This window comes from Hyperolius riggenbachi, chromosome 3 (genome assembly GCF_040937935.1).
Source record: "Hyperolius riggenbachi isolate aHypRig1 chromosome 3, aHypRig1.pri, whole genome shotgun sequence".
NCBI lineage: Eukaryota > Metazoa > Chordata > Amphibia > Anura > Hyperoliidae > Hyperolius > Hyperolius riggenbachi.
The window spans coordinates 352,079,263-352,151,351 of NC_090648.1; the positions used below are offsets into that span (position 1 = coordinate 352,079,263).

The 72,089-nt window shown below is 43.4% G+C and overlaps 1 protein-coding gene across 1 annotated transcript; it reads left to right on the top strand.

Moving 5' to 3' along the window:
- The first annotated feature begins 4,237 nt into the window (after positions 1–4,237).
- DDX41 (DEAD-box helicase 41) lies at positions 4,238–37,798 on the top strand. The gene is made up of 17 exons (XM_068277075.1): positions 4,238–4,386; positions 5,420–5,509; positions 7,213–7,372; positions 7,495–7,569; positions 9,880–9,940; positions 13,562–13,698; positions 13,820–13,892; positions 15,794–15,947; positions 17,235–17,371; positions 24,366–24,528; positions 25,256–25,387; positions 26,761–26,832; positions 30,928–31,024; positions 32,285–32,434; positions 33,433–33,504; positions 33,600–33,710; positions 37,359–37,798. Exons 1-17 carry the CDS (start codon positions 4,363–4,365, stop codon positions 37,493–37,495), a joined length of 1,845 nt encoding a protein of 614 aa, XP_068133176.1. The 5' UTR covers positions 4,238–4,362; the 3' UTR covers positions 37,496–37,798.
- The last annotated feature ends 34,291 nt before the right edge of the window (positions 37,799–72,089 follow it).

Sequence of the window (72,089 nt, forward strand, 5' to 3'; positions counted from 1 at the left end):
CCTTCATCTGCCGCAGGGATGCAGCGATTCAAGGGGGGCATTCATGCTTAATAGGATTTTATTACAAAAACATGTTAAAAAAAAAAGAGACTTCAGAGTCTCTTTAAGTACCCCTTTAAGCAATATTTGGTGTGACCACCCTTTTGCCTTCAAAACATAATCCATTCTTCTAGATCCACTTGCAAACAGTTTTTGAAGGAACTCGGCTGGTATGTTGTTCCTAACATCTTGGAGAGTTAACCACAGATGATCTGTGGATGTAGGCTTCCTCACATCCTTCTGTCTCTCCTTGTAATCACAGACACATTGATGTTGAGATCAGGGCTCTATGGGAGGCTGTACCATTACTTTCAGGACTTTTTCAGGCTGAAGATAGTTCTTAAAGAGAACCTGTAACAAAAGTTTCCTTGGGGTGTACTCACCTCGAGAGGGGGAAGCCTCTGGGTCCCAATGAGGCTTCACCTTCCCCTGTAGCTGCAGGCAGTCCATCGCTTGTTCCCCCGAAGTGTCCCGGAATCCTCCCTCGACAAGCCTGATAAGCGCTGATTTACCTTTCCTGGCTCCAGCGGGGGTGCTGTTGCGGCTCTCTGCACAGAGATAGGCGAAAATAGCCGATCTCCGTCAGGTCTGCTCTACTGCGCAGGAGACTGGCGCCTGTGCAGTAGAGCGGCCTGACAGCGATCAGCTATTTCCGCCTATCTCCGAGTGGAGAGCCGATACTGCGCCTGCTCTGGAGCTGGAAAGTAAATATTTATATCCCCGCTGTTCGGGTAGCTTTATCGCCGCCGCTGTGGGGCCGAGGAGGACGGGGGAAGCCTCAATAGGATCCGGAGTACCCCCCAGGGGAGGTTTTTTTTCGTTACAGGTTTTCTTTAATTACTTTGGCTGTACGTTTGGGGTGGTTGTTCTGCTGACTTAATTTGGGGCCAAATCATAGGCCTCCCTGATGAAATTGCTTGATGGATTTCTCAGTATTGAGAACACCATTAATTCTGACCAAATCTCTGACTCCATTTGCAGAAATGCAGCCCCAAACATTCAAGGAACATCCACCATGCTTCACTATTGCCTGCAGACACTCATTATTGTACCGCTCTCCAGCCCTTCGATGCACCAACTACCTTCTGCCAAAGCCAAATGTTTCACATTTTTACTCATTAATCCAGAGCACCTGTTGCTGGTTTTCTGCACCCCAGTTCCTATGTTTTTGTGCATACGTGAGATGCTTGACCTTGTTTCTGCATGAGAGGTATGGCTTTTTGGCTGTGACTCTTCCATGAAGGCCACTTCTGCCCAGACTTCTCTGGACAGTAGATGGGTGTACCTGGGTCCCACTGGTTTCTGACATTTTGAAGCTGATGGCACTGCTGGACATCTTCCGGATTCAAAGGGTAATAAGCTGTGATCCTCAATGTTGCCTGTTCCTTCCATCGTCTTCCAGGATGGCCCTTCCTGAGATTATGACTGCCCCCTCCCCAAGCTGGAAACACCAGAAAGATAATTTCAAGCTGATCCATCAGTATATAAGGCCTGGAACCCACTAGGAGCGCTTTTCTGAGTGCTTCGTGATTTGAAAAGCTCTTGCTAATGTGCTATGGCTGTGATCCCAATAGAGGGAGGTGATTTTAAAAAATCCCCCATAGCATTGCATTAACGAGCTTTTTAAAATTACTAGCGCTTATAAAAAGCTGCTAGTGGGTTTGAGCCCTTAGTCTCCTCCTCTCCCTCCTAACTAGTGATGAGCACAAGTTTTGCATAACCGTAATTTCGCATTGAAATTTGCAATTACGATGTAGAATTGTAATGTGAAATTTCAGGTAATTACAAAAATGTACGTGAAACTTTGTGTAATCGTAATTAGCTGATTATAAATATCACTAGTAAACTGACATCCTAGGGAGCATAGAAAGTAAACTGACATCCCAGGATGCTTTGACAATTACCGTAACTGACATCCCAAGGAGCTCTGAAAGTAAACTGACATCCTAGGGTGCTCTGAAAGTAAACTGACATCCTAGGGTGCTCTGAAAGTAAACTGACATCCTAGGGTGCTTTGAAAGTAAACTGACATCCCAGGGTGCTGACATCTTATGCTGGGTACACACTATGAGATTTTCTGGTCGATTTACTGTCAGATCGATTATTTCCAACATGTCCGATTTGCTTTTCGATCGATTTCCGAGCATTTTCCGATCAATTTCTGTGCACTTCAATAGGAAATCGATTGGAAAATGCTTGGAAGACAATCGGAAAGCAAATCGAACATGTTGGAAATAATCGATCTGACAGTAAATCGACCAGAAAATCTCATAGTGTGTACCCAGCATAAGATATCAGCACCCTGGGATGTCGGTTTACTTTCAAGGCACCCTGGAATGTCAGTTTACTTTCAAAGCACCCTAGGATGTCCGTTTACTTTCAGAGCACCCTAGGATGTCAGTTTACTTTCAGAGCTCCTTGGGATGTCAGTTTACTAGTGATATTTATAATCAGCTAATTACGGTAATTGTCAAAGCATCCTGGGATGTCAGTTTACTTTCTATGCTCCCTAGGATGTCAGTTTACTAGTGATATTTATAATCAGCTAATTACGATTACACAAAGTTTCACGTACATTTTTGTAATTACCTGAAATTTCACATTACAATTCTACATCGTAATTGCAATAGTGTATACCCAGCATTAATGGTGGGTACAAGTAAAAAAAAAAAAACCTTTGCATATTTAAAATCAATTTTCTCAACAACTACAGGGTCTTTTTTTTTTTTTTTAATGTTTGACTTGTACCCACTTCTCTCCTTATCATACGTAGCAATCTTGGTGACAATCGCATGCATGTGGGATTTTCTATTCGCCACTAAATTTGCGGCTTGGCTTCCTATTGGTGGAAGCTAACAGAGGCGGGGGGAGCCTGGAATCTAGGCGAAGATGCTACGAGGCTGACTGACAGCCTCACATAAATAAAGCTAGCTAGCGACATGCAGATTGTCGCTAGCCTGGTGATCTGTTAAGGGGGTGCAGCGTGGCGCAAGGGTGGTTGGCAGTGTGGCGGTACAATGACCCAAAGGCATGTCATTGTGCACATGACATGCCTCTGGGTCCTATTAAGATTATCATATACCACCTCGGGTTCTCTGTGGTTGAGGGGTGGTTAAGGTTGAGACAAAGCTAAACGGCGCAGGGAAATTTGGGTGCACCATACACTGCCAAAGACTGTAATGTGAATTACGGCTATAGCGGCACTCAGACACTGATTTGAGAACCATCAAAAGATTAGCTGCATGCTTGTTTCTGTTATTTAGAGGCTACTGCAGCCAAATAGATCAGCAGGGCTGTCATGCAACTGGTATTGTTAAAATGGAAATAAATATGGCAGCTTCCATATTCTTCTCACTTCAGTTGTCCTTTATTGGCTGCAGCACTTTGAGTCCAACAGGAGAAAAGCGCTATACAAATGGTCAGATTATTATTACTATAAAAATAGTGTAATTCGGCTGCCAGCAATAGCTATGTCTTTCCCCTGCGTCCATGGCGCTCTGGAGGGGAAATAGTAATAAATTTCGCCATATTTTGCATTTATATATTAAGGTTAGGCATCGGTAGCGGGAGGGTTCAGTGTGAGAAAAGCTGTGGTGAAATATTGAAATGTATTACCGATATTTTACTATTGTCATTTGCACTGTAAGAATCGAATAACGGTAATCTTAAAAAGATTTTCTATAAGCTTTTCTGGGCACCCAAATTTCCGTGTGCCCTTTTTTCATGTACGCTCCATCATTATACTGACTGAAAATAAAATTGAGCAACAATTGAATAGTGTATGGCCTATGACCAAGTTAATATTGTTGCCTCCACTAGTTCTATACTGTTGTGGCTGACTGTACATTTGCCACATGTCAGTATTTATTATTGCATTTAATTTTTTGCCCTACCTGCTGCAGCTGCCCATACCCCCATAATTTCTAATTATTCAATTCAACGCTGTGCCTTGTGGGAGTTTCATTGTCCTACTAATTACATTATGTTTGTTTGATTTTCTTCATGCTTGATGACGAGGATAGTAGGGAAGGGGGCGCGGCCAGATTGAGCTCCGGAACTGATACGTTGGAACCCCGTTGCTCGCCGCCAGTATAGAACCTCGCACGCCTGAACACTAGAATGGCGCTCCGCTCGCTTGTTTATTTTTATTACATTTACTATTCAGCTCAGCTGCACGAACTCACCGGACCCGGAAATCAGCAACCACGGAAGTATTCTTTTGTTATTGCTGTGTGTTCCGCCTACCGGCGGTGACGTAATTTCCAGGTCCCGGAAGTGGTCTTGTTGTCACAGTGGCTGTGGATAGTGCGTTGTGTTTTCGTGATGGAGACCAGCAACGGGAGAAAGGTTAGTGGCGAGCTTGCTATAGGGGGAAGAGGTCGTGAGATATTCCAGGTCACGTCTGTGCATATGTAAGCCAGCGCCATCTATCTTCTATACAATGCTAAGGCACTATATACTATTCCTGGAGACCTACTAAAGTTTATAATAGCACACAGAGCGCTACAACCATTTGATATTTTTCATCTTCGGTTTAAAATAACTATTCAGCACTCTGCAAATAAAAAGTAGGTGAAAAGTACTTGCTTACAAGTAGCTTAAAATGCATTTTTATTGATAAATGTGAAAATATCACCTAGGAGAATAAGTGAAGCAGATTGGGCCCAAAGGGTTGAGTCTAGCTCCTAAGGACATAACAGCCCTAGTCTTGTCAGAGAACCAGGGCTGTGGAGTCGGGGAAATTTTGGGCACCCGGGGTTGGAGTGGGAGTCGTTGATTTCATAAACTGAGGAGTCGGATGAATTTTGTACAAATTCCACAGCCCTGTTAAGTATTTGACTACGGAGTCGGAGCCGTTTTGGGTAAACAGAGTTGGAGTTGTGGTTTCATAAACTGAGGAGTTGGAGCTGGAAGATTTTTGTACCAACTCCACAGCCCTGCAGAGAACAGAATTTAGCTTGTACTTGCATAGTTGTCATCTCAACCTACGCACATGCAGCAGCATTGCATTACTGCAAACCATGTGCGGTAAAAGAGTGAAGCATGCTTCTCATTGTATGCTCAAGACAGAGTACATAGTTGGCTGCCAAGCTGGGGGCAGGCAACGAGGGAGGAGGTTTCCAAAGAGGCTGTGACTTGTAGATGTCAGATCAGATGAATTTCCCCCCCCCCCCCCCCCCAAGGTACTCTTGAACAAGCCATACATACAGGTGAACCTGGTGTGCATGTGTGTGATTTCTGTTGCAACGACACACAAGGCATCCGTAGCTGTGTGTGGCATGCTTTAGGACAATTTTACCAACAACAGGAAGTGAGGGGCTGCTCTAGTTTACTACATATCTGACTTAAAAATGTTAGTACGGTATTTGCTTTTCCACAGAGAGCCCATGCAGAAGAAGAGGAGGTTGATGCATCTGAAGATGAAGACTATGTACCCTACATTCCACTTATGCAGAGAAGACAGCAGATGGTATGTTGTCTCTTAGTTTCTTAGGAGTTGGACTATACCTTCCTAAAGCTCATAAAATCAGTTAAATCCTGTATATCTGCAGCAAATGCAATTACATGTGAAAGCAGTGCACAGTACTGATTTTCAGATTGTGAAGTAGAGCAAGAGGTTTTATTCTTTTCTGTATCGTGTTGTCATTTATTCATATTTTATAAAGCTCTATTTTCACCGTATCTAAAAAAAAATCCTTGCCAAAGTCATGTCTGTGTCTTTAAGTGTTTTAGAAAGCTGTATTACACCGATGTAGCAGTTTAAGAATGAGCGCTATTTGGTCATGCTGCTTATGTCTTGTCTGAGTCGCTTGTCCTGCAGTGTGAAGGGGAAGGAAGAGTGAAAACAGCACCTTCTGGCAGGAACTTTAGCGTTCATAGTGGGACATTTGCAGTAGGTTGAAAGTAATTCAACTCACTGGAGGGCAGGCCAAAGACATTTAGGGCTGGTTCACATTTGCTGTGACAAATATTGGCCGCTTCACAGAACACAGCATCGGATGTGTCAAAAGATCCTATGTTAGGTGTAGGATCCGTTTACACTTGGCATGTTGTATGTCTCTGTTCCGGGAATCGGAACGCATCCCGATCTGCATGATTTTTCATGACACTGCAGATGCTATGGATTCCAATACAATCATTGAAAGCCTATGGGAACAGACAGCTTTTGTTCTTGTTTGGCTGTTTTCCACACGTTTCTGACTTGCCTTGTCTTCTGTCATCTGCTGCCTTCGGTTCCAGTGCCACTGCTCAGATTCACTACAGGGAAGAAGTGCTGGTGTACTGATGGAAGCCCTAGCACAAGCATCAGGCTCCCATTGGATTGCAACACACCAGTGGGAATCCTTCCTCGGAACAGGGAGGATTCTCATTGATTCACTGAATGAGTGAACCAATAAAAATCCTCCTTGGTTTGAGGGAGGATTCGCATTGGTCTGTTGCAATCCAGTGGGAGCCTGATGCTTCTGCCAAAGCACGATCAGTATACCAGCACTTGTCCCATGCAGCAGAGCTGAGTGGCATTGAACCCGAATGCTGGTGGTAGAGGTGGACCGTACACAATAGTGAGTAATGTGAATGTTGATGGACACTGCAATGTGGCACATCGTATCCGCACAGGATATGTTATGAATGCACCTTTGTGCATCAGGCATAGTGTGGACACCTGTACATTTTTCAGCCTTCAGGAACAATCATTTTGATTGAGGAATATCAAGTATGTAAAGTCTTACACAGAAATAACGTATTGATCTTCCTGGCATAAACTCCTGAATAGGAGTAGTTAATGAATTTGCTAAACGCATATCCATGGCATCCCAACAGCCGTCCATCCTCTTGCCTAGTGTAATGAATGGGTCAGTGTAGCAAGCAGCACTGGAGACACTGAAGGTGGAAGTGATGTGGGAAGTGTTCCATTTTTTTCTCCAGATTCCTGGGTAAGCCATCGACCAATAAAATAGAGATGAGAATTCCAAGAAGTCCAGCTTATTAAGCCAAATACTGCAGTTTGTTTCCAGCAAATTGTCTCTGTACGTATTGATTTTTTAGGGTGCTACAGCAGCTGCATGATGTAATCTAAGGTATTACAAAATGACTTGTGCTGTTATATACTGTATGTTTATTTACTGAAAATAGTTACCGTACCTACTTGTGGTTTCCATTGTCTCTGTGTAGCTCCAGAAGCGACTGCAGATGCGAAGGAAGGGTGTGATAGAAGAAGAGCAGAGAGACAGTGGCAGTGACCTTCGGGGAGATGAAGATGATGTTCCCCTGGGACCCCGGTCTAATGTCAGTCTCCTAGATCAACATCAACACTTAAAGGAGAAGGCAGAAGGTTCATAAACCATTCTATTTGCATTTTTTTAATCAATACGTGCCTTATCATTTTCTGTACACTTAGCAAAGCCTGAAAATAAAATACAAATTATAGTTGTACTTCTGTGTCTTTCATAACAGCCAGAAAAGAATCAGCCAAGGAGAAGCAGCTGAAGGAAGAGGAGAAGATCTTGGAGAGTGTGACAGAAGGAAGAGGTGAGCGTTCCTCTTGTGTCTATTATATGTTCACACAATCTATTTTACATACTTTGACTGGAAGATAAGACATTTCTACATCAAAATCAGGTTTAATTCAGCAAGCCTTTCCTTGTAACAAAGGTCTTTTATGCCCCTTTTTAACTAGCAGCGCCGTCAAAGGAGATCGGCGATCCCCGGCCTCTGATTGGCCGGGGATAACCGGCATCTGATAGGCTAAAGCCTATCCCATCAGGTGCAGGACGGAAATCCGTCCTGCGCCGCTCACAGGGGGAGGGAGGGAAGGGGAAGGAGGCCAGGAAGCACTGCGGAGGGGGGCTTTGAAGAGCCCCCCGCAAGCAGCCGGCGGCGATCAGACCCCCCCCCCCCCCCCAGCAGGACATCCCCCTAGTGTGGAAAAAAGGGGGGAAGTCTGATCGGCCTGGCTGCTATCTGATCGGTGCTGCGGGCTGGAGACAGAGGTGGTTAATTAACATAACTAATGTAACTTTATGACAGTATGTTTGTTTAGGCTGAAGTTCCTCTCTAACGTGTACTTCTGACATCTTTGAGAAACTAAGTTGATAGCTTTTACGAAGTCCAAAAATACTTAATCCACAGCCACCCCGTTTAAATATCAACTAACCTCTACATGGAAAGCAAGTAGGCTTCTTTGAGACCTTGGCCTTTTTTCAATTCCCTTTTTTCCCTCTAAGTTTTTTCCTAGGTGATATTTTCACATCTTGTCAATTAACCTCCTTAGCGGTAACCCCGTGTGTGACACGGGGTAAGCCGCCGGAGGGTGCCGCTCAGGCCCTGCTGGGCCGATTTAAATAATTTTTTTTTTGCTGGACGCAGCTAGCACTTTGCTAGCTGCGCCAGCACCCCGATCGCCGCCGCCGCGCGCCCGATCGCCGCTATCCGGTGCGCCCGATCGCCGCTATCCCCCCCCCCCCCAGACCCCTGCGCTGCCTGGCCAATCAGTGCCAGGCAGCGCCAAGGGGTGGATCGGGTCTCCCAATGACGTCGGTGACGTCATCCCGCCCCGTCGCCATGGCGACGGGGGAAGCCCTCCAGGAAATCCCGTTCTTTGAACGGGATTTCCTGATCGCCTGTCGCCGGAGGCGATCGGCGGGGCTGGGGGGATGCCGCTGAGCAGCGGCTATCATGTAGCGAGCCCTCGGTTCGCTACATGATTTAAAAAAAACTGCTGCGCTGCCCCCTGGCGGTATTTTTCATACCGCCAAGGGGGTTAAAGCCTTTTAAGCCACCAGCAAGCAAATACACAGAATCATTTTGACTGTAATTTTTAACCTACCTTTTTTTCTTTTTTTTTTAAATTCCCCCCCCCCCCCCCCCCCGCCAGCCAATCACCACGATCGGCTGTCATAGGCGTCAGGCTATAAGAGCCGATCGCTCCTGTGTCTACCAGGGGGACAGCTGAGTGACCCGGCTGTCCCCAGTACAGCACTGCCTTAGACCCCAGCGATGTACATAGATATTGGCTTCACCGTCTAACAGTCTCCTAGCGGCGACTGATGACAGAGCGGAGCTCCGACATTCAAGCGGAGATGCACGCACATTGGCCCGTGGGATCTCCTGCAAGACACGCCCCCAGGACTTGACACCAGTCGGCGTTAGGTGGTCCTGGGGTAGCCACCGTGTTCATGCCAATTGGCATGACACGTTCGTTTAGAGGTTAATGCCTTTCCTATAATAAAGACTAAATCACTTGGGAAAGAATATGTAGAATAAGCATTGGGACAACCAAGTACATGGTTAAACCACGGAGATCACCATGCCATCAAATCCAATCACATATTGTAAATAACTAAATATAATAGGAAAAATAAAAAAAGGCTCCAAATTTGTCTTCGACAATGATCTCACATGAAGTCATCAGAGATTGGTCAATCTATTTTGATATCTCACTAGCCATTTTTACATGCACTAACTTAAGGTAACTTGGAACTATCATTGAACCTGTATATACATTTCCCTGCATACATTGCGGCAGCCACTACAGCTGCTTCAAACTGCCTCATCTGTGCCACATGAAGATGCAAGAAGGAGGCAAATTTATAGACAGGAAGCTAGAGAGCAGCATCCCCCTAAGGTAAGTAAATGTTCGCTGCCCCCTAAAACACAATATACAAACCTACCTTAGGAGAAGATTCAATGTATTTATTTTTTTATTCAACTTAGTTTAACACTTTTAGCCTCCCAACCCACTTCTGCCCCACAGAGATGGTGTGAGAATCTATCTATCTGTGAGCAGGAATGGCAGTGACTAACTACTACTTTCAGTAATTTTGTTTTCTATATCTATAGCCCTGATGTCTGTGAAGGAAATGGCAAAAGGAATTACATATGATGATCCAATAAAAACAAGGTAAGTCTTAAAGTGAACCTCCGGACTAAAAATCGACTCAGCAGCACTGAAAAGGCCTGGTGTTTCTTTAACAGTTTCACAGCATCAGAACTTTGTTTCTCTTATACAAGCCTCATTTTTAGCTGCACAGAAGAAAACTGCCCGGGCTTTTTTCCCCTGATGCTGTGCAAAGCATGATGGGATTTCTGATGTTGTTGTTGTCCTGCTGTTTTGGTGCAAATATTTTTTATTTTTTTTTTACATTTTGAATTTGACATTTGAAGCCTAGCGTGTGCAGCTGGGAGGGGTAATCAGGACACAGGACAGTTGGAACTGTGTCTCCTTCTCCTTGTCACCACCTTTCAACCAAAAAGATGGCTGCCCCCATGACAAAGATGGCAGCCCCATGAATCACAAACATTTGCCTGTTCTTTTAAAACAGGGTGGGTAAGAGATTATATTACCTATCTATTCTAATTAACATAACTAATGTAACTTGATGACAGTATGTTTGTTTAGGCTGAAGTTCCCCTTTAATGTCTGCTTGACTTACACACCCATTGCAGTCACAAAATGAGTGCTGCTGTGGTTACTTACAACACTCTTATTCGTAGACCACAGGCAAATAGATCAGCTTGCCAATATTGTAAAATGTCCAATCTTTATTTAGGAAAATTGAGAAATGGACGGTCAGCAATTCAGCTGTAATAGCACACACCTTTTGGAGCAAACTATGTCCCCTTACCTCGTATATGTAGGCCCTGATTTGCTATGGGTGTGTAGCCTGTGTGATCAGAAAATTTTCTTCTATTAGGTAGAAAAAGTTTTGCAAGTTGTACCAATGTCCTATTGGATGGTAGTGAGGGTTTCTAAAAGGTGAGTGAGATGACACATACAGTTATACTTACATGCAGCACTGTTTTTGTTTTTTCTCTATTTGGATCAGATGTCTGCACAAGGCTTAAAGAGAACCAGAGACGAAGCACCCTCATGTATTTTATTACATTTATCAGTGGGAAATTGACAGTAAACACCTACCCTGCTTTTAGTTTTATTCTTCTCAGTCTAATCTATCTGTTATCAACTGTGATAAGAATCCACCGACTATTCAGTCGAGGTTTGACCTGGAATCATTATAGCTGAGTCACTCTTCTGTGGAGTCTTTTCAAGCCCAAGCCTGCCACCTCCTGGATCAGATTTCCTTACTCAGAGCTGTTGACATGGGAGGGGCTGCTGCTGCCGAGAAAGAAGCTCTGAAACAGTGTATCTGTGTGCAGCCTGTCATTATCTACTGTATGCAGTTTTATTTCTATGAGAGACACTTCCTACAGGCAGCCACAAAGCATACCAGAATAATAGTTGAAAGTAGACAGATGAAAGGCTGCAGCAGCCCTGCTTGTCTATAGTCTCAGAGGCTAGACAGCACATCCAGAACAACTCATAACCCGGAACCAGAACAGGTATGAGCCGGCGGCCATATTGGATACTTCCTGGAGCAATAATGGATAAAAAAACACTCAAAAAGGCACACCAGAATGGCGAAATTATCAGGTAGAGGATTTATTCTTTACAAGCCATCAACTGATATGTTTATTTTGTGTGAATCGTTCATCTCTGGTTCCCTTTAATGGCCTGTTCTCACAGACAGCAGTGCTGAATAGTGTGCACAGCTTGGCATTACTGTGAGTCATGATGGAATCCAATTCAGTAGTCATTAAATTAGGAGCCCAGGCAGTGGCAGGAAAGAGACTGGGCAGAGCGGTGGGCACTGCTCTGTATCACTTTTAGTGTAAATGGGCTTTACCATCTCCCAATAAAGTTGAAGGAAAAATATAAAATGTCCTCACTTTTTTGGGCCTGAACACACTAACATGCTTGTATCTGCTTCTGTCTGCTTTTCAGCATTTGGAACATTGATGTGTTGCTGAAAGGTGGACAGAAGCACATGTGTGCTCGGGCCCCTCCGGGGCCTGTTTGCTCTTTACTCGCCTGTGCCTGCCACAGTGAACATTACTTGTCAAGATTTTCTTCCTATTGTATGTTGTAAAAATAAGATAGGCTGTCTGCTGCAAACAATATCAGGACTTTTCTGATCCTCCAGTTTTGTATTTGTAAATACTTTTATTAATACTAGTTATACTACTTCCTTTAGATTTCATCTTTATAAACTGTTGCATTATCCACTTACCGCGATAATTTGTTTTTTTTGTTTTCTGTGATGGATTTTCTGTATCTTTTTAAAGCAGCAGGGTCAGCCGTACTATGCCAGAAAAAAAGCACAGTTTTATAAGTAGATAACTACTTGCTTTACTTACATAACAGATGTTTTGTACTGTCCACGTTCATTTCAGTGAATTTTATATAGTAAAATAAGAGAATTCAGTTCCTGGCATTTGCCATCTTGCTTCCCTCTGACTGAAGCCAATGCTTTTTCCTCTCCTAGTATCTCTGTCATAGCTAGCTTGCTTTGTAAACACATTGAAGCACAGGCCTAGATCATATATCAGCTTCACACTGAACTACACTGAGGGCCCGTTTCCACTAGAGCGAATCTGCATGCGTTTTCTGCATGCAGATTCGCATAACCAATACAAGTGGATGGGACTGTTTTCACTTGTCAGGATTTCTTAGCGTTTTCTGTGCAGAAAAAAATCGCACGGCAGAGCCATCAGAATTCGCACACTGCAAAGCGGTGTGCGAATCGCATACAATGTAATTAATAGGAAAAACGCATGCATTTTTCTATGCGTTTTCGCATGCGTTTTTGTGTAAAAACAATGTAAAAAGCACACCAGCATTGACATGGTTAAAAATGCTTGGCCACAAAACGCGTGAAAAATTGCATCCGCATGCAAAATAGCACAAATGCGTTTTCCGCACTGGAATCGCAGCACACCAATGGAAACGTACCCTCAATCAGTGAGGAGCAGGAATGTGGGAGGGGAGATGACAAGCTTCCTTCTCTCACTCTCTCTTTGGGGATGGTGAGAATACAGCCAGGCTGACTGAGATAAGATGTATTACAGCAAAAACATTTCTGAATAGATTAGAGTGCTTGCAATGTAGGGTGAGGTTCCAGGTTGCACACTGAACACAGAGCAGTGGGTAAAAGGAATTTTATTTTGTGGCTGACAATCCCTCTTTAAAGAGAACCAGAGATGAAGCAACCTCATGTATTTTACCTTATAAATCAGTGGGAACATGACAGTAAACACCTAATCTGCCCTTTGTTACATTGTTCTCTGTTTAATTTGCCTGTTATCACCTCTAAGATAAGAATCCCGACTAAGCAGTCGGTCTGGCTTTGCTACAGAATAATTATAGCTGAGACTGTGTTCTTTGCTGTCTTCAAGTCCAAGCCTGCCCCCTGCTGGCTTTGCTCAGGAATCATTATAGCTGAGTCATTATAGCAAAGCCAGACTCAATGCTCAGTCCGGGATTCTTATCTCAGCTAGATAACAGACACTTTTAGCAGTGAGGATGGAACAGAGAGCAGGGTAAATGTTTTCTCTAATGTTCCCACTGATTTCTATGGTAAAATACACAAGGGTGCTTCGTCTCTGGTTCACTTTAAGAGCTAACATTAAAAATTACAAAAAAAGGGGTCAGGTTTCTGAATATTTTTTTTCTTATTCACAATAGTTGGCGAGCGCCACGTCATATCCTAATGATGTCTAAAGCACGCCATGAGCGTGTCTGGCGAAAATACCACATTTTGGTGGAGGGGGAAGGGATTCCGGCACCCATCAAGAGTTTTAAGGAAATGAAGTTTCCTGCTGGTGAGTATGTATGTGTGTGTATGTATATATATATTATATATTTTTTATTTTTTTTTCTGATTTATTGTTTTTCCATATGAATTCATGGGACATTGTTTTACATTTGTAATTGTGTTCTTAGCTATACTACGAGGACTGAAGAAAAAAGGAATACTGCATCCCACTCCCATCCAGATCCAAGGTATCCCCACGATGTAAGTGGATTTCTTCATACCTACATCCATAAAATGAGCTCATTTTGTAGATTGCTGATAGTCCATTACACTTCAGTCAAGAAAAGTGAACTCAAACACAGAGAAAGTCATATTTACATGTCGGCAACCTATAAATGCAGAGAAGTAACACAAATTTGCTGTGATCGCATGATCATGGCTAGCAAATCAGAGACTGACATATCTTATCACCTGACCAAACTGATCCCATGCTCCTCCATGAGTTCTACTAGACTTTTCCATCACTAATGATGAGGATTCTTGGAAACCAAGGCTTCACACTGCAGTTTTCAGCAATCTCCAGTCGCTAGCATTTTGAAAGGTGCTTTATTGTAAGCAATTTACACTGTAGTGTTTTGTTTTTTTACATTGCAAAATCGCTACATGTAGCATTTTTGCAGCAATTGCAATTCTGTACAAAATATAGAAAAGCAAAAACTCTGTAAAAGTCCCTTTAATGAAATTGCTAATTGCAAACTGCTTTTTGGTGTGAAACAGCCCCTAAAGTGAATGGGAACCGCATTTAAAAAAATGAGACAGATACTTACCCAAGGAGAGGGAAGGCTCTGGGTCCTATAGAACCTTCCCGCTCCTCTCCTGGTCCCCTCGTTCCAGTGCTGGCTCACCCGGTAGCAGTATTTGACTAAATTAGTCAAATACTGCTTTACCCGGCCGAAGGAGGCTTCAGAAGTCTTCAGGGAGCCCGAGTGCTCCCGAAGAAGGGCGACCCTGTACTGCGCCTGCGCAAGCACGCTCTCTTGCATGCTCATGCCTGTGCAGTATGGAGCCGCACGTCTTTGGGAGGACACTGCTCCCGGAGACTTCCAAATACCCTTTCGGCGGGGGATTGAAACGGGGGGAGCCAGCACAGGATAGAGAGCACAGAGAGAGGAGACGGAAGGCTCTATACAACCCAGAGCATTCCTTATCCTTAAGTATTTGCTTCATTTTTTATTTTTTTTTTAATGCGGTTCCCATTCACTTTAAAGAGAATCTGTACTGTCTGATTTGTACAAGAAAAAACATGCCAATCGAGTCCCTATGATCTCCTGGATCCCTCTTTGCCGTTTCCGCCGCTCCCCGCCGCGATCCTGGCTTTTAATCGCCAGTTTTAGGCAGTGTTTACAAACAAAAAACATGGTCATTAACCAGGAAGTGATGTTTGTTGAGAGCAGAGACCTGTCTGCGACTAATAAACAAAGCACACACACAGAGCCTAGAGGGGGCGTGCATAACTTCTCCCTATCACAGCAGAGGCAGTGCATTCCTCTCTGGGTTGAATAAGCTTGACAAAGAAAAGATTAGATATATTACAGAGACAATGCAACTAGAAAAGGCTGCTGTAATTCAGAGCACATTAGAACAGATATAGGAACTTATAGGATAGAAGAAATAAGGCTGAACATTTTGTTACAGAGTCTCTAAGATGTCCATTAATGATACAATTTAGCAAATGATCAACCTTCTGATTTGATGAGATTGGATAGAATTAATGGTGCCATTAGACAACAAGCAATTTGTTTCATCAATCTGTTTTTTGGATCGATTCCAATTGTCTTTTTTTGGATCTTCTGATCACAATTATTGGATCGGAAGTTCAATTGTTTGCTAAAATCACATTCTTTTTTTCTTTCTTTCTTTTTCTTTTTTTTTTTCTTCTTTTCATTTTTGGGCACCTTGAGAGTTTATTCATAATGTTTTATTACAAGCTTCTTATTAAAGCTCCTAAGCAAAGCTTTGTCTTGTCCTTCTGAACTTCTGAATCAAGATATCAAATATCTTTTCACAGTTGTGTAGTGAAGGGCTTATAGATGTATAAATAAGGAAGATAGATATCCTCTGTTTACATGTTTGTGTGAACTGTACTGCATGTGCTTTTGCAGCTTGTCCGGCAGAGATATGATTGGAATTGCTTTTACTGGCTCTGGGAAAACCTTGGTGTTTACATTGCCTGTTATAATGTTTTGCTTGGAGCAAGAGAAGAGGTTACCTTTCACAAAGAGGGAAGGGCCCTATGGACTCATCATTTGCCCATCGGTATGTATATCTCTTTGGATTTCTTACTTTTTTTTTTTTGTCTTAAAGTATTAATGTATTTATACTTACCGGTAATTGGGGAACATATTATTTCGACATAGCAGATTTTGCTACAGAAATCAGTAAGTAAGTAAGTTTGTACTAGAGTTGTTTGGCTACTTGGCACTATTTTTGTTGGTATTACATTATTCTAATCCCACTCCCTGCCAATGTTGGCCACTTTCTGATGCTGAGCACTTTCCACTCTAATGTTGGCACTCTTGCCAGTATTCATTTTTTTCCTTTTTTTTTTTTTTTTTTTTCGTGATGTGGGAGGAAGTGGGCAACAGCTATGGATGTTCTCTTCTGTATAACCAGGATGAGCATTATCTTTAATGGTCATTCCAAATGTTTGGCTATGGCACAGCTTACTGCAACAGTACTGCAAAGGCACTATAGGTTTCTAGATGCAAGGGATCTCCTAGCTGAAGGTCACATCCACAGGTGTCCACCACAAATACCCAGTTCACCTGACAGGGCCACGTGCCAGTACTGCCAACAGCAGCCGAGCCAATTGCTGCATTACACATAGGCTACTATGGACTTGAATAGTACTGTTGCAAAGTTATATTATCACTCTGTGTATTGATTTTGAAAAACGTTGCTCATTGGCTAATTTGAATGAAATCTAAATGCACACCAAATTTTACGTTTTTGAATGAATATCACTACAACAAAAATATTTTGTAGCTCATGTAATATCATACCTTCTGGGATGATCTACTAGTACCCTGATTTAATATTGTATACTGGCTGGAAATCTCTTGATAAAATATTGTGCAAAGTAAAGACCTTGGAGTGCTCGGCTTTCACAACTAAACTCCATAACCAAGCAATTGCGTTACCTGAGAAATGCTGAACGTCCCCCAGGGGTGTATCTAAAGGGGAGCAGCCCCTGCGACCGCAGGGGGGCCCAGAGCTGTGTGGGATACAGGGGACTACTTCCGATCAGATGTTTTTGTGGCTACACTTGTTATGGGCATGAAGATCATGGTGGCCACACTTATTTATGACCCTTGTGAGATGTGCCTCAAAGCTGAGAAGGGCAGCAAGGGGAGGCAAGGGAAGGGTGTGAACATTGAGTGGCCCCATCAAGTTTTTCTGGGAGGCCCCATGAATTGTAGTTAAGACACTCTGGCTTCCCTCGTGCAGTTGACAGTCACTATTTGTATTGCCTTCTCTTTTCTGAATGAAGTATCCATGTATTGTCCTATAATTTGCTGATCCCGTATATATTTTCTCATGCAGAGAGAATTGGCTCGTCAGACGCACAGCATTATTGAGTATTACTGCAAGTTGTTGCAGGAAGACAACTTCCCAATCCTGCGTACTGCGCTGTGCATTGGTGGCATGTCTGTCAAAGAGCAGATGGAGACTATTAAGCAGTAAGTCCTCATCCTTTACACTGACTACTAGAAACATACCATTAAATGATCTGCAGATATGTTACATCTCACTGGACAACAACATTTTGCTTCCTTAAAGGAATACTATTGATTCACATATTTTTTTTCAATTGACACAGGAATTGTTTGGGAAGTGCTGCTAAGTACTGGTGTATACATTTTAGTAGCAACTTCTTTGTTTAATGTTAGCAAAATACATTCAAAGTTTACTGACGCCAAAACTGATGGCTGACTGAGCCATGAGGAGAAGGGAAATTCCCCTCACACTTGATCAGTTAACTCTATGGCCTGGTGCACACCAAAAACCGCTAGCAGATCCGCAAAATGCTAGCAGATTTTGAAACGCTTTTTCTTCTTTTTCTGCAGCGTTTCAGCTAGCGTTTTGCGGTTTTGTGTAGCGGTTTTGGTGTAGTAGATTTCATGTATTGTTACAGTAAAGCTGTTACTGAACAGCTACTGTAACAAAAACCGCCAGGCAAACCGCTCTGAAGTGCCGTTTTTCAGAGCGGTTTGCAGTTTTCCTATACTTAACATTGAGGCAGAAACGCATCCGCAATCCAAAATCTGCAGCAGCCCGGGAGTATGCGTTTCTGCAAAACGCCTCCCGCTCTGGTGTGCACCAGCCCATTGAAATACATTACCCTAGCGGATCCGCACCCGCAAGCGGATCGCAAACTGCAGCCGAAACGCTCTGGTGTGCACTAGGCCTATGTGTAGCTCTGTGTGTGACAGAGAGAGACAGGACACAGGAGCTGCAGCTGTTGGTAGCTCTGTTTCTGACTGAAGTGTCTGAAGAGAGCAGAGGAAATGTAACTAATTCTCACAGCTTTTTCATATTGTTTTTTTGCTTTCAGAGTTTGATATGTTTGATATTTGCTTTCTGTAGTCTGATGTGCAACTCTGGCTGTGCATTGAAGCAGACACCCCTTCTGCAATTGATCTGTCCCAATATAGCTAAATCCTACCCTCAATAAATTACAGCTTTTGCCTCTGATATTTAACATGAAAAGTAGGAAAATATTTACACAGCTACTTAGACATTATTTGCACACTGTCATTTTAGAACACTTGGGGATCGATAGTATTCCTTTAAGACAAGAAGACAAGACAAGACATTTATATCGTGCTGTTCTCCTGGCGGACTCAAAGCGCCAGAGCTGCAGCCATTAGGACGCGCTCTATAGGCAGTAGCAGTGTTAGTGAGACTTGCCTGAGGTCTCCTACTGAATAGGTGCTGGCTTACTGTACAGGCAGAGACGAGATTTGAACCCTGGTCTCCTGCGTCAGAGGCAGAGCCTTTAACCATTACACTATACAGCCAGAAATGAGCAATAATAATGCACCCCTTCAAAATGATCAATAATGTAATCTCCAGCTGACTGTATCAACACACCCTACCCGACGCATGACATCAGATCTGCGGCACTCTGCAGGCCCTCCGCCCCTCCTGCATTACAATGGCGAAAAGTGTAAAATGTACTTTTATGTTAGAAAGGTATGTTAGGTGCTTTTTGATGTGGTTTTTGTGATCAGCAGCAAATCGATAAGATACAGCTAAAAGTTTTGGTGAAGTAGAAAAAAGTTTTACGTTATAATGTAAAACATTTGTGATTTGACATTTGCCCATTTTGAGCCCATTTTGAGCCCATTTGCGCTTTTAGTCCGACAGGAGAAAAGCGCTATTCAAATGTTCGGATTATTATAATATTATTATTATTATTATTCGGATTGTTGAGGAAGCAAAAAAACCTTGTTGTCCAATGTAATGGGACAACATAGCATTCAATGAAAATGTATTTTCCTACTTTTTAACTCCCATACAGTTGTCATATTTGCTTTTGTGCACAAGTAATATTGTTTATTTACAAGTTCCCAAAGCACAGTTTATCTGCTCTGAAGGCTGCCATTGCATTTTATTCAGTTGCTGTAATTCTATATTAAAATCTTCTAATGACCACTTCTGTACGGTGTATATTCTTGAAGCAGAGACAACTTCTTATCAGCACAGATAAAAATGTAGCAACTGAGGAATGTAAACAAAAGATAGTTATCTCCTCTTCAGATGGGGATCATAAGCTGAAGGGGCTTTCCACTGCAGAGCAAAGTGCTGTGTTTATCTGTTTAGATGCTGTTCTGCTACAATTTTATTTTGTTTATTTTATTCATTTTATTTTTTTTAATGGGAGGTTTAATGCTGTAAGTAATCTTTTAGAGCAAAGAAGAAATGCTGTGTTTCAAACCACTTTAAAGTGAACCTCCGGGCTAAAAATCAACTCAGCAGCACTGAAAAGGCTTTGTGTTTCTTTAACAGTTTCACAGCATCAGAAATTTTTCTTTTCTTATACAAGCCTCATTGCCCGGGCTTTTTTCCCCTGATGCTGTGCAAAGCATGATGGGATTTCTGATTTTGTTGTTCTCGTTCTGCTGTTTTGGTGCAATTTTTGAATTTGACATTTAAAGCCTAGCGTGTGCAGCGGGGGGGGGGGGGGGGTGTAATCAGGACACAGGATAGTTGGAACTGTGTCTCCTGCTCCTTGTCACCTCCTTTCAACCAAAAAGATGGCAATATCCATGACAAAGATTGCAGCCCCCATGAATCACAAACATTTGCCTATTCTTTTAAAACAGGGTGGGTAAGAGTTTATATTACCCATCTATCCTAATTAACATAACTAATGTAACTTGATGACAGTATGTTTGTTTAGGTTGAAGTTCCCCTTTAACCACTTGAGGACCGTGGGCTTTACCCCCCTTAAGGACCGGCCACTTTTTTTCCATTCAGACCACTGCAGCTTTCACGGTTTATTGCTCGCTCATACAACCTACCACCTAAATGAATTTTGGCTCCTTTTCTTGTCACTAATAAAGCTTTCTTTTGGTGCTATTTGATTGCTCCTGCGATTTTTACTTTTTATTATATTCATCAAAAAAGACATGAATTTTGGCAAAAAAATGATTTTTTTAACTTTCTGTGCTGACATTTTTTAAATAAAGTAAAATTTCTGTATACATGCAGCGCGAAAAAATGTGGACAAACATGTTTTTGATTTAAAAAAAAACCCATTCAGTGTATATTTATTGGTTTGGGTAAAAGTTATAGCGTTTACAAACTATGGTGCAAAAAGTGAATTTTCCCATTTTCCAGCATCTATGACTTTTCTGACCACCTGACATGTTTCATGAGGGGCTAGAATTCCAGGATAGTATAAATACCCCCCAAATGACCCCATTTTGGAAAGAAGACATCCCAAAGTATTCACTGAGAGGCATAGTGAGTTCATAGAAGATATTAATTTTTGTCACAAGTAAGCGGAAAATGACACTTTGTGACAAAAAAAAAAAATTTCCATTTCTTCTAACTTGCGACAAAAAAAAATGAAATCTGCCACGGACTCACCATGCCCCTCTCTGAATACCTTGAAGTGTCTACTTTCCAAAATGGGGTCATTTGTGGGGTGTGTTTACTGTCCTCGCATTTTGGGGGGTGCTAATTTGTAAGCACCCCTGTAAAGCCTAAAGGTGCTCATTGGACTTTGGGCCCCTTAGCGCAGTTAGGCTGCAAAAAAGTGCCACACATGTGGTATTGCCGTACTCAGGAGAAGTAGTATAATGTGTTTTGGGGTGTATTTTTACACATACCGATGCTGGATGAGAGAAATATCTCTGTAAATGACAATTTTTTAATTTTTTTTTCACACACAATTGTCCATTTACAGAGATCTTTCTCTCACTCAGCATGGGTATGTGTAAAAATACATCCCAAAACACATTGTACTACTTCTCCCGAGTACGGCGATACCACATGTGTGGCACTTTTTTGCACCCTAACTGCGCTAAGGGGCCCAAAGTCCAATGAGTACCTTTAGGATTTCACAGGTCATTTTGAGAAATTTTGTTTCAAGACTACTCCTCACGGTTTAGGGCCCCTAAAATGCCAGGACAGTATAGGAACCCCACAAATGACCCCATTTTAGAAAGAAGACACCCCAAGGTATTCCGTTAGTAGTACGGTGAGTTCATAGATTTTATTTTTTGTCACAAGTTAGCGGAAAATGACACTTTGTGAAAAAAAAAAAAAATCAATTTCCGCTAACTTGTGACAAAAAATAAAATCTTCTATGAACTCACCGTACTACTAACAGAATACCTTGGGGTGTCTTCTTTCTAAAATGGAGTCATTTGTGGGGTTCCTATACTGTCCTGGCATTTTAGGGGCCCTAAACCGTGAATAGTCGTCTTGAAACAAAATTTCTCAAAATGACCTGTGAAATCCTAAAGGTACTCATTGGACTTTGGGCCCCTTAGCGCAGTTAGGGTGCAAAAAAGTGCCACACATGTGGTATCGCCGTACTCGGGAGAAGTAGTACAATGTGTTTTGGGTTGTATTTTTACACATACCCATGCTGGGTGGGAAAAATAACTCTGTAAATGGACAATTGTGTGTAAAAAAAAAAAAAAAAATCAAAAGATTGTCATTTACAGAGGTATTTCTCCCACCCAGCATGGGTATGTGTAAAAATACACCCCAAAACACATTATACTACTTCTCCCGAGTACGGCGATACCACATGATTGGCACTTTTTTGCAGCCTAACTGCGCTAAGGGGCCCAAAGTCCAATGAGTACCTTTAGGATTTCACAGGTCATTTTGAGAAATTTTGTTTCAAGACTACTCCTCACGGTTTAGGGCCCCTAAAATGCCAGGGCAGTATAGGAACCCCACTAATGACCCCATTTTAGAAAGAAGACACCCCAAGGTATTCCGTTAGGTGTATGGCGAGTTCATAGAAGATTTTATTTTTTGTCACAAGTTAGTGAAAAATGACACTTTGTGAAAAAAAAAAAATCAATTTCCGCTAACTTTTGACAAAAAATAAAATCTTCTATGAACTCGTCATACACCTAACAGAATACATTGGGGTGTCTTTCTAAAATGGGGTCAGTTTGTGGGGTTCCTATACCGCCCTGGCATTTTACGGGCCCAAAACCGTGAGTAGTCTGGAAACCAAATGTCTCAAAATGACTGTTCAGGGGTATAAGCATCTGCAAATTTTGATGACAGGTGGTCTATGAGGAGGTGAATTTTGTGGAACCGGTCATATGCAGGGTGGCATTTTAGATGACAGGTTGTATTGTGCCTGATCTGATGGATAGGAGTGCTAGGGGGGTGACAGGAGGTGATTGATGGGTGTCTCAAGGTGTGATTAGAGGGGGGAATAGATGCAAGCAATGCACTGGCGAGGTGATCAGGACTGGGGCCTGAGGGCATTCTGAGGGTGTGGGCGGGTGATTAAGTGCCCTAGGGGCAGATAGGGGTCTAATCTGATAGGTAGCAGTGACAGGCGGTGATTGATGGGTAATTAGTGGGTGTTTAGGGTAGAGAACAGATGTAAACACTGCACTTGGGAGGTGATCTGACGTCGGATCTGCGGGCGATCTATTGGTGTGGGTGATCAGATTGCCCGCAAGGGGCAGGTTAGGGGCTGATTGATGGGTGGCAGTGACAGGGGGTGATTGATGGGTGATTGACAGGTGATCAGGGGGGATAGATCATACAGTACACAGGGCGGGGGGGGGTCTGGGGAGAATCTGAGGGGTGGGGGGGTGATCAGGAGGGGGCAGGGGGGGGGGGGTAAAAAAAAAAAATAGCGTTGACAGATAGTGACAGGGAGTGATTGATGGGTGATTAGGGGGGTGATTGGGTGCAAACAGGTGTCTGGGGGGTGGGCAGGGGGGGGGTCTGAGGGGTGCTGTGGGCGATCTGGGGCAGGGGGGAGAAATCAGTGTGCTTGTGTGCGACATAGGGTGGCTGCAGCCTGCCCTGGTGGTCCCTCGGGCATTGGGACCACCAGGGCAGGAGGCAGCCTGTATAATACACTTTGTAAACATTACAAAGTGTATTATACACTTTGTAAACATTACAAAGTGTATTATACACTTTGTATGCGGCGATCGCGGGGTTAACATCCCGCCGGCGCTTCCGTATGGCCGGCGGGATGTTGCGGCGGGTGAGCGGAGACAGGCGCCGGCGGAGGATCGCGTCACGGATTACGCGATCGCTCCGCCCATGCCCTTACAAGGACCGCCGCCTCTGTGGGTGAGCTGGTCCTTGCGGCCTCCACTTCCCGACCGCCTAACGCACGGGGGCGGCCGGGAAGTGGTTAAGCAAGCAATAGTAAATGGAGGACAGTCCCATTTACAATATTTACCAGTGTAAATGGGGCTGATGGTTAATCATGGATGTAGGAAATCTGCCTAAAGCATACTTCAGAGTCAATCCCAGAGTATACAGCTTCAGGACTGGAACCCACTAGATCGATTTTTTTTTTTTTTTTTTTTTTTTTTTTTTTTTTTTAGCGTTTAGGGAGGTTTTCAAAACGCTAGCGATTTTCCTAAACACTCAGCTAATGTTAATGGATGGGCCAAATTCCTCTGGAGCGATTGCTATTACCAAAATCGCAAACACAGGACATGCAGCATTTTTGAGTTAGTGTTTTGCGTTAGCGTTTCTGCAATGTAAAGTATATAAACGCTGTCGTAATCACTCATCAAAACCTACACAGAGCGATTTGCTAGTATTTTTAAAATACTGCACACTAAAAAAAAAAATTAAGTAAAAGGACCAATCAGAATTAAAATCGCAAATCGCTACACAATCGCTGGCAAAGAGCTTACACTTTTTAAAATCGCCAGCAATCGCTCATGAAATTGCTTACTAAACGCTCATTTAAAGCCATAGCGATTTGTAGTGGGTTCCAGGCCTCTGGGCTGTTTACTCTGGAATATAGCTGCAAATACACATAATGGAGATAACTGGCAGTACTGAACTAGCTGGCAATAGCTGCATTGTGGGTGTTTAGGTATGTTTAGAAGTGCTTTAAACACTTGTTACAGTGTAAAAAATAATACTTCAGAATATTTAGTATGTAGGATAGTTGCTGTTTTAAGTAAAGATTTTTATTTCCTCCTTTAGGGGTGTTCACATGATGGTAGCAACCCCTGGTCGACTTATGGACCTCCTACAAAAGAAGATGGTAAGCCTGGACATCTGTAGGTATCTGGCTCTGGATGAGGCTGATCGTATGATTGATATGGGTTTTGAAGAGGATATTAGAACAATCTTCTCATACTTCAAGGTAACGGTTCTCAGGAGGAGGAGTTCCAGGGTATTAGGGGTTCTGCATCTAAGCTGTTCCTTCACACACCATGCACTTTGGCTAATACAGTTATAAGTCATGTCAGACCCACCTGTAAACAATGTAGAAAATGCAAGCTCAATACTTCTCAGAAAATAAGATGGTACTTAAATTTTAGTTGAATAGCAGCAGTCACGTGACTTTTTGTTTTCCTAAGCAGCCAGTCATGGCTTGCCAGCCAACCTCTAGAGCAGTCAGAGTAATGGCAGTCTGGGCAATAAGGCATTGCAGAGAGATAAGGGACACATCATCATTAACACGTAGAGCCACTCTGTCACCTTTCCCACAAAGGTTTTTCTTTTCTAGCTGTACAGGAGCTCAGGGATGCGCTTATATTCTGAAACTTAAAAAAAAAAATCAATGCTTTGCTGTTCCACAGTTGGGTGAGATTGTTGCATACATAATTCCTAAAATTCAAGAATACAGCTTTAATTTTGTGCTACTGTCACTTTTTCCTGACAAAATTGAGACTGCAGCTTTCAGTACTTCCAATTAGTTTTCTTTGCTGCAGTTATGTAGGCCCAATGTGTAGCTCTGACAAGAAAGCGTACTGGTAGGATACGTATAGTATACTTAGTTTTCGTTCCAGCATACTGTGTAAGCAATTATTGCAGCATTTTTGGTTGCTGTGATTACTGAATAAGCGCATTGTTTCTTGTTTGCATAGGGTCAGCGACAGACGCTATTGTTTAGTGCCACTATGCCCAAGAAGATCCAGAATTTTGCCAAAAGTGCCCTCGTGAAACCAGTTACTATTAATGTGGGGCGAGCAGGAGCTGCCAGCTTGGATGTAATACAGGTACTTTTTAAATTCTGTCTCCTTTTTTTGGTGCATTTTTTTTTTTTTTTTAATATATAAGGTAAACATTACGATGGCTTGGATGTGTAGTTAAACAATGAGAGGCCAATTTTCTGAGTTGATGCATATTTTAGTGTAAATTGCATGAAACTAATCCAAATCGGACTAATCCAAATCATGAGCAATTGCATATGATTGCCTTAATTCCAGTTACAACCAAAAATTAAACATTGGCTTCAATTCATCAAGCATTACCGCATTCGGTATGCTGAAAACAGCTGACTTAACGAAGCACTTTAGAAAATGTTAATTCATCAAAGCTGTTACCGAATGAGAAGCTGAAATGACACAGCAATGAGATAAATTACCGACATGTGCTCAACAAATGTTAATTCATCAAGGTTCCCACATTCGCTAACACATTCGGTGTTTATCTCAAGCTCTCCCCTGTCGTTACAGGCTTCGAAAGCCTTCTGTGTGAATGTTTTCATGATTAGCAGGAGCAGGCAGCCAATAGAAACAGCCCCTGTTCTCCTGCAAGTGCCGCTGATAGGTCACACAGGCTTCTCCACACAAGCTTCCAGACCCCCCCAAGCAGTGAGCAGAGAGAACGGGTCAAAATATATCCCCAGATTCCCTTCGGTGGTGTAAGTCTTTCAGGCTCTGTTTGATAATGCAAAGATGCTGGTGGTGAAATCCCCAAGCATGGCATTTGTAATGTCTCCAGGAAGTTCATCTACGTTGTGGCAAATAAATACAATGTTAAGAAAGACTGATCGACAGATTCAGAGCAGCAGAGGCAGTATAAATAACAGTAACTATAACACCTTTACATCTAAAGGGATGTCTGGATGCCTTCTATTGTTATCAGCTTGTAACAACACACGGACATTCCAAGCTGCTCTGCACCACTCTGCAGTTATCGAACAGCCTTTGATGAATTGAAGCCTAGTAGTTCGGTAACTTAACGAACCTCTACCACACATGGGAAAATATTGATGAATTAGCACAGTGAAGTGTAAAATACCGAATGCGGTATTTTAAGGACTGGGGTTTTGTTATCGAACACCCTTTGATGAATTGAAGCCATTGCGTTGATAATCTCTAGTGGCTGGATAGTGTAATTAAGGGCTCTGCCTCTGACACGGGAGACCTTGGTTCAAATATCGGCTCTTCCTGTTCAGTAAGCCAGCTCCTATTCAGTAGGAGACCTGGGGCAAGTCTTCCTAACTGCTACTGCCTATAGAGCACATCCTAGTGGCTGCAGCTCTGGTGCTTTGAGTCCACCATGAAAAAAAGTGTGATATAAATGTTCTTTGTCTAGTGATATAAGATAAATCATTACAACTAACCACATTTAACTTTTTGAACAGGAGGTTGAATATGTTAAGGAAGAAGCCAAGATGGTTTATCTACTTGAGTGTTTGCAGAAGACTCCACCTCCAGTGAGTGAATCAGTTTATTAGAAATTCATAGCATTTTATTGAATAATGCTAGAAAGCTTTATTGTATTGTACTTCGTTAACACAGTTTGTAAAGTGAGTGGACTGTTTCCATGACTATCTGCACATCCACTAGGGCCAGTTAGGGCATTTATTTAACTGGTGGGACAGTGCAAGTCTGTTTCAGAGTTTGAAAACAAAGGAAAGGAGAGAGGTTTTTTATTTTTGTTTGTTTACTTTACAGGTAAATGGTTAGTAGTGCAACAAACGTACAGTAGAGTCCATCAGGCATCCAGCAGTCTCAATTAACCGGTATGCCTGGGGGAGAACGTGATAGAACTATGATTTTCGAAGAGCGGTGCGCAGCAGAAAACCTCCAGGCACCGTCTTTAACACTTCCTGCAGCTCCTTGCAGCTTTCCTGTTTCCATGTACGAGTCCCAGTGTGTCACCTGACTAACATCAAGTCACCTGCACGATTCAGAAAGCACACACATAGGATAATGCAGGAAGACCACTGGGAGCTTCAGGAAGTGTAGAAGACACACGCCCAGAGTTTTGGTAAGTCACTACTTTTGGGCACTGCTCTGTACCTCTGAGGAGGTTAGGGCAGAATGATATGGAGGCTGCCATGTTATTTTAGGGCCGGTTGCCTGAGTTTTCAAGAAACCGGCAAGCACATCTATAAGGCACTCCCCGTCTGAACCTGATAATAGGGATTCTACTGTATTTGAAAATGACTTGAAATACCTTGCATTCAGTATTAGAAACACAGAATTGGGGATAGCCAAGAAACTTGCATTGTTTATAAACACAATAAATATGGCAGCCTATATATCATTCTACCCTTGTAGATGACATAATTATTATTTATAGAGCATCATCAACTTCTGTGGAGCTGTACAAATGCACAAAACAGACAGTAGAAGGGACCATAAAATACATAGTCCACACACAGCACAGAATATTACATAATTTACAGTATAATAACCTGCAGCAATAGAAGTACATGTTCGCTGGATAGAATGGCTACCAGAGAGACAATAGCTGGGGAGGGGGTGCTTAGTAGCGGGAGAGGCTGCTGTGATCCTCCTCTGCCTTACTGCTGCTCTACAGGACCCTCTTATTCACAGTCTTGCTCCTGCCGTGAATGAGCCTGGCCAGACTGCACAGGCACAATGATGGCCTGTGTAATAGCATGGATCCACTCGTGCACAGTGGACTGGCAGCTTTGTGCACCCTCAGTGGTGCAGGCCAGGGAGTATGACCACGTGAACATATTTGAATACTTGTTGAAGATATTCAGAAGGTCCCAACCTTGAATTGGTGGGGTGGAGGAGAATCCTCTGGACTATCCAGGGACTTCCCTCTACTGAGATAAGCATCTTTCTTTTGCATTATTTTTTCTCGTTTTAAAGTGGTCTGAAACTCTGACATAACATTCAGTAATTATAATATTATTATGTTATATTTTCTTTTGTGTTAAAGAGAACCCGAGGTGGGTTTGAAGAATATTATCTGCATATAGAGGATGGATCTGCCTATACAGCCCAGCCTCTGTTGCTATCCCAAACCCCCCTAAGGTCCCCCTGCACTCTGCAATTCCTCATAAATCACAGCCACGCTGCTGACAAACAGCTTGTCAGAGCTGGCTGTGTTTATCTCTATACTGTCAGTCTGCTGCTCTCCCCGCCTCCTGCAGAACTCCAGTCCCCGCCTGCATCCCTTCCCTCCCTGCTGATTGGAGGGAAGGGATGGGGGCAGGGACCGGAGCTATGCAGGAGGCGGGGGAGCAGCTGAGACTGACACTACAGATGTAAACACAGCCTCACAGCACGGCTGTGATTTATGAGGGATTGCAGAGTGCAGGGGGACCTTAGTGGGGTTTGGGAAAGCAACAGAGGCTGGGCTGTATAGGCAGATCCAGCCTCTGTATGCAGATTACATTCTTTAAACACACCTCGGGTTCTCTTTAAAGTAATATTGTCTGTTTACAAATTACGGGTTCCTAAAGTATAGTTTATCTGCTGTGAAAGCTGCCATTGCATTTTTTTTCAAGCTGCGTTTTTAGTATATATTAAAATCTTCTAGTGAGCTCATCTGAACTGTGAGTATGCTTAAAGAAGTTATCAGCCAAAAATTAACAAAGAGCAACTTACCCGGGGCTTCCTCCAGCCCCAAGGTCCCAGCATGTCCCTCGCTGCAGTTCTGCACACAGCCGTTTGCCGCAGCGCTCTCCCGGTCCCCGGCGATGACGCCAGGCCGACCTCAAGGTCGGCCTGTACTGCGCCTGCCCAAGCGGCACTGTTAATCACCGCCACGTGGACCGGAGTGGACTGCTCAGGTGCAGATCAACTACGCCTGTAGCTCTTATTTTTGGCTGATAACTCCGTTAACCTCCTTGGCGGTAACCCCGTGTGTGACACGGGGTAAGCCGCCGGAGGGTGCCGCTCAGGCCCTGCTGGGCCGATTTACATAATTTTTATTTTTTTTAAACACGCAGCTAGCACGCTGCTAGCTGCGTGTTTGGTCTGATCGCTGATGCGCCGCTACCCGCCGCGATACAGGCCCCCCCCCCCCCGCATACCCCTTGCACAGCCTGGCCAATCGCAGCCAGGCTGCGCTATGGGGTGGATCGTGATTCCCTGTGACGCCGATGACGTCACTCCGTTCGTCGCCATTGCAACGGGGGAAGCCCTCAATGAAATCCCATTCAGAACGGGATTTCCTTATGGGCAAGCGGCACCGGCGGCGATCGGTGGGTACGGGGGGGACACCGCAGGGAGAGGGGAAGCATGTAGCTAGCGCTAGGCTAGCTACATGCTAAAAACAAATAATTTGAAAAAAAAACTCCCACGGCCGCGCAGCCACACTTATCATACCGCCAGGGAGGGTAAAGCACAGAGAGAGCTTATTCTCAGTTGTTGCACACAATGTAACAACTGAGGAATGTAAACAAAAGATACTATCTCCACTTAGGATTGGATCCTAAGCTGAAGGGGCGTTCCATGGCAGGACAAAGTGCAGTGTTTAACTGTTTGAATGCTGTTCTACTACAATTTCTGTTTGTGCTAGCAGGTTTAAGGCTGTAAGGAATCTTTTAGAGCAAAGAAGAAATGCTGAGTTTTAGACCACTTTAGGTGTCAGAGTGAATCAATTTGCAATCACAGTTTTGTTTGTATGAGGTACAAAAATCCATCTTGATCCATCCCATTTTAAGCAAGAAGTGGCCATAAAAATCTGATCAACTCTCACATTAACACAGGAGCTGCATTTCTGATGAGAAAATGGGCATATTGGGCTTGATTCACAAAGCGGTGCTAACTGTTAGCACGCCTGTGAAAAGCCCCTTAGCACGCCTAAAAGAGCTTTTCGTGCGCGAATTCACATGCGAAACGCATCGCGCGCAAAGTTATGCGCACAGTAAGCCTTTATGCGCGCATAAAGTTTTGTGCGCATAACTTTGCGCGCGATTTCTTAAAGCGTTGTGCGAGCTAACTACTTAGCACCCTAGTTAGCACGCCCAATGCCTTTAGGCGTGCTAACTAGGTTAGCACCGCTTTGTGAATCGAGCCCATTGTGTTGAGTATTGTATCATTTAAAAACAATTTTTTTTTCTGGTGCAAGTTGTACACATTTGGTACAAAAGCTTATTTTGGGAAGATTTATAGAGTAGAAGTGCCAAAGACCGCAGAGGGACTGAGCTACCACTGTGTATCCACACAGTATAGAAATGAGTCGCAAGCAATGAGAATGCAAATAGGTTTCATAGCTCTGTTAAAAGATTAACAGACTTGTATTCTCACTTGTAAAACTTTTTTTTTTCAGAGCCGTTTAGGTTCTCCATGGCGATGTCATTGCTTTGTCCAGCTTCTTTGCCTGTGATTGATCAGGAGGAAATGGCTCAGGAGACTGCATAGTTCCTTGGAGAATGTCTGTCTCCTGGGATGTTTCCTTTATGGTCATTGTGCACTGAAGCAAAAATACAAGGAATCTGATAGGAAGCCGTAATGTATGATCTCAGGGATTAGTCCGGCAGGCATTGTGCCATGTACATGTCTAACCTCTAGATGTAAAATATTTTCTGATTTTGTTGCAGGTCCTGATCTTTGCAGAGAAGAAGGCAGATGTAGATGCAATTCATGAATACTTGCTTCTGAAGGGGGTGGAAGCAGTAGCCATACATGGAGGAAAAGGTGAGTGCTGGGATATGGATGCATGTTGTGCCTCTTCTATAATGTATGTATGTATGTATGTATAGAAGATGGCCCTGAAACTTGTCTTGTGGTGGGGGTGTCTCGGCACCCTGTGAGAACAAAGTATGTCGGTGTACAAGTAGATAGTAATAAATCCAAATGCTACTCACAAAGGAGGATTGCAGGGGGCAACCGACTGCAGAAAGCAGGTGGAGACCATAAACCCGACTCCACTCGGGTTAGTCCCAGCCGGGACCTGGATGTGGTCGCTCTCTTCGGATAAAAGGGGACGTGTCCACCGTGGTGGAACACACAGGTGGACTGTCACCACCCCTCGGTCAGAGTGTGCGGGGGTAAACTAAGCACAATTAGGGGAAAAGAGGCGCCCTGGTAGAATAAAAGCATCTAAAAACAGCTTAAAATGAGAAAAAGGATATGAGGTAGCTTACCTCAATGACAAAATCTTTGTGTGTAACAAAAGATTTTTTTATTTCACAGGCACCGCGTTTCACGGGTCTGAGCCCGCTTCATCAGGCCAATAACAGTGCCTACAATGGCAAAAAAGCTCCTCAGTATAGCCATATAAACATAACACAATAAGCATTTGTATATTCAACCTATTAAATCATCATGATAGATGTACTTTCGTGATTATATTTTGATTCAGATGTATCATAATTTGTGTTCGATTAATAGATACAATATGATGGTAGTAATCTACCCTATGATAGAATAAAAAAAAAATCAAAGATCAATCAATAAATCAAGCGATCGATAGAAAACCAAACCAATCACTCACTCAATCAATTAATTAACTGATCGATCATTCTATAAGTAAATCTTTGCCACAGAGGGAATCTAGATAAGAGATTTAATTCTTTAGGAATTGTTTTCTTCCTCAATATGGATCTCATAGAAAACTTATGGCACTGCGTCTGATTGCAAGTAAATTATATTTCTGCAGGTGTGACAATTAGTGATATTTATAAAGTTAATAGTATTAGTAATTAATTGATTGAGTGATGGATTGGTTTGGTTTTCTATCGATCCATAGATTTATTGATTGATCTGGCAGAGCATGACACCCTCAGCCGCTATAATGGCAGAGTCCTCCGAGGCTTCATAGTGTGATCGAGCCCTAAAGGCGATATTGTAGTAAGTGTATGGAATGCAGGAATAATACAGTATTGATATTGCTAAAGTAGAATAATACGGCAACACTTCATCTACTGCATAACTAATATGCTTCCACCCTATCAGATCAAGAGGAGAGAACAAAAGCAATTGAGGCTTTCAGAGAAGAGAAGAAGGATGTCCTGGTTGCTACTGATGTGGCCTCTAAAGGTCTGGACTTTCCAGCAATACAACATGTGATTAACTATGATATGCCTGAGGAGATTGAGAACTATGGTAAGTTTGCTGTCTCAGGTGAATGCTGCTGCTTTGTGAAGGACTCGTACACATTTTTTAGCACAGGATTTTAACACTTGTCAACTAAAGATGATATGAGAATTTGCCTGGGTTGTATGTATGTTTAAAGCAAACTGTAGGAAAATCCACTTCAGGTTTGATACTTACCTGAGCAGAGGGAAGGCTCGGGATAGTATAAAGCCTCCTCCACCTGGCCTAACGTTCCAGCGCTGTCCACTAGTAAAGCTGTTTGCAGCTTGGCATTAGGCCTGTCTTTGTACTTCTTGCTAGTCTGAACTGACCCCCCCCCCCAAAAAAAAAAAAAAGCTGCTTGCAAGCCAGGAAGATTAGCATCCCATTTACCATCTCTATTGCTGAGCATTACACAGACTATTATGTGAGGAAGTAAAGTAATCTCTTTTTGACAGGTAACCAGACAGTAGTAAAATATGAAAGAACTTCTAATTATGCCTCCTAACAGTTTCCCTTCCTGTGGGTCGAGTATCTATATCCCTGAAAACTGCACTTTAGCTCTGAGGGACATAGATACTTGTCCCTTCCTGTTTGCAAGTGGTGCATGTGTGCGCCTACGGCATCACGTGGTACTGCTCAGATTGGTGCATGGGAACATTTGTTTCCAAAGCCAATCAAAGTGTTAATTAATTAATGTATAAATGATCACTGTTGCAACCAGCAACCGTGCTCATTCCACTGAAAAAAATAAATAAAACCTGTCACTTCCTGTGATTCAGCATTCCAATCAGGAGACTGTGTGGTGACATCTAGTGTCCCCCCAAAAAAATTACAAAAAAAAATAATAATTCTTATAACAAGACCATTAATCCTTAGTTGAAATTAAAAATATTTTTTGTTCACTGAAACCTTTCTAGCACCTGAGCATTAGGTATGTTCTTATACCATAACAGGAACACTGATTATGTGTTCCTTTAATGTATTAGAATGTTTGGCATCCTGTAACATCTCCTTGTCCATTTTAGTCCACAGAATAGGACGTACTGGTCGATCGGGTAACACTGGTATAGCGACCACCTTCATCAACAAAGCATGTGGTAAGTGGTTGTGTGCAGGTATACACATGCTTCACCTGCCATTCTTGTATGGTAACCGTGGCTGAATTATAATCCTGGTTATTTCTTCCTGACAGATGAATCTGTGTTGATGGACCTGAAGGCTTTGCTTATGGAGGCTAAGCAGCGCGTACCTCCTGTACTGCAGGTGCTCAACAATGGTGAGGAGACCATGCTGGATATCGAAGGTAAGCAACCCCAAATCTTTACTCCGCTCATTGTTCCTTTTTGTGATTTGTCTTCATGCATGTGCCACTGGGTTACTCATGGCATGTGCCACTGGGTTACTTATGACATAAATCACTTTTACTTGTCATAGGTAAAAGGTTCAAACTCAGCGGCTCTAATGAAAGCATCATTAATTAGGTTAAAAGCATTGCTGTAATTCGTTAGGGCTATGCAGTAGCTTTTGGTCCTCAGTTATGTACTGAAATGTAAGCAAGGCTTGTAACACACCGCTGATTCATTATTCTTTAGTGGGTCACACTGTTCCCTTATTTAAAGGACAACTGAAGTGAGAAGAATATGGAGGCTGCCATATTTCCTTTTATGCAATACCAGTAGCTTGGCAGCCCTGCTGATCTATTCGGCTACAGTAGTGTCTGAGTCACACCAGAAACAAGCATGCAGCTAATTTTGTTAGATCTGACAATATCAGAAACCCCTGATCTGCTGCATGCTTGTTCAGGGGCTATGGCTAAAAGTATTAGAGGTAGAGGTTCAGCAGGAAAGCCAGGTAACTGGTATTGCTTAAAAAGAAAATTAAATATGGCAGCCTCCATATCCCTCTCACTCCAGTTGTCCTTTAAAAGGCAAAATGAAGTCAGAGGAATATGGAGGCTATTATCTTTATTTTTATATAAACAATGCCATGCGGCTGTCATGTTGAGCTTTTGGCTTACGTTGTTTTTGAGTCACACACCTGCAAAAAGCATGCAGCCAATGGAGTCACACCAGAGTAAAAGCATCTGATCTGCATGCTCATATTGTGACTTATGATATTAGAAGCAGAGCTTCCGCACAAATGGCAGGCAACTGGCATTGTTTATTAGGGAATAAAGATAGCAGCCTCCATATTCATATGACTTCTTCAGGTGCTCTAGGTTTAAAAGTAAAGGCAATGCTACGTAACTCATTGATAGATGTGCTGTAACTTGGTCACCTTCTAATATCATGTTTTTAGCTACCTGAAATTCTGTGTGGGTTTAGCATCAGTTCCCTGTTCTATAGACTATGTAGTTTACCGCAGAAGCAGGATTGCGGCATGATTGCAAGCCTTGTCCTAAGACGTTGTATAGCAGTATCTCACTGTGGAGTGACCAGTGCTGTATTTGGTCAAAGAAAGTTGTTTATTTACATACATAGCACTGTCAGTAAATATTGTGGCGCACAAGAGGGAATAGGAGGGTTTGCAGTGCCTTTCAGATGGAAGCCTTTAATAGAGGGCTTTATCCACTGTATCCATTGCTGCATGCTCAGGGTGTTGAGGGCATAGGCTTTGTAATCACAAAGGAAAGAAAAGTGTATGCGGAACTGCAGAAAGTGTTTATTGTGAATGGCAGCAAAGCAAGTGTAACTGCTGCAGTTCAGTGTGAATGTTACATAAACACTTTGTACAAGATTGAAACATACCATTGCTTTGGATGCGATGGCAGTGTGTGCTGGGCTCAAGTTTGCCTGCTCAGTGTGCTTTTTCCAAGGTGTTGATCACCCATTCATGAAACGCCACCCAAAGTGCTGGATACACTTACTTCCGGTTTGTGGTTACAGTAAATATCGTTGCTGCCATTTTCACATGGTTTTAGAGATGCACACTTCAAGTCTGGTAATAAAATGGGAAATGGCGCATAAGAAGGGAGTCCAACCCAAACTTCTTAAAGAGTACACACAGGTATAACGGACTCAATTTATTGGTATCAAAAAGTGTAAATGGCAATATTAGTTAATACCAAGGTGAAACACAAAACTGATCAATTAAAAACATGTAAACCTCCTAACACCTCAGAAATTGTATACCATATGATGGAGCGAGATGCAAAATAATGCATACCTACAGGGACTTAACAAGCAGTTGGCTATAATGGATAACTATAGTAAAGCGCCTGGGCAAACCATCTAAAAGCATTCGTCCAATTGTGAGGATTCAGATTGGAATAGCAAGTCCAGCATTAACTTCATTTGCATTACACTAAAGTTCTTTTGCAATTCCCAATTGCAGACTCCCACAGAATGGCTGTGATAATGATTTGAATGAGCAACACCACACAGATCTTGCAATGTTTTGCATGAGCTATGTATGTAAAGATGCAGAAATGATCAGTAGCTGTAGTAAGGAAGTTCCAAATGGCACACTTTTAAAGCAGTAGGGTTAGCCATACTGTGCCTGGGAAAAAAAACACATAAGTAGATAAATACTTGATCTACTTACATAACACATGTATTGTACTGTCCACGTTTTGATTTCAGTGAATGTTATATAGTAAATAAAGAGAATTTGTCCCTGGTGGGAACCATGTCTTTTGCCCACAGTTTAGGCTGAATCCTGATGTTATTTCTGCCTGACACTTTTTTTTCTTCTCCAATCGCTGAGTCACCTCAGTCTTGCTCGTAAACACAAGTGAGCAGGGGATCATGTTTCAGATAAGCAGCTAGGCAGGGAAATGGAAGTGGAGAAATATATTATAGATAAAAAGAACCCCCAGCATGCAACTGTTTGACACTGACTATTAAAGGGCCAGTGCTGCTTAAGTATGTGATAATTCCAAATCCTAACAGCAGAAAAAGTTTTTAAAGTTTTAAATGCAGGATTAGCATATTTATCACTTAATACACTCAGACCAGTTGCTGTTGAAATTTGATTTTTGTGGTAACAATCCTGCTTTAATGATAGCAGTGGCAGCAGATGATATGGCTGAATGTAGAGCATAATGCAATTCATGCAGAGTAAGCAGATGCAGTTGGTATTAGAACAGGGATCAGCAATGGCTATGTGGATTAAGTCCCAATCGCAGAACTCCACAAGGTTTAGGGAGCGGGACAGCAGAATACAGTTCATGCAGGAAAGACGTAGCACTGAGTTGCAAGGCATAGCATTGGAAGATGCAGCAGCAGATGCAACAAGGTCGCTGGTCTAGTACCTGTTGGCTCAGCTCACCTGCAGTGCCAGTTCAAGAGGTGACAACTTGGATGTGTTGGTGTGCAGGGCGCTCTACCACACTCCAGCCTAGAATCTAGTGAGAGCTCCTTCACACATGCAATAAGGGCACCAAATGCCACTAACCACACTGGTTGCCAGGTCTTTTAAAAGGACCCACTCACATCCAGGAAATGATGGGGGTTAAGCACTGACCGGTTTTATGCTTACGCGCTTCAAGGCTGTCATTGCTTGCTAATTAGCGAATCTTTGACTTTGAACAAGCACACGGTATACAAACGTCTTGGCACTCATTTGCTGCATTCTTCTTGCATGTAAGTGGATCACTAAACGCTGAAACAAGGCTAAGAATGACTCTGAAATTTGCAGCTGTGAAACCAGCAGGGCCACATAGGATGTGTCAGACAGGTTCCCTTTCAGTAAAGCCTAGAGAGGACTTTGGGTCACATCTATTCAGCATCCTTTGTATTCGCCTGTCCTGTGAAGAAGCACCAATGTACACATAGCTCAGCATGAATATTTCACAGGGTTTTATAACAGTGCTTCTTATGTGGATATGATGCTTTGGTATGCTATTGCACATTATAGGGTTTACCTAAAATAACAGCTACAGAGTTATCTTTCCATGTGAAATGGTTAAAGATGAAACGATAAGTAAATATATGACCTTTTCCATTCCTAGGAAACCGAGGTTGCGCATTTTGCGGAGGTTTGGGTCATCGCATCACAGACTGTCCCAAACTGGAAGCCATGCAGACCAAACAAGTCAGCACAATTGGAAGAAAGGACTACCTGGCCACCAGCTCCATGGATTTCTAAAGCTGCAGGACCAGATGCTGCTTGCCATATCTTGCACCACAGTATGGATGCTCACTCTGATAACACCAGGACCTGGCTTTGGCTTCTTGACTTTACTGCACCAACAGACTCAAGTTTCTGAGAAACTTTTAGCTGCTTTCAGCGAAAGAGCAAAAAAAAAATGTAAATATAGTATTGGTAAACAAATAACAAATATTTATTTGATCTCAGTCTTTTTATAGCTTTATGTTTTCTTCTGTATTTTACATTTGGTGAATGCATTGATATCGGTCAAAAATCTCATTAAAATAAGTCTTTCATTGACTGTGTGCTTCATGTTGGCTCCTAAAACAGCGTGCTGCTGCTGGATATTGTGGAGAGATGTGTATGAGCTGACCAAATTGGCAGCAGTCCTCACACATTTTTGGCACAGTTCAAATGTAATTCCTGGGGTTGAAACAGGAAAGGTGTGGTTCCAGAACCTCTCCCACCTTCTCCGGGCCTTAGTTCACTCGAGATGGACTGGGGCAAAGTGGTAAACTGTCCTTTGGTCTAACAAATAAAAATCTGATTTTGGAAAAATTAGACATTGCATTCTCCAGATTAGACAGAACCATCTGCTCCTGTGATGGGAAATGGGTTGTATTAGTACTGATAACACTGATGGCTTTCACACTCAGGAAGGTGTCTTTAATGCTGAATTATACAGATGATTTTGAGGAACATATGATGCTATCCAGACAATTTTTTTCAGGGAAGGCCTTGGGGGGGGGGGGGGGGGGGTTCCCACTTGTGTAGTAAAAGCACCCGTTCGGTATGTTTTTGTACACCTCTCAACGCAGGAAGAGGATCCGATCATTAAAAATAGAACCCGTTTCTCTGCTCAACAGAGAAAGTGGATCCTATTGTTAAAAATCCACTTCTATTTGTTAAAAAATAAAAAAAAATGCATCAGTTTGCCGTGTTGCAGCAACTGGAACGCAATGTCCTGACCTGCTGCATTTTTCTGGAACGGAACACAAAATGTCAGCTGCAGGGACACAATAAAAAAAGCCTATGAGAACCGCGTCCATTCTAATTAGGCTTGTAGCCGTATGCGAAACACAAGTACTCGTGTCCCATGCGGACTTGCGACAGAGCGCAGTGCTTCCTGAGCGATTTTATCATACCGTTTTGTATCCACTTTGGTGGGAACTGAGCCTAAGGCAGATCACAGATGAGGACATTTTAGTTTTGGGCTTGAATAGGTGAACTTGCATGTGCATTGTCACCTGTCCTTTATAGAAACCTCCTGTGAGTTGTCTGGACGGTAGGACAGGATTCTGAGTATGGTCGGGTCCACTGCAGAAAGTATTGCGCAACTTTCTTTGCAGCGTTTTCTGCCATTTTTAGCAGTAGATGTTATTTTAGAGTGGTGTGTGGAGAAATTTGATTGGTCCTTCAAAATGCACTTTTCGTTATGGATTTTTTTTTTTTTGGGTAGTAAAATGGTTTCAAAATTGCTTTGTACGAGCAATTAAAAATACATTTTGCAGAATTCCTATACTTTACATTGAGTCGCAAACATTCCAAAAATGCTGCCGTACCCACAATTACAATTTGTTCTAATCGCAATCGCTCCTGTGGGTTCACCTTACCACACTTTTATTGGCATAGCACTTGTTTGGTATAGCTGACAATCCATTGGTGATCCCAAACCGCAGCGTAAAGGACTGTATGGGGGCCCAGGCCTTAGTGTAATGGGGGCATGTCATTCATTACTAACACTGGGCAAAATTATACTGTATATATGCCCAGTGGCTATGGAGCTTGGGGCCCTGGTGCGAGTTATACATTGAGCCCCACGAAGCACTCTATACATATCAAGTAACATGGACATCACAACTTCCCAAAGACAACTGCAGTGCTAGAGAGGTATAAGCAGAGGGATGGGCAGCAGTTTAATGATTGTGACTATTCAAAGCACATCTAGAGGTGATCATTACCACCATAGCACCAATAGTAGACGAGTAGTTACAGGCAGCACCCAACTATCTAGATGCGACGTGCTATTGGTCGTTGTCCCTCTGTCTCCAGGAACAGCAAGCAGAAACTCCAAGAGAAGAGACCCAGCACCGTCTTCAAGTGTATTATAAGCTATTTTATTTATTTAAAGCATCAGAAAGACAAAAAGGGCAAGTCTGTACGACGTTTCGAGAGGCAACTCCTCTCTTTCTCAAGCTGACAAGCCCTCTGAATACATGAAACACAATCAGCCTTAAATATTCCTTGCTCCACTAGGGAGCCAATCAGAATGGTCTGGACGGCCTGTCATCAACCAATTAGGCTAAGTTCCTGCTTGTAGGCCCTCCTATTTGGTGGAGGACCTGATGGGGAACTACATCTATTTATACACTCCAATCATTTTAAAATGGCCACTGGAGGGCCGACCAATGAGGGTAGAGCATGTTCTAAATAGAAAAAACTTCATTCAACCGTCATGCGGAAATCCGCATAGAAAATCCGCATATGGTTAAAATCAATGCTTATGCGTAAAAACATACGCGTAAAACCACGTTCCAATCCAATTGCCACGCAGAAATCCGCATTGGAGATCCGCATATGGTTAAAGTCAATAAGAGAAATCTGAAAAAAAGCAAATGACAAAACGAACGCTAGGTGTCTGGCGGCCACCCACAGCGGCGGCCAGACACTGAACATCGCAACAAGGACAATAATCATATCTCACCCTCCCAGACTGGCACCAATAAAGAGCCAACACAGCAGTTGAAGGAGGCCCCTCTGGTCCATGGTCCCCAGTGCAGTCACTACCGCTGCTTCCTCTATTGCTATGCCACAGTGTATCCAGTCTAAACCCACACCCATAAAGTCTCAAATAAGGGTAACTCTTTTTCATAAAATAACCACTGGTTATGGTAGATCTGCAGATGCTAAATAAGCGGCTCTCTTTCGCATCTCTACCATAAAGGAAACAAATATGTTGTTTTTTCATGAGCCTAGTAGTCTCTACGATAGATGCCTTTCATTTACTTATATACGCCCCCTGCCTCTGCATGCGTTGTGTACGGGTTACAGATGCTGTCATTCTCCCATAGTTCATTGAGCTGGTAAAACATACGGTTTCCTGCCAAAAGAAATGTTCACTTTTGCGATATGAAAGCAACTCGTACACATAGACTTGAATGTAGGTGACAGATCTGACAAAGGTCTTTTCTCCTTTCATGTGTATGCACAATTACAACATAATGCAGCTAGTTCCTTGGTTTTTATGTGTTGCATCATGATTATTTTATTTGACAACAAAGGTTGAGATTAGGCTGTAGTGTTTATGTAAGGGAGGGGCAGATGCTTTATACGACAGCTGGTAATTGCATTATTAATATTATGCTTGATGATAAAACAATGTTTTATTATACAGCTGATTTTATATTAGCCTGCAGAAAAATACTTTGCAGCAATACTCTGTGGGCCTTCCTGACATAAAAGGATAGGACAGCTCACACACTAGTACACTTATCCTTTACTCCCACAAAGAGCAACAGAAAAGTACATGGCTTTGCCTACTGCCATGATCAGAATGCAGTTACTGCCCCATGCTGTAAGTTTACTAGCAGACAATGGAAGCTGTCTGCATTTGCCTATGAAGTGGACCTGAACTCTTCACAGGACTGAAGGAAAACATTAAGAAATGCACCCTGTATGTATTTAGAGAGTTAGGGCCTGTTTCCACTACACGCAGATTCTGCTTGCAGAATACTGACTTCAATGAATGCCTATGGGCCTGTTTCCACTGAACGCGATTTCTCTGATGCAGATTTCCCATAGGCATTCATTGGAGTCAGTTTTCTGCATGCAGAATCTGCGTGTAGTGGAAACAGGCCCTAAAGCCTGTCTAATTCCCCCACATCTGTGTTTAATCACAGTATAATTTGATCTCTTAGCTGTAAGCTGCCACGGCTGAAAGCTAATTGGTAAACGCAGCATGTTAACAATATGGCTGCTTCCATGAAAGCAGGATGTAGACAAACTGCAGATTTACTGCAGGATTTCTATCAGCTGTAACAAAAATGTTTTTCTTTAAAGCTTATTATGCTGTTGTGTATGTTTATGTAGGCAGATGTCTTTTAATGGCTGCAAATAAACGGGGGGGGGGGGGGGGGGAGGCAGTAGGGTGCTGTATGGGCACCTCAAGGAGGTGTAGCATGCATCACTGACCGTAGAAATAGCAAAGTTTCCATATTTTTTCTAGTGACCATTTAATATAACTTCCTCGATGCAATTTTCGCTTTTTATCCATGATATTGCGTATCATTGTTTAATAAAAGTTTAACTGATGTGTCACGACGCAGGCAACCCACGGCGATAGCTTGTTTTCTTTTTTTTTTTTTTTTTATATATATTCTTTATTGTGAAAATCATGTGGTACAGGAAAAACAAGTAAGGTAGTAGCATATATTCACAACCAATTCTCCTTATATACAATCCTTTTTAAGAAACAGTAAAATTTCCATATGCTTACAGATAAATCTACTTAGATCTATATATTTGTTAAACATGGTATATGAAGCTTGTATATGTGTCCAAAAAGGACTCTAGATCAACCGGGATACCCATTTCAATATAGCTTAAGAGCATAGAAATTCAGCGAGTATCAAGCAAAAATATTTTAAGTACCCAATCTTTTCAACGTTCCAGGTTTTTTGATACCCTTCAAACCCCTATCCCACCCCCCTCCCATCCCGTCCCCTGGGTGAATGTCTCCGGTATGGTCATCGGCTACCTGGAAGCTGCAAGTAGCTTCATAATTTTATATTATCACCAACGTCTGCTTCAGGCCTAGTTATACAGCGTGTCCTGTGAGGGCTGGGCTATGGTCCATTCAGCACCAATTGGAACTCCTCCGTGGATCTAAAATAGTTCCAGTAGGCCCAAGTCTTTTTGTATAACTCTGTTTTATCTAAAGCAGCGTATGTAAGGTCTTCCATCAACTCTACATTATCCAGCTCCCTCACCAATTCCTCCATGCCTGGGGATTCACTTCTCTTCCAATGTCTTAGCAGTAAGCATTTGGCTGCATTGAGAATGTGTTTTACAACCGATGTTTTGTACTTTTTCATGTTCCAGTCATCGATAGCTTGTTTTCAAACAATTGTTTTGTTGGATCATATTGCGAAGGATTGTTCTGATACCCATTGACTTTCTTGGTAATTTGCCACAATTGTGTAAACTATCATTTACGCAATCTTTTCCAACAATGCTTTCAGAATTGGCCAGATGGATCGGGGAACGATTGTTTGTGGGTGGAGATCCCCGATCCATCTGCCTGTGGGTACATGGCTCTACCACTTAAAGAGAAACCGTAACCAATAATTGAACTTTAGCACAATCATGAGCTGATAACCCTCTTCCAGTGACATCACCTGCCAGTAGTTAAAATGTCACCATGTGATGAATGTCCAAATGTAAATCAGGGAGAGGAAAACATTTTACAATGATCAAACACTGACTAAAGGGCCTGTACACACTGCTGCACTTGCGCTGTGTTTTTAAAATCGCAAGGTCTTTTGAAAAATAATGAAAATCATGATGACCTGTACACGCTGGTGCGATGCGTTTTTAGAAAAACGCAATCGCAGTTCCTGCTGCGTTTTTTAAGTGCAGCGCATGAAAAAACGCATGAAAAAACGCAATGCGATTCCATTGCTTTTTTCAGAAGTCAGTATCCCAGAAGACTGCAATTTCCTGATTCTCGTTGAAATGTAAACTAGAAAAAAATGGATTCTTTAGCCAATCAGCAATTACAAGAAAAATGCAAACGGATCAAAAACACAGGCAAAAGCACATGAGTTTTTAAAAACGCATACTATGCGTTTTTGAAAACTACATGCACCTGCAATTTTAAAAACGCATGCGCTTGCGATTTTGCTTGCGTTTTTCAGTGTGTACAGGCCCTTAATTATTTATACATAATTATTGTAAAAATTAAGCACTTTTTTTATTACATTATCTACACTTTAAAACACATCTAGATGTGACTGAATGCTGGCTTTCTCTCTTATTGCAAGAGAGCTGTAAAACCATTAAAGTTCAATGGTTTCTAAGTCTTTGTAGATTTCTTCAATGGGGAGGTCCCTCTCCAAAAAAGGGTGTTTTTATGTGAAAAAAAACCTTCAAGAAGCTGTAACTAGGACCGGCCTGCGGCCACTCCTGTTTTCTCCCACATCCCTAAAAAAAACATACTAGAAAATTTAAAATCTTTGAAATCTTGTCAAATATCAATCTCATCACTGCAACATCTAGCTTTGTACTGCCTGATTCACTAGAAAGCTATGCTACACCTAAACTGCACTTTGCCAGTGCCCCCTCCCCATTTGCTTATAGTGGCTCCCAATAGGGTTACTCCAAAAAAAGAACTGGTGTTTCTTGTGTACAACTGATATTTTGTTCATGATAAAAATGGCTTAGAGTCAAAATGATTTCATTAGATTTGAAATTCATATTGAATGAGATGTCTAATCTATTAAAAAAATATATATGTATAATCATGTGTTGCCACCTTTCGACTATTATACTGAAATTAGACCATAACTATGGTAGGGATTGCAAACTCCTCTGAGGCACAACTGTCACCTGACAGAGATCACACCTGAGGAAGGCCAACACCCGAAACGTCATGTGCTCTGCATGCTCTGTAACTGTATGTTGGTAATAATTGAAGAAGCAACGTTGTGTGCCATCTCCGTTTTTGTGACTACTGTGTGCATAAGCAGGAGTGGTGTACCTGCAAGAGTCAGGCACCGGCTTCCAGGTGTGGAGTTATAGACCTGTCAGGTGTAAGCAGTGTGTTTTTTTTACTTATCAGGGCTCGATACCTTGGGCAACAATTCTATACAAACACTAGCTTGTAGGCTAGTGGCATATCTAATGCTATGGAGGGGAGTTGAGGGACAACAAACGTCCAGGACAGAGCAACTTCCTGTGAGCAGGAGCATGCCGCATCTTTAGGTGACGTCAGGTCTCTGCTGTACACACACTAGATGAATGTGTGGCTCTCGGCCGAGTTTAATCTAATGTGTGCACATAGCTTTAGTGACATGGCTGTGTACTTTGTAAAGGGCGTTGGAAGATGTCATGCTATACACAATAATAATTAAAAGATCAGTGCAGTATCAGACTGTAACCTGCAGAGGTCAACAGTGCTCAAGCTTCAAGATCCAAAACGCTTGCCTAAGTCACCAAAAGCTGTCTTCTGAAAGATATCGCCAAATTAGGAAGATGAGTCCTCCGTCTGAATTCCTGACACTGTGCCAGGTCTTGGGAGAGTCACAGAAACCGCATTATGCTACAGCGCTAAACTGTTAACCCTCACCTGTAATATCCTGGCTGTTGCTGAAGAAGATGAAGTACTGGTTACCTCAGAGCTAGCAGATAGGTTACAGTGCACACACAATATGATGTCTCAAAATAGTTTACCACTCGACAGACCCATTTGAACAGAGGTGTATACACACAATCTTAGACATTTGTACCTAGATTGTTTCATTAAAATATCCAGGGATGTAAATACAGAAATAGCTGCCATAGCAGTTGCTACAAGGCCCAAAGAAGCAGGAAATGTGCTCCCTTTATTAGATCTCAGATGTAAGTGGCATCATGGACAAGTAAAACTGGTGTATCTGTCACATGCAGATATGGGCAGCAAAACAACCTATTGTGTATGCTAATGAAAATGTATAATGCCCCAGCACATTGTGTAAGTAATAAGACTCATCAAAGCCCTGTATCAGCCAGTTCCAGTGTGTACCTTGCAGAAAAAGGCTCTGACCTAGACACAGGGCTCCAATGAGTCTTATCACAATGTGCCAGAGCATTATAACTTTCTTTGTTAGTGTAACTCATAGCCGGAGGTGCTCTTAAATGTCTTCCATGGACACCAGAGCCACCTCGGCAAATGAGAGATTGAACTAAAAGAACACTAAGACCAAAAATGTAAATAGAGGTTGATGTTATGGAGTATAATGGACTTTCATTCTAGCAGTGATGCCAAACAATGCACACTGCGCAGCACATCTGCTTGTCATGACTGAAGCCTCGTACACACACTAGATGGTTCTTGACTGAGGCGGACAGACAGGGCCATCTCTACCAAGACTTTAGCTTGTGTATGGTAGTCCCCAATGCATGAGATCTGGAGTGCTGGGTCATCTCCCTAGAGCAGGCATGGGCAAACTTGGCCCTCCAGCTATTACGGAACTACACATCCCACAATGCATTTGCCTTTGAGTCATGACTGTGGCTGTCAGACTCCTGCAATGCATTGTGGGACTTGTAGTTCCTCAACAGCTGGAGGGCAAAGTTTGCCCATGCCTGCCCTAGAGCGAAGGCCAAGGGCATTGTTCGCCTTTCCCCTTCCACTCCATTGTCAGCTGTGTGTCATCCTTCCTCTCCCCTCCATAGCAAAAGTACCTGCACAGCACTCGACCCTGAAATGCCACCTGAGGGATTGAGACCCAATCACTGTGGGAGACAGTGCTCGTGTGTATGCGCCTCTCTGACCACCCATCCACGCTGTCAAAATGCCAATGGTAAAAACTTTTTTCCTGACTTACTGCTCTTAGAATGAATGAGTATATTGAGTACATACAGTATATTTCATAGTTCAGCCCTTGAATTAGGACAAAGAGGGTAAACAGTTGTAAAATTAAAGGTCTTACTTTCTTTAGGGGTTACTATAGGTTGCCGTATTTCCTAGTTACACCTATATCCATTATGGTTCATATACGTGAGATCTGAGAATACATCTAATTTATCCAGTTATGGTATAATGGATCAGCGTTATTAGTAAATTACTGTATTGTATGTAAATAGTTCTACGCTATAATCCCATAATAATGTAGTGGAGTTGCCTTTACATTTCGAAAACCTGTAATTGCACACCAGTGAATAGAAATGCTACAGGCCAACCTGCACTAAGCAATAACCAAAAATAGTAGAAATAAATCTTGCACAGAACTGTATTGATGTCATTACTGAATCAAGACTCTTACGGGCCATTCACACTAGAAGCGCTTTTCTGAGCGTTTTGTGATTGATTAGCGTTTTTTAAAATCGCTCCCATTCACTTTCATTAAAATTGCGGTAAAAATTGCTGTGATTTCGCGATCGCGTACATGAAAAGCGCAGCGATTTTTACCACGATTTTAATGAAAGTGAATGGGAGCAATTTTAAGAAACCCTAATCAATCACAGACTGCTCAGAAAAGCGCTTCTAGTGTGAATGGGCCCTAAAGGGTGCAATACACTGGCAGATGGCCAGCTGATATGGCCAAATGATAGATCCCTCTCTGATTAGAGTTACTGCCACACACTGAGTCACAGAGTACCCAGCAAGGTCATACCTGCTCAGCCGGTGTGTTCCCTCCAGTCTTTGTCCTTCTGTCTTCATCTACCCAATGCTTCTTCTCTGTTACCCTGTGGCATGCACATACTCATGTCTGTCATCACTGTCGCTTGGGGAGACCCGGAGGCCCATCACTGGCATACCCCTCCCCCTTTGTCCAAAATCTACCATCTGGACCGATCCATAAATTGGAAAGATTGTGTCCAGAAATCTATTAAAATTAGGATTGGGTGGCCATGTTGGGGCATTGATCATATATGCCACTGCCAGGGAAAATCAAGTTAGTGTATAGGCATATTTAGTGTCCCTACATACAGTATGTCAACAGGGCCTTTGACTGGACTTTTGAAATCGAGTCAGTCAAAAACGTTAGTTGCCTAATCAAACCTGATTGAAGTTAGTTAATTGACTGGTGTCTTCTATGGTTTATTCTGCTGAACCACAGGAGCTTTGCATGTTAGGAAACGTTTCTTCCCAAAAGCTACCAATGAGTTTATCCTGAAAAGTTGCACTTTGTAACAGTGGAGCTGAAGTGGGATATTGGATGAACACTACTTTAGAACCAACTAAGGCAAGTACTTGGTACCAGATAAAACTCTTCTCTTCATGAACTTCCACTGTGGACTTGCTGGTGTCGGCAGCTGCTGATATGGAAAAACTAGTGGTGTCATCTGCCTAGAGGGTGGAGTCTTCACTTGAGTTGAACATATGACCTGGAAACCGAAAGAACCAGGCTGGGAAAAAATGACCTGTGTGACCCTTTGTAACATTAATGAAAAGTTCATCAAGCTACACATCTATAATTATTCCCATTTTTCTTAAAGAGCATGAAGATTGGGAGAACTATTTTTAAAAAATTAACCACACAATTGACTATGACCCAACACAGGCCAATGTAGCTGCCACACAGTCTTTCTATGGCACGTACTGGGAGCTGCATGGCTTAAACATCCTCAGCAATTCGCTTTACAGAAAAGCCCTACCCAAACAGCCATTACCATGGTGCTGGTGTTAAGTGATGCTAAGTAACTGAGGTTGGCCATAACATAAGACAAATATTGCATGTAGCCTGGAATTCAACCGAATGAATTTTCAGCTCCTGCATTTGTTTATCTAGTTCCAAGCTGCATGAAATCCCTAAACATTTGCATCACCTCATCCAACTTTAGTATGAAATGTATAGAAGTCATCGACGTCAGGCCTTTCCAGTCACCACCAATAAACTTCACAGAAAACGTAACTGCATGCAGGAACCTTTAGTTACACACAATGTACATGTTATCTCTCATGTTCATATTCTAGTTCCTCAGTACAGGCTCCCTATAAAAGGATGAAAATGATAGCATAGTGTAGATGAGAGTACATTGCATTCCTAGGGAACCAATACTGATGGAGGGTGAGCTCCATGCACAGCAAGCCATCTGGACTATGTCCAGTTCTCATTATGTGCAGGATGTTAACACGTCTGTCTGGGAATGCATGACAGGGCCAGAAAACCACAAATATATGCATTCCAGCAGGAAAAGGAATCATATTTTTGCTGTGGTCATCTGATAGCAAGGTTTAATTTCTCTGACTAGCCGTATGGCGGCACAGTATCCTAACAAGTTATCTTTCCCTGGTTCAGCCAATTCAGGAGAGAAACTGCATGATATGACTAGGTTCATCTTACGTCATTAATCAGGCATCACTATCACGGGGTGAATGTACTGTGTAAATTATCAGGACTGTTTCCTCTTGCTGCTATCCAAATATGTAATGGGTTTTCCAGGACCTGTAGCCTGCATTTCCATTACACGGCATATCTCAGTACTGTATTTATAATGCACCCCTGATCACCCCTATGAGTGTACGGTATATCTGAGAAAAATACAATCCAAATCATTTTACTTGTGATCTTGATATGCAGCCCTACCGACAAATATCTAAGGAATATGCCTCTTGAGGAGTGTTTTTAATGCCTAAGGTTCCCCTGTCCTTCTCCCTGCCGATGATTTGCTTTTTAAAGTGCACCTGAACTCTTGCACAGGACACAAGGAAAACAGAAAGAAATGTGCCTTGTGTGTTTTTAGAGAAAAGAGCCTGACCTCCTTATCTGTAAGTAATCACAAGTGTAATTTGATCTCTCCGCGGTGTCAGCAAGCACATAAATTTGGCAGTCCCCGGCAGACATAGCTAATATATAAACACAGGATGTTAACCCTTTGTCTGCTTCCATGAAAGCAGGACACTGCAGATTTTTTTGCAGGAGTTATGTAAGCTGTAACAAAGAAATGTTTTTCTTTAAAGGCTATTATGCTGTTGCTTATCTTTTAGAGCAGAGAGGAAGTTCTGAAAATCACAAAATCAGGAAAAAAAAGGTGATCAGGCAGCCTAACAAAAACAAAATGTAATTATGTAAATTAATTGCCAGAAAAATAGCACCACGCATAACAGATGACATAGATGTCATTCTTATGCTGGGAAAACATTCAGACAAGAGTCAGGACAGGGCCCAGTATGAATAGAGATTCCCTAGTCACAGATGCAGGATGTAATGAAATCTATTTCTTATAATAATAGGATGCTGATATTTTGGCCCAGTTATATGATGTACTATCCCATTCCTATAACTTTTATTTTCTGAATCAGCATAGCCAGGGAGATTTTTTTTTTTTTTTTTTTTTTTTAGTATTTATATAGCAGTGACATCTTCCATATATGTAGTATACTATAGTACGTAGTCTTGTCACTAGCTGTCCCTTAAAGGAGCTCACAATCTATCCCCATACCATAGTCATATGTCCATCCGAATCTCAAGCCAATTGAGGAGGAAGCCAGTTAACTTATCTGTGTGTTTTTGGGATGGTTGGAAACCAGAGTGCCAGGAGGAAACCCAGCAGACACTGGGAGAACATCCAAACTACATTCAGAGAGTGCCCTGTCTGGGATATGGAATGGAGTATGGACTATGGAATATGGACTATGGAGTATCCACTACACCACCATGCCACCCACTGGAACAGAACAGAACTACTGAAGGTCAATCACATATCTCTGAGCTACAGAGTACCCAGCAAGCTCATGGTGAACCAGGAGTGTATAAGGGGCCACACTGGACCAAAAAGCCCTCTGGCTAAAATTATATGGAAAACAAAAGTTTGCTTTCGTAAAACAATAAGCAATAATTCAGGTTGGAGTGAGCTTCGAAATGCACTGGGAGACATATCGGAGCTCACTCCAAACTGAATTATTGCATTTGCAAATACTTTCTGTTCTAAGAAAGCGAACTTTTGTTTGCCATGTCTCTGAGCTCCAATGTGAATACTTCGATGGACAATATAATAACATAAAGCTGCTCTTTATAATAAAGTCGTGGAGAACCAGAACCAGTTGGATTAAGGATTTTTGTACAGGGATAAGTAAGGATGTAAGAATACCATAGAAGGCTAGAAGCTCATGTAAAGTCTAGGATATGGATATGGAGGTGAGTAATGTGGAGTATAGGATAATTCCATGTGTAGAGTGGAGCTTGTGGATGGAATGAAATAAGGAAATTAGTGTGGAAATGTAAGGAGGTAATGGGCAAGATCGGTTTGGAAGGAAAAATAGAATTATGAATTGTATTCTTTGATTATATGGCAGCCAGTAGAGGATCTGGCAGAGAAGCTGTATGAGGCATGAAGGAAGAGGTGGATGGGCAGAAATGTTCAGTAGCCACTGGAGTGGTACTAATCTTCTGCTACAGAGGTGGATGCTACAGTAGTGAAGGATATAGGTATGAATGAGCATTTTTTTTATATAGGTAAAGATGAGATTGGCACCATCAAATTCAGTAATTATTGATCTTTTATTGAAGGCAGGTAAGTCACATTGCTGTGACGTGCCTTACCTGTCTTCAATTAAAGAGCAATAATTACTGAATTTGATGGTGCCGGCGATCTCATCTTTACCTATGTGAAACTGGGCTCATTGTGCTGCAGAACCCACTGATCAGGCACATCACTGCTGCTTCACAGGTGTGAGTCCTGCTTTCCTTGAAACATGAGCATTTTTTATAGATGCAAAATGTATTTTTGTATTTAAGAGGTAGATAACAAGTGGAGTTAACACTAGGTTTGAATGAGAGCATGGATGCAGATACTAGCTCCAAGAGTTGCAGATTCCTGGTTATATTTCAGAGCAGCTATACTTGCAGAGGTAGCAGTAGCAGGTTCCTACAGGAAGAACATATTATGGTTGAATGTTTAGGGCCGGTTCACACTGGCACTTAAGTGGTAAACGGATCAGTGAAAATGGACCCCATCACCAGAGTGGATTTTGTTGGCTAGAACGGTCTGTTTTTAAGACAGTTTGTCTGTTTTTCATTGCCTCCACTGCAGTACTTCAGCGTCCGTTTCTGCTCCGCTGAGCTCCACTGTCCAGAAAATTTTCTGTAGACAGTACCAAACTTGTGGTCTGTTCAGTGGAGCCTGTGGAACTGATCCATTCGAATGGACGAATGTGAATGGATCCATAGGTTTAACATTGGATCCGTTGGCATCCATTAGGATCCGCTCCGTTATGATCCGTGAGTGGACCAGTTTTTATTTCTGCCAGAGTGAACTGGGCCTAACCAAGAAAAAGGTTGTGGGGGAATAGCTATCTTGATATCATCAGCATCCTAGGCACTACATAGCTTTACAGTGCAAACTACATTCTATTAATGGCAGTTACCTTGATACAAAGCCTGGCATCATCACTATGGAGTACAGCCAGAGACATGGGTAAGAGGCCAGGCCTCATTGCAGCTGCATGCATTGCTATAGGCTTAGTTACACCCTTGAGGAAAATTCCTTCTAATAATAGTATAGCGAATACCACAGCTAATAACTGGTAAACTTGCTCTTATTCTGACCACACACATTAAGAAGTTATCATACTACAAAAACAATTGTTTTGGGTCACTTCAAAGGATCACTTATTTGCAACATAAAACTATATTCTCACACATTTTATGGTCATTGTAACAAGGTACACAATTTCTCTCTTTTACTGCACTGTAGTAAAATGGCACCCAGAATCTTACAGCTAATGATCCCCTACGAAGATAATGGTTTCGAAACCAGTTGTTACTGACGTATCCGTAGCTGTCAGGAAAGCAGCCAATCCGCGGTTTCCAAGTCAGGTAGTCATAGTGACCATTCACAGTGATCACATGTACAGGCGGAGAACAGAAGTTGCTGAAAATCTGGTCTCTCCTCAGGACTCTGTAGTGTGAGGAAAGCACTGTCTGCTTCTCTATGTAAGAAGAAATAACAAACCTTTAAAAAAAACAATGACAGTGCATGTGAAAAGCATTCACAGCACATCGCTTTTTTCACATTTTGTTATGTTACAGCCTTATTCCAATATGGATTAAATTAATTTTTCCTCAGAATTCTACACACAACACCCATAATGACGACGTGAAAAAGTTTACTTGAGATTTTTGGAAATTTCTTAAAAATAAAAAAAACGGAGAAATCACATGGACATAAGTATTCACAGCCTTTCCTCAATACTTTGTCGATGCACCTTTGCCACAAGTTTGGCACACCATCCTTGGGCAGTTTCGCCCATTCATATTTGCAGCACCTCTCAAGCTCCATCAGGTTGGATGGTACGCGTCGGTGCACAGCCATTTTAAGATCTTTCCAGAGATGTTCAATTGGATTCAAGTCTGGGCTCTGGCTGGGCCACTTAAGGACATTCACAGTGTTGTCCTGAAGCCACTTTATTGGTATCTTGGCTGTGTGCTTAGGGTCTTTGTCCTGCTGAAATATGAACAGTTGCTCCAAGAGCATTAACTCAGAATTATTTGCATCTCATTGGCCATCTCTATCCTATAACCAATGAGAATTAAGCTTTGATGATTGGGGAAGTATATAAGGCTACATGCACAGTGCAGCGGGTTCGTTGCGTTATAACAGCATGCGGCATCATAGTGCACTGCATTCAGAGCATTACTGCAAAACGCACTTGTTAATGGTAGCAGTGAAGTGTATTTTGCATTGAATGATTCACTATGTGCAACGCCACTTCCATTGCATTTCTGCTGTTACTGTGAATTTAGTCTAAAACACTGACATAAGAAGTGGGGGAACTGCCAGTAACTGAACGTCTGTCTCGCAGCTTGGACTTTACATGTGAAATAGTTTCATTATAGAGGATTCTAATGAAGCCACATGGGAGACACCGCGTGTGCTGCTGGGATTTGCTACTGGACATCTGAGCGAGGTTAAGTAGAAAATTGTCCACTTATTAACCTCAACATACTTGAAGCATTTGGGCTAAGTATGTCAAGTGCCTGTGATGGAAACAATCCTATTAACACAAGGGAATGGCTGAGCTGAACCACCATCAAGTGTAGCTCATCAAGTAGAAATGTTGGAACTGTGTTCTGCTCATTGTTTATAAGTTAAAATCCAGCATCCTACAAGGCTCCTATGGTACTGCGCTAACTCCTTGAGCAGATTTTTTCTTCCTGATCATTTGGCTGGAAATGTACAGATGTCTCCATGAAGACACAAATGCAGACCACTTATGTAACAATTTGACAGAACAGATTCCTCATACCTCATATTCTTATTAATGGGGTGGTCAAAGAAAAATCCTGCAGCACGGTGTTGCATGCGCTTCTTCCCTCCTCCTCTCTCTGTTGTGGGGCCCCAGGGTCTATAGGGGTCCCTGTTGTGCAGAGTAAAGCGCAGGGATCACTGTTATACTTACTTGCCTGCATTTGGACTCCTCTTCCTCGAGTGCTGTTATACTTACCTAGTCCACGCTGCATCTGGGCTCCTCTTCCTCGAGTGCTGTTATACTTACCTAGTCCACGCTGCATCTGTTCAAATTTGGTCTGACCAAAAGTTCGCGAACCGCAATAGACTTCAATGGGGAGGCGAACTTTGAAAAATAGAAAAAATTATGCTGGCCCCAAAAGTGATGGAAAAGATGTTTCAAGGGGTCTAACACCTGGAGGGGGGCATGGCGGAGTGGGATACACGCCAAAAGTCCCGGGGAAAAATCTGGATGTGAAGCAAAACAGTGTTTTAAGGGCAGAAATCACATTGAATGCTAAATTGCAGGCCTAACGTGCTTTCAAACATCTTGCATGTGTATACATCAATCAGGTAGTGTAATTAGAGTACTGCTTCACACTGACGCACCAAACTAACTGTGTAATGCACCGCAAGTTACCAGCTGTTTGTGTAGTGACGGCCATGCTGGACTACTGCGCAACATGGCGAGATTGCTCTTCCTCACTCAGTGATGTCAGGTAATGTGTGACTGCCTTCTCAACTTTCCATGACATTGTTAAAAAGCTTACGTTTTGTTTTTAAATTACTTTTCTACTTGTAGCGGTACTTGTTCAGTACCGCTACAATGAGAATCCTATGGAGGCGGGCAAGTCTGGCATTGTGACCCCGGGTAATGGCCGGGGAATGAGGGATGGAATCCGGTGTGGAGCCTGAGCAACGGCTACCACTACACATCCAAGGAGGGCAGCAGTCAGGCATGACGAGGTAGTGACCAAAAATAACAATACAGGAGGACTATCGAGGGCTTGCTGTATTTGAAATGAATGTACTTTAAATCCTTTAATGAGAACCAGTTATGGCGGGCAAAGATGACACCACATTCCTTTCACGAGAATCATATGGAAGCGGGCAAGTCTGCCATTTTTGACCCCGGGTAATGGCCGGGGAATGAGGGATGGAATCCGGTGTGGAGCCTGAGCAACGGCTACCACCACACAGGCAAGGAGGGCAGCAGGCAGGCATGCACGCCCGCCCCGAGGTAGTGACCAAAAATAACAATACAGGGGGACTATCGAGGGCTTGCTGTATTTGAAATGAATGTACTTTAAATCCTTTAACGAGAACCAGTTATGACGGGCAAAGAGGACACCACATTCCTTTCACGAGAATCATATGGAGGCGGGCAAGTCTGACATTGTCACCACGGGTAATGGGCGGGGAATGAAGGTTGGATTCCGGCCCGAAGTGGGAGCCTGCTGAGACCCATGCTGTAGCTGCCCTGACCGTGCTTTGCAGACCAGGCATCTGTGATCAGATGGACCCTTGACCCAGCGGAAGACAAACCAAGTCGAAAGCATTTGCCAAGAATGTTTTACGGAGGGCAAGTTTTTTGCCTTTTTTTTCTCAATTGTTTGAAACTGTAGATGGTTGTATTTTTAAATTGTTTTAAAATGTAGATGGTTGTATTTTTAAATTGTTTTAAAATGTAGATGGTTGTATTTTTAAATTGTTTTAAAATGTAGATGGTTATATTTTTAAATTGTTTGAAAATGTAGATGGTTGTATTTTTAAATTGTTTAAAACTGTATCCATTCAATTGCAAGTTATGCACTGACTGCCAGGTATAATGTGCAGTCACAGATGCAGTGAAAGGTATGCAGTGACTGCAAACAGCCGTTTGTGTAGTGATGGGCATGCTGGACTGGTGCGCACCATGACGAGAGTGCAGGTGATGGTGGCTTTTCAGCCCATATGGTCGCCCGGCTGATGTAGCTGAATGACAGAACAGTGACTGTCCAGCTGATCAAATTTGGTCTGACCACAATGAAACAACGACCTTATTATCTTTGGTGTGCCACCCCCACCCGAGACACTCATATAGCCGGCGATCATTGCTTCATTGTGATACGCAAGCCCCTTCACCGCGGCAAGGTAATGATCACGAAGGGGGATGGGCACATGTACATGCCTTTTGTATTTTTGTTGCAGCCACCTGCAGTTCAGCCAGAAAAATTAGGCAGGCATGTGCACGCCCCAGAGAAATTAGTATAGCGGCCGCTGCTAGCAGCGGCCTTAAAAATTCTGGAATCCGCCTAGAGTCCTGGACCCTGGTGGTGGTGGCAGAGAAGGCAGTCAAGCGGCCTGCAGGCAGAGATGCTGTGTGTGGGGACTGACTTAGTCTTTGGTCGTGCAATAGCCCTCAGGGATCCATGCCTCGTTCATTTTGATAAAGGTCAGGTACTGAACACTGTCATGACTTAGGCGACTTCTCTTCTCAGTGACAATGCCTCCAGCTGCACTGAAGGTCCTTTCTGACAGGACGCTTGCGGCAGGGCAAGAGAGAAGTTGTATGGCAAATTGGGACAGCTCTGGCCACAGGTCAAGCATGCGCAACCAGTAGAGCAAGGGTTCATCGTCGCTGCTCGCAGTCGCAGTGTGTACATCCACACTTAAGGCCAGGTAGTCGGCTACCTGCCGGTCCAGGCGTTGGTGGAGGGTGGATCCCGAAGGGCTGCTGCGAGGCGTTGGACTAAAGAATGTCCGCATGTCCGACATCACCCCGAGATCGCTGGAGCGTCCTGTCCTTGCCTGCGTGGACTGGTGAGGAGGAGGAGGAATACTGCCAGTGGTACCTTTATTGCGTTGTACTGTCACATCACCCTTAAATGCATTGTAAAGCATCATTGACAGCTTGTTCTGCAAGTGCTGCATCCTTTCCGCCTTGTGTTGAATTGCTAACATGTCTGCCACTTTGTGCCTGTACCGAGGGTCTAGTAGCGTGGCCACCCAGTACAGGTCATTCGCCTTGAGTTTTTTGATACGGGGGTCCCTCAACAGACTGGACAACATGAAAGAGGCCATCTGCACAAAGTCGGATCCAGACGTACTCTCCATCTCCTCTTGCTCTTCCACAGTGACGTCACGCAACTCCTCTTCCTCCCCCCAGCCACGAACAATACCACGGGAATGTGGAGCAGCAGAAGCCCCCTGTGACGGCTGCTGCGGTTGTTCTTCTGCCTCTTCCTCCTCCACAGAAACACCTTCCTCATAATCATCCGAGTCTGACTCCTCTCCTTCCCCACACGACTCCTCTTCTTCCTAATCCTCCCCCCTCTGTGGTGCCGCAGGTGTTGAAGAAATCTGTGGTTCAGCTGAAAATTGGTCCCACGACTCCTCCTGCCGTAGCTGTTCCTGTTCCCGCTCCTCCACAGCTTCATCCACCACTCTACGCACGGCACGCTCCAGGAAGTAAGCGTAGGGGATCAAGTCGCTGATGGTGCCTTCAGCGCGACTCACCAGATTGGTCACCTCCTCAAACGGCCGCATGGTCCTGCATGCATTTCGCATCAGTGTCCAGCTGTTGGGCCACAACATCCCCATCTTCCCAGATTGTGTCCTTCTACTGTAGTTGTACAGGTACTGGGTGACGGCTTTCTCCTGGTCTAGCAGGCGAGAGAACATGAGCAGGGTGGAATTCCAGCGAGTCGGGCTATTGCATATCAAGCGTCTCACCGGCAAGTTGTTTTTCCGCTGAATGTCCGCAAAGCGTGCCATGGCCGTATAAGACCGCCTGAAATGCCCACACAACTTCCTGGTCTGCTTCAGGACATCCTCTAAGCCTGGGTACTTTGAGACAAATCTTTGCACGACCAGATTCAGCACATGTGCCATGCAGGGTACATGTGTCAGCTTTCCCAAATTCAAAGCGGAAAGGAGATTGCTGCCGTTGTCACACACCACATTGCCGATCTCCAGCTGGTGCGGGGTCAGCCATTGCTCCACCTGTTTGTTAAGAGCAGCCAGGAGAGCTGCTCCAGTGTGACTCTCCGCTTTGAGGCAAGACATGTCTAAAATTGCATGACACCGTCGTACCTGGCATGCAGCGTAGGCTCTGGGGAGATGGGGCTGTGTAGCTGGAGAGGAAGAGGAGATGGCTGCACCGCTAGAGTTCAACTGACACTCAGCTGAGGAGGAGGAGGTTGACAGCGAAGAGGATGTAGCTGGAGGAGAAGGAGAGGAGGTGGCAGGAGGCCTGCCTGCAAGCCGTGGAGGTGTGACAAGTCGGTCCGCTGAACAGCCACGTACTCCCTGCTTGCTGCCATCGGTCACCAGGTTGACCCAATGGGCTGTGTACGTAATGTAGCGGCCCTGCCCGTGCTTGGCAGACCAGGCATCCGTGGTCAGGTGGACCCTTGACCCAACGCTCTTCGCAATAGATGACACCACTTGCCTCTAAACTGCACGGTACAGTTTGGGTATGGCCTTTCGTGAAAAATAAGTGCGGCCTGGTATCTTCCACTGCGGTGTCCCAATGGCCACAAATTTATGGAAAGCCTCTGACTCCACCAGCTTGTATGGTAATAGCTGGCGAGCTAATAGTTCCGCCACACCAGCTGTCAGACGCCGGGCAAGAAGGTGACTAGCCGAAATTGGCTTCTTCCGCTCAAAGACTTCCTTCACGGACACCTGGCTACTGCTGTGGGCAGAGGAGCAGGAACCGCTTAAGGGCAGAGGCGGTGTGAAGGAGGGTGGCTGTGAAGGTTCAAGGGAGAAAGCGGATGAAGACGATGCACCTGAAGGAGGAAGAGGAGAAGGAGGGTGGCTTGTCTTTTGAGGGGTGCTGCTTTTCCTCAGGTGTTCTTCCCATAGCTGTTTGTGCCTTCTCTCCAGGTGCCTTCGTAAGGCACTTGTCCCTACGTTAGAGTTGGCCTTTCCACGGCTCAATTTTTGCTGGCAGAGACAACAGATGGCTTTGCTCCGTTCTGAGACACACACATTAAAAAATTTCCAAACCGCTGAGCCCCCCTAGGGTGATGCTACTACGGTGGCATCAGCAGCTGACATTGAAGGGCATGTTGGCTGGCTGGTCATAGCTGGCGATACATGGCGCTGGACACTGCCCTCAGCTGTTTCTGAGGATGAGCTCCCTCTGCTTCTATCATGGAGTCGTCTCCTCCTACTCCTCTCTGGCTCCCCCTCTGAACTGTCCCCCTGCTCATCTCCTCTATTGGGAACATACGTGGCATCCGTATAATCGTCATCATAATCCTCCTGCCCAGCTTCGCTTTCCTCAGACAACTCCTTAACTGCACCAACTTCAGGTGGTTCATCATGCCCCTCCTCACACATTACGTCCATACTATCGCCACCTAACTCAGACGTATGAGGTGGTGTACCTGCGCCTTCTTCTTGTTGTTGCAGTAGTGGCTGTGAATCAGTGATTTCACCACCACCACCACCAAATAACTCCTGCGAAGTGTCAAATGCAGCAGATGTGGTGCTTGTACTAGCGCTGGTAGCACTGGCTGCGGGAGATGAGGTCTTCTGTGTTAAATACTCAAGCACATCCTCACAATTTTGGGAAGTTATGGCCTTCTTCTGAGCACTGTACTTTGGTCCAGGTCCGCACGAAATCACAGCAACACCACCTCGCACAGACCTGCCAGTGCCAGGTGGCCTTCCTCTGGGTCTTCCTCTACCTCTTCCTCTACCTGGTTTGTCCATTTTGTCCATCTCGGGGGGAAGCTAGGTATATGCAGTGAGTTGAGTTCACTTAACAGAAAAGGTAGATATGCAGTGAGGTGAGTTCACTCAACCCAAAGGTAGTTATATATGCAGTGAGGTGAGTTCACTGAACACAAAAGGTAGCTATGTGCAGTGAGGTGAGTTCACTCAACCCAAAGGTAGTTATATATGCAGTGAGGTGAGTTCACTCAACCCAAAGGTAGTTATATATGCAGTGAGGTGAGTTCACTGAACACAAAAGGTAGCTATGTGCAGTGAGGTGAGTTCACTCAACCCAAAGGTAGTTATATATGCAGTGAGGTGAGTTAACTGAACACAACAGGTAGTTAGATGCAGTTAGCTGAGTTCACTCAACACAAACGTAGTTATATGCAGTGAGGTGAGTTCACTCAACAGAAAAGGTAGATATGCAGTGAGGTGAGTTCACTCAACCCAAAGGTAGTTATATATGCAGTGAGGTGAGTTCACTGAACACAACAGGTAGTTAGATGCAGTCAGCTGAGTTCACTCAACACAAACGTAGTTATATGCAGTGAGGTGAGTTCACTCAACAGAAAAGGTAGATATGCAGTGAGGTGAGTTCACTGAATGCAAAAGGTAGCTATGTGCAGTGAGGTGAGTTCACTCAACCCAAAGGTAGTTATATATGCAGTGAGGTGAGTTCACTGAACACAACAGGTAGTTAGATGCAGTCAGCTGAGTTCACTCAACACAAAGGTAGTTATATGCAGTGAGGTGAGTTCACTCTACAGAAAAGGTAGATATGCAGTGAGGTGAATTCACTCAACTTAAAAGGTAGTTATATGCAGTGACGCAAGTTCACTCAACACAAAAGGTAGTTATGTGCAGCGAGGTGGGTTCACTCAACACAAACGTAGGTGTATGCAGTGATGAGGTGGGTTAACTAAACACAACAGGTACTAGTAGTAGGTAAATGCAGTACTGGGTAGGTAGTACAATGTGCAGCTCCCTGTCACACACACAGGTGTCACTGAATGTGCTGCTGAATGCTGGTGGGCTGCTGGCAGTGGGACACACATTATGAATTAGCAATGCTGTCTAAGCAACACAAGTGTCTCACACACACAGGTAGTAGTCACTGAATGTGCTGCTGCTGGCAGTGGGACACACAGTATGAATTAGCAATGCTGTCTAAAAAACACAAGTGTCAGTTTCAAACACAGAAAAAAAAAATTGATCACACGAGCAGGATGAGCTCTGAAAAGACCTTTTCTGGGGCGCTATTATAGCAATAAGATTCAGCTAAGCAAGCTAAGAAGGCAAGAGCCTGACTAATCTGTCCCTAGGAGAACAAGTCTGCAGCAGCTGTCCCTATTCTGTCTCTAGCAGGCACACGAGTGAGGCTAATGGCCACCAGAGCCTGCCTTATATAAGGGGGGGGTGGGGCTCCAGGGCTTAGTATAGCCGGATTGGCTACAATGCGCCTGCTGACTGTGGTGCAGAGGGTCAAAGTTGACCCTCATAGAGCATTATGGGGCGAATCGAACTTCCGGGAAAGTTTGCCTTCGCCGGCGAAGGCGAACCACCCGATGTTCGCCTCGAACCGTTCAGCCCATCTCTATACTTACCTAGTCCACGCTGCATCTGGGCTCCTCTTCCTCGAGCGCTGTTATACTTACCTAGTCCACGCAGCATCTAGGCTCCTCTTTCTCGAGTGATGTTATACTTACCTAGTCCACTCTGCATCTGGGCTCCCCTTTCTCGAGCGCTGTTACACTAGGTAGGTATAATATCACCTGGGAGAAAACTCAGGAGAAAATGTGAATTAAGTAAGGGCCCTGGAGTTCCTTTTTAAATTTCATCATCCATCAGTTTACAGCAATGAGCTGACTGATGATTGCCCGTTACATGCTGTTGTGTATTGCACACTGTTGCCATTGAACAAGACCAGTCCATTTATGTGTGCGCAGTACTGTAACAGAGACCTTCGGAGATGTAACCATCGTTAAAATTTCTTATATTTTATAAAATGATCAAAAATCTCAACAGTCCCAGAAACTGTGCTGCAGATTCCAAATAAAACAATGGACTTCTCAATCTGCGATCCTGATTTCACTGTATATTACCTAATGTCATTCCTTCTGTATACTGTTGCCCAAGTATATTTCTGAGTCACTAATTCATTCCATACAAACCAGAAATCTGCCTCATGACCTATTTAGGCAATCCATGCTGAAGTCCTGAAATGCTGAGCAGTTCTAGAATAGGACCTCACTGTACCGGCATATTGTGTCATAAAGTACTTACCATGCCGTTTTTAGAACAAACATCTTACCTAACGCATTCGCCTACATGCAAGTTTGACATTCTACACTTATTAACACATTTAAAGAGAAACTGTAGTGAAAATAACGCAATGAATAAAATTGCTATTTTTTTTTACAATAATCATAAATAAATTATTTAGTAATGTTTTGTCTATTGTAAAATCTTGCTTCACCTTGATTTACATTCTGAAATTTATCACAGTTCGTGACATCTTCAGTCCTGTCAGGTGCAGCTTTGCGAAACATTTGCTTACTGAGAATTCCAAGGCCAGTGAAAATAATACCTGTTCTCCCAGAATGCACTGGGAGGAGAATTGCACATATCTAAACTGCATAGGCTAAGCATCACTGGGAGGGCAGTGCTACATACCAATATACAGCATAATATAGATATAGGAAGTAGTGCTGAAACCAGGAATATTATCATGAAAGTGAGTATCCTGAATAATTTACTCCATTTTACTATATGTCACTACAGTTCCTGTTTAAGCAAAAACTTTTTAGCATCTAGCAATTGAAAAGGCACTAAACAGTAGATTAAATAGTAATATCAACATTATTTTGAATACTTTCCTGCTTGCTGGGGCTTAAAAAGTATATAATTGATATCCTGTGAAAACATCTCCTTGGAGAAAACATCAGGAGAAAAATTCACTGAAAAGGGACCAAGGAAATGTGATAAACAGAGAAGGGCCCATATGCAATTCACTTTTTCTCCTTGGTGATATTTTCGCAACTTGTCAATAAAATACTTTTTCTCCTGTTTTCTCCTAGATCTGTTCACACCTGGTCAATAAAATGCCTTTTAAAGGATACCCCAACTGAAATGTGACATAATGAGATAGCCATGTGTATGTACAGTGCCTAGCACACTGATAACTATGCTGTGTTCCTTTTTTTTCTTTCTCTGCCTGAAAGAGTTAAATATCAGGTATGTAAGTGGCTGACTCAGTCCTGACTCAGACAGGAAGTGACTACAGCGTGACCCTCACTGATAAGAAATCCCCTTTTTTTACCTCTTTCTTGCTCTCAGAAGCCATTTTCTGCTAGGAAAGTGTTTTATAGTTGGAATTTCTTATCAGTGAGGGTCACACTGTAGTCACTTCCTGTCTGAGTCAGGACTGAGTCAGCCACTTGCATACCTTATATTTAACTCTTTCAGGCAGAAAAATAAAAAAAGGAATGCAGCATAGTTATCTGTGTGCTAGGCACTGTACATGCACATGTCTATCTCATTATGTCACATTTCAGTTGGGGTATCCTTTAAGGTGCGTACACACGCACTACAGAAGCCAACGACGGGTCCGTCAGACCCTCCTGCTGAGCGGATCGTTCAGGAACAGCCTTATCAGTCCGCCAACAGTGCGTACACACGCACTACTGTCGGCTGAAAGTCCGCCCAGCGGGAGGGTCTGACGGACCGGTCGTTGGCTTCCGTAGTGTATGTGTACGCACCTTAAAACCTGCATTAAAAAAAACAGTTTTACTCACCTGGGGCTTCTACCAGCCGTCCCATGCCCTCAAAATCACTCATGGATCCTCCGGTCCCCCACCGCCAGCTGGTTTCGTTTTGCCGACTGGCCTGGCCACGCATAGCATTCGTCGCGTTCCCGTATGTTATTGCGGACAGGAACAAGGAGAAGTGTGGCCAGGCCTGCGCAGGTGCAGTAAGTCCGTCGGTTGAAAATGAAACTAGCTGGTGGCGGGGGACCGGAGGCTCTGTGAGTGACTGCGAGTGCACGGGGCGACTGCAGGGGCTGGTAGAAGCCCCAGGTGAGTAAAACTGTTTTTTTTATTGCAGGCTTAAAGTGAACCAGAGACGAAGCACCCTCATGTATTTTACCGTTTATATATGTGGGAACATTGGAGAAAACACCTACCCTGCTCTCTGTTTTATCCTTCACTGCTCAGCCTGCTTGTTATCAGCCCTGATAAAATCCCCGACTGAGCTGAGTCATTATAGCAGAGCCAGAAGGGGGCAGGCTTGGGCTTGAAAAGACATCAGAGAAGACAGACTCAGCTATAATGATTCCTGAGCAAAGCCAGACTGAATGCTAGGTGCCCTCAGTATAGCTAGGTATAGGTGCCCCCAGTATAGCGAGGTATAGGTGCCCTCAATATAGCCAGATATAGGCACCCCCAGTATAGCTAGGTATAGGTGCCTACAGTATAGATAGGTTTAGGTGCCCCCAGTATAGCCAGGTATAGGTGCCCACAATATAGCCAGGTATAGATGCCTTCATTATAGCTAGGTATAGGTGCCCACAGTACAGCCAGGTACAGGTGCCCAGAGTATAGCCAGGCATGGGTGCCCCCAGTATAGGCATGGGCGTCCGCAGAAAATTATCCGGGGGGGCAAGTCATAAGCACGCCATGCCAAAAATTGGCCGTGGCCATGGATCAGAACCATGTGGGTGTGGTCACGGGTGGAGCTAAATTTACATGAACTTAGCAATGGTGGGACATTAGAATAGGACTATGGTAGGTATTAGATTGTGATTGTTTAGTGACAGAGACTCCTCCCAGTTTAGGTGGTGACAGATGCCCCCCAGTTTAGGTAGTGACAGGGACCCCCCAAGTTTAGTGACAGGCACCCCCCCTAGTTTAGGTGGTGACAGGTGCCCCCAGTTTTCGGTAGCGACAGGGACCCCCACTCACCGTGATGTTAGACCTCAGATCAGCTGGTGACCAGTAAGAAGCGGGCAAATGGTACCCCCTGTGGACACCGCACTGCATATGCAAAAGTAACATATGACATCACTTCCACATATCAGTGCGGTGTCTGCGAGGTACTAGCGCCCGCTTCTCACTGGTAGACGGCTAATTGGAGGTCTGAATGATGCTGCCTGTTACATGACAGGCAGCGGGGATGGCACACAGCAGGCAGACACAAGGAGGCAGCAGTGGCAGGACAGGGCAGGCATAGCGCCCGAGCCATGCCTGCATCCCTGAAGATACGATTCTGCTCTGCCGGGCGGCCGCTGGTTTGTTTGACCAGGGGGGGCGGCTGTTGGCCGGGGGGTGGCTGACCCCTCTTGCCTTATGCTGCGGGAGCCCATGGGTATAGGTGCCCTCAGTATAACTAGGTATAGGTGCCCATAGTTTAAACAGGTACAGGTGCCAACAGCATAGCCAAGCTTGGATGCCCACAGTATAGCCAGTCATCGGTGCCCACAGTATAGCCAGTCATCGGTGCCCACAGTATAGCCAGGCATGGGTGCTTTCAGTATAGCGAGGTATAGGTGCCCTCAGTATAGCTAGGTATATGTTCCCACAGTATAGCCAGGCATGGGTGCAACACTACAGCCAGGTATAGGTAGCCATGTCGGTGCCCCAGGCCCAGGGTAGCAGCGCATGAGGGGAGAGTAATGGCCACACAGAGCGGTCCCCCCCCTCACCTCAGGCTCTCCCTTCAGCACTCTCCCCTCCAGCATTAATCAGCAGCAACAAGCGGGCAGGGAACAGTGAATGTGGACATACCTCTTCCGCGTTCCACTCGATGGAGGTCCAGTCTTCTCTGTAACAGTGCCTCACGCTATTTCCTGATAAACAGCAAGTAGCGTCAGGCACTTACATGGAGGAACCTTCATCGCGTGGAACGCGGAAGTATGTTGCGCTGTCCCTGCCTGCTTGCTGCTGCCGATTACTGCTGGATGGGAGAGCGCTGAAGGGAGAGCTCTGGGTGATGGGGGTGGAGTGGGCCCCCCTCCCTGCTGCTCTGTGTGGCCATTGCTCTCCCCTCAACGTGCCGCAACCCCTCCTGCCCCCAAAAATGCCAATGCCATGTCCCCCCCCCCCCCCCCGCGGCTGCAGCCCCGATTGTTACTCTTGTGCTGCTGGACACTACAATCCACCTATTGTTACCGGCCGGCTACTACAATCCACCTATCACTACTAACCGGACACAACAACCCACCTATCTCTTCCTGACTGTCACTACAATTTACCTATTATTACCTAGGAGGAGATTTTAAACTAGGATCTGGGGGGAGGCAGGAGGATAAAGTCTCAATACGTAGACAAGATAAGGTAAAAAGACAGTGGGAACCTAACATTATGGGGGGTGGAGAGGGGGGTGGGGACAGTGTAAAGATTAATGAGGTTGGTAAAAATTCAAGTAGCCCATTTCATGTAAACAAAATTGGTAAATGTGGTGGTAAAAATATAAAGTGCATGGTAACCAATGCTCGGAGCCTTGAAAATAAAATAGACGAACTAGAGTTCATTCTGAATGACAAAGGCTATGACATTGTGGGAATAACCGAGACATGGATGGATGAAAGCGATGACTGGATAGCTAATTTAAAAGGATACAATGTGTTTAGGAGGGATAGAACAGGGAAAAAGGTGGAGGGGTTTGTCTCTTTAAGAATTTTTTTACAGCTGTCCTCAACGATGAGATGGAGGAAGATTGCGAAGATGTGGAGTCCGTTTGGGTAAATATTCATGGTGGAAATAAAAAGTTGCCAATTGCTTATTGGGGTATGCTACAGGCCACCTCTTATTAATGAAGCTGCAGAACTGCGATTACTACAGCAGAATGAAAAAGCTGCAAGTAAAAATGAGGTCATAATTATGGGCGACTTCAACTTTCCAGACATTGACTGGAGTATTTAGGCTACCCATTCTGGTAAAAGCAGAAGATTTCTGGCAGCACTACAGGACAATTACTTGACTCAAATGGTAACAGAACCAACTAGGGGGAATGCGTTACTGGATCTGATAATTTCTAATAGACCAGATAATGTATCAAATGTGCAGGTTCAAGAACATTTGGGAAATAGTGATCACAACATGATAACGTTTGATCTGGTGACTGATAGGCCACGGGGCAGCGGGACCACTAAAACTATGAATGTTAGAAAAGCAAAGTTCAATCAAATTAGGCAGGCACTAAGTTTGGTGAACTGGGATAATGTACTACAAGGGGAAGACACTGAAGGGAAATGGCAAGCTTTTAAACTTAAACTCAATCAATATTGTAGTATGTATATCCCATATGGAAACAAAATATCTAGGAATAAAAAAAAAGGCCTCTATGGATGAATAGAAAGGTTAAAGTTAAAATGAAGAGGGAAAAGAATGCCTATAAGGTCTTAAAACAGGAGGGGACCGAGGCTGCACTAAGCAATTATAAGGAGTGCAATAAAAATTGTAAAAAAGAAATTAGGCAGGCAAAGATTGAAGCTGAAAAACAAATCGCTAAGGATATCAAATCTAACCCAAAAAAGTTTTACAAGTACATTAACTCTAAAAAAAGAAAGGTTGACTGTATAGGACTCCTAAAGGATGAGGGTGGGAACTCAATGGTAGATGACCAAGGTAAGGCAGAGTTATTAAATGCTTTCTTTGCTTCTGTCTTCACAAAAGAAACAGCACTGTGGAAAATTACAGAGGCAGAAGAGTCTCAATCTTCTAACTGTAATATTAAATACTTAACGCAGGAAGAAGTGAAGGCAAGACTAAATAAATTAAAAATAGACAAGGCACCTGGCACGGATGGCATGCATCCTCGGGTCCTAAGGGTATTAAGTTCAGTTATAGATAAACCCCTTTATCTTATCTTTTGTGACTCTCTTTCAACTGGCAGAGTCCCAGTGGATTGGCGTACAGCCCACGTTTTCCCATTATTTAAGAAGGGCAAAAAATCAGATCCAGGAAATTATAGACCTGTAAGCTTAACATCAGTTGTATGCAAACTATTTGAGGGGTTACTAAGAGATACTATACATGACTTCATACTAGAAAATAATCTTATTTCTCAGCATCAACATGGGTTTACTAAAGACAGGTCCTGTTTGACTAACATGCTCAGCTTTTATGAGGTAGTGAATGCTAATATGGATATTGGGAATGCTGTAGATGTGATATACTTGGACTTTGCAAAGGCCTTTGACACTGTTCCCCACAAAAGTCTGGTGCAAAAGTTGAGGCTGCAAGGACTGGGGAAAAGTCTGTGTGCATGGATAGGGAACTGGCTAATGGACAGAAAACTAAGAGTTGTGGTCAATGGATCGTACTCAAAATGGGAGACTGTTAGCAGTGGGGTACCACAGGGGTCTGTTCTGGGTCCAGTGCTCTTCAAATTATTTATTAATGACCTAGTAGATGCAGTAGTGAGCAATGTTGCTATTTTTGCAGATGATACAAAATTGTGCAGAATCATCAACTCTCAGGAAGATAGTGTCCTATTGCAACAGGATCTGGATAGGATGGCTATATGGGCACATACATGGCAGATGAAATTCAATGTTGAAAAATGTAAAGTCATGCATTTTGGACGTACTAATGGTCTAGCACCATACAAAATAAATGGGATACAGTTGGGGACATCAAACTTGGAGAAGGACTTAGGAGTACTCATCGACAACAAGTTAAATAATCGTACTCAATGCCAAGCAGCTGCAGCTAAAGTTAACAAAATTTTGGGATGCATTAAAAGGGAAATAAAAACTTAAAATGCTAGCATAATATTGCCCCTGTTTAACTCTCTAGTAAGGCCACATCTGGAATATGGAATTCAGTTCTGGACACCACATTACAAAAAAGATATTGCCGTTTTAGAGCAGGTGCAGAGACGAGCAACAAAATTGATACGTGGGATGGAAGGTCTCACTTACCAAGAAAGGTTAGATAAACTGGGTTTATTTAGTCTAGAGAAAAGACGCCTTAGAGGGGATCTAATTAACATGTATAAATACATCAGAGGGCAATATAATAGCTTGGCGGATGAGCTTTTTGTCCCTAGGCCTTCTCAAAGGACTAGAGGACATGATCTGCGCATGGAGGAAAAACGTTTTAGCCATTTATTTAGGAAAGGGTTCTTTACAGTAAGAGTGATTAAGATGTGGAATGCATTGCCACAGGAAGTCGTTATGGCAAACTCTATACCTGCATTTAAAGGGGGCTTAGATGCTTTCCTTGCGTTGAAAGACATCCATGGCTACAATTACTAGATAATGCCTAATGATGTTGATTCAGGGATTTTATCTGATTGCCATCTGGAGTCGGGAAGGAATTTTTCCCTTTAGGAGCTAAAAGGACCATGCCTGGTAAGGGTTTTTTCGCCTTCCTCTGGATCAACAGGGATATGTGAGGGAGCAGGCTGGTGTTGTACTTTATACTGGTTGAACTCGATGGACGTATGTCTTTTTTCAACCAAAATAACTATGTAACTATGTAACCTGCTACAGTCTGCCTATCACTACCTGCTGACACTACAGAATTCCTATCACTATCTGCTGTTCCTATCCTATCACATCCTGCCTGCCAGTAGAATTGACTCTAGACAGTGTGTGGTGGGGTGGGATATGAGAGCACCTGGGAGCACTTTTTTTTTCTGAAAATTGCTGTGTAGGTGCAGAGGGGAGGCAGTAGGTTTGCCCAGTATGGGGCCCAGAAATTTCTGATGGTGCCTTGCCTCTGGCTACCACATCGCAACACGTGATTGAGTCTACGTGGTTGCATACCTCCCAAAATTTTGAGATAAGAAAGAAGGACACTTAAGCCATGCCCCTGACACACCCCTAACCACGGCTCTGACACACCCCTAGTCACGCATACCATAAAGATTTTATAAGCAAAATATGCTGTTTTATTATTCAGACCACACTGGTCCTTTCTATCCTGGTTCATTTCCTTCATATTAGCACTTAGAAATAAGAAATATATAAATTTAAATGATGGGAATAAAGTTTAGAGCCAATTTAACACATTTTTCGCTAGAAAAAATACATATATTTACATAGGTCTGTACATAAGTCCTGAAAGAAGGACACATGAGGAAGAAAGAGGGACAGTTGGGAGCAATGTAGTTGGAGGGGGCCTGGAGGTAAGCAGCAGACCTAGTGTAAGCCAAACCTAAGGTACAGAACACCAGGCCATTTCCTATCATAGAGGACATGACAGGCCTGGGCTTTTCCTAGTTTGCCCTCCCTCACACTCTGTACTGTTCATTTTTTGTTGACTTAAAATATATTTATCAGATGCATGCATACTGCTTCTCAAATAGTGCTGTAATTCATCATATTCATTTTCATTTCATTTGTATCAGATTTAGAGAGATGAATTAAAATGACAGTATACATAAATATGCTAAAATGGCTGCAAATGTAGAATACATCTTTATTACTAAAACATTTTGTTTGCCTTTGTTGTTGTAAGAAGTACTGTTCAGTCCACATTCCTGTGTAATGAATATCAGATGATCCAGTGTAATTCCTTCGCTGTCAGGTATCTGCACACACCCTGTGATCTGAGTTTGGGGCTAGATGGATTTATAGCAGAGTTGGCTGTTAAACATCTTGGAGACAACATAAGAAAACCCTCTCTCACGGGAGCCATTGTTCTTCGTCTGCCTGTTTAAATCATCTAGCTGCCATGTCTCAGCGCTGAAACCTGGTTATATTTTAATTACTATTTAATCTTGGGGTCTGTTTATAAAGAATGTGCCAAGTGCTGAAATATCACTTTTGGAATATACAGTATGTTATCTATATGCTAGTTATATTATATATGTTTTTCTCAAATTTGGAATGTGTCATATTACTGTTTAACGTAAACCTGAACGGAGTAAGATTATTTAAACTAAACACATGATTTACCTGCAAATTAATATTACATACTAAGCTCTCTGTCAGTTCCTCTCAGAAGCTCACCATTTTCTTCAAACAATCCCTTCCAGTTCTGGCAAGATCTTGTCAAACTTGTCTTTCAGGAAGTTGAAAGCCTAAAGCAGGCCACACACCATACAATTCAAAGATCCAATTTTTCACCATTTCGATAATTTTAATCAGTTGACCCGTAAAATGGAGAGCTTTTCTTTGTTTTCGATCGATAACTCCGATCAAATTTCCAATTTTTTGTGATTCTTGGAGATTTGACATATTGGAAATTCCAGACCAACTTTATCAAGAATTGTATGATGTATGATGGATTGTCAATTACTTAATGGACAGTTCCAATCATATTTTTCTGAGCTTTCAATTATTTTATTCATGACTAGAGTTGGGCCGAACGGTTCGCCGGCGAACGGTTCCTGGCGAACTTCGGTGGTTCGCGTTCGCCTCCCGCAGGCGAACGTTTGCGGAAGTTCGCTTCGCCCAGTTCGCATCAAAAAACAAAATTTTTACCCTCCATTTCACTGTCAGCAGACATGTTATGGTCAAACACACTGCTTGAGGACCCGCCCACCCTCCCTTCAAGCTAGGTCCTTTATACCATTTGACTCAGTTGTCTGCCTACACTAATTAGTTATGGGACAGCTGCTACACTCTCTGCTAGTGAGATTTTAATTGGCCTCCCACCTCCCTCCTCCCACCTCCCTCCTCCCTCCTCCCACCTCCCACCTCCCACCTCCCTCCTCCCACCTCCCTCCTCCCACCTCCCACCTCCCTCCTCCCACCTCCCTCCTCCCACCTCCCTCCTCCCTCCTCCCTCCTCCCACCTCCCTCCTCCCTCCTCCCTCCTCCCACCTCCCTCCTCCCTCCTCCCACCTCCCTCCTCCCTCCTCCCACCTCCCTCCTCCCTCCTCCCTCCTCCCACCTCCCACCTCCCTCCTCCCTCCTCCCTCCTCCCACCTCCCTCCTCCCTCCTCCCTCCTCCCTTCAACCCTTCAACCTATTCCCTCCTCCCACCTCCCTCCAACCCTTCAACCCTTCAACCTATTCCCTCCTCCCTCCGGGAGGAGGGTGTCTTCTGGCAGGGAATTATACTTTTTTAAAAGCCAGTATATATCATACCATAGCTGGGAATCGAACCCAGATCACACTGCATGGTGGACACATCAGTGCATCACCCTAAGCACTGTACCACTACAGTAGTAAGTGAAGCTACTGTAAAATGTACCATTAATGCTCAATGCAATAGAACCATTAGGTTGCTTAAAGGAGAACTGTAGTGAGAGGTATATGGAGGCTGCCATATTGATTTCCTTTTAAGCTATACCAGTTGCCTGGCAGCCCTGCTGATCTATTTGGCTGCAGTAATAATAATAATTATAATCCAAACATTTGTATAGCGCTTTTCTCCTGTCAGACTCAAAGCGCTCAAGAGCTGCAGCCACAGGGACGCACTCAAGAGGCCACCCTGCAGTGTTAGGGAGTCTTGCTTTGAACTCCTTACTGAATAGGTACTTGACCTAGCCAGGATTCGAACCCTGGTCTCCCATGTCAAAGGCAGAACCCTTAACCAGTACACTATCCAGCCACTGTCGTGTGAATCCCACCAGAAACAAGCATGCAGCTAATCTTGTCAGATCTTACAAAAATGTCAAACACCAGATCTGCTGCATGCTTGTTCAGGGTCTAGGGCTAAAAGTATTGGAGGCAGAGGATCTGCAGGATAGCCAGGTAACTGGTATTGCTTAAAAGGAAATCAATATGGTAGCCTCCATATACCTTTCACTACAGTTCTCCTTTAAAGGGAACCTTAACTGAGAGTGATATGGCTGTTTCCTGTAAACAATACCAGTTGCCTGGCAGTCCAGCTGATCTTTGTGACTGCAATAGTGGCTGAATCACACCCTGAAACAAGCATGCAGCTAATCCAGTCTGACTTCAGTCAGAGCACCTGATCTGCATGCTTGTTCAGGGGCTGTGGCTAAAAGTATTAGAGACACAGGATCAGCAGGCGATTCAGGCAAC

What these genes read in the sequence shown, in the direction of transcription:
- DDX41 (XM_068277075.1), top strand. Translation starts at nt 4,363, where the DNA reads ATGGAGACCAGCAACGGGAGAAAG. An exon ending in CTTAAAGGAGAAGGCAGAAG is followed by an intron (nt 7,373 to 7,494) that starts GTTCATAAACCA and finishes CTTTCATAACAG; the next exon opens with CCAGAAAAGAATCAGCCAAG. An exon ending in GACCATGCTGGATATCGAAG is followed by an intron (nt 33,711 to 37,358) that starts GTAAGCAACCCC and finishes TTCCATTCCTAG; the next exon opens with GAAACCGAGGTTGCGCATTT.